Below are 72,089 nucleotides of genomic sequence, written 5' to 3'. Positions count from 1 at the left end.
ATTCCATTCTGCATTCCACTCTATTCTATTCCGTTCCACATTCCATTTCATTTCTGTCCACATTCCATTCTTTTTAACATTCCATTCAATTCCACTCCACGTTCCACTCCACGTTCCTTTCCTCTTTCCATTCCACTTTCCATTCCACTTTCCATTCCACGTTCCATTCCCCATTCCATTCCACGTTCCATTCGACATTCCATTCCACTTTCCAGTCCACTTTCCATTCCACCTTCCTTTCCACGTACCATTCCTCATTCCATTCCACGTTGCATTCCATTCCATTCCACGTTCCATTCCATTCCATTCCACATTCCATTCCACATTCCATTCCATTCTATTCCAAATTCCTTTCCACGTTCCGTTCCGTGTTCCATTCTATTCCATTCCACGTTTCTTTCCATTTTCCTTTCCATTCCATTCCACATTCCATTCCACGTGCCATTCCATTCCATTCCACTCTGCATTTCACTTTCAATTCCATTCCATTCCACGTTCCACTCCATTCCATTCCGCATTCCACTACATTCCATTCCACATTCCACTCAATTCCATTCCTCATTCCATTCCACATTCCTTTCCACACTCCATTCCATTTCATTCCACATTCCATTCCATTCCATTTCAAATTCCATTCCATTCCCTTCCAACCCATTCCACATTCCGTTACATTCCATTCCACATTCCATTCCATTCCACTCCTCTTTCCATTCCGTTCCATTCCGCGTTCCATTCCACGTTCCATTCCACGTTCCATTGCACGTTCCCTTCCACGTTCTATTCCATATTCCTTTCCACTTTCCATTCCACGTTCCATTCCACGTTCCATTCCATGTTCCATTCCATTCAATTCCACATTCCATTCCACATTCGAATCCATATCTTTCCACTTTCCGTTCCGCAGCCCGTTCCTCTGCATTCCAAATTCCACTCGTTTCCATTCCACATTCCATTCCACATTCCATTCCACATTACATTCCATTCCTCATTCCATTCCATATTCCATTCCATTCCATTCCATTCAATTCCACATTTCATTCCATTCCATTCCACATTCTATTCGACATTCCATTCCATTCCATTCCACATTCCATTCCACTCCATTCCACTTTCCATTCCATTCCATTCCACATTCCATTCCACATTCCATTCCACGATAATTTCCACGTTTGATTCCACATCACTTTCTACTTTGCATTCCACGTTCCATTCCACGTTCCATTCCAATGAATTCCACATTCCATTCCACATTCCAATCCATATCATTCCACGTTCCATTCCACGGCTCGTTCCATTGCATTCCACATTCCACTCGTTTCCATTCCATGTTCCATTCCTTTACATTCCACTTTCCATTCCATGTTCCATTCCACGCTCCATTCCACATTCCATTCCATTCCATTCCACATTCCAATCCGTTCCATTCCACATTCCATTGCAATCCACATTCCATTCCACATTACTTTCAATTCCATTCTACATTCCAATCCACAATCCATTCAATTCCATTCCACATTCCATTCCATTCCATTCGTCATTCCATCCCATTCAAATCCACTTTCCATTTCATTCCATTCCAGATTCCATTCCATTCCGTCCCACATTCCACATTGCATTCCACGTTCCATTCCACGTAAAATTCCCTTTTCCATTCCATGTTCTTTTCCATTCCATTCCACGTTCCATTACACGTTCCATTTCATATTGAATTCCTTTCCATTCCACATTAAATTCCATGACATTCCACATTCCATTCCACATTCCATTCCATTCCATTTCACATTCCATTCCACATTCCATTCCATTCCATTCCATTCCACATTCCCTTCTATTCCAATCCACATTCCATTCCTTTCCCTTCCATTCCAGGCCACATTCCATTCCATTCCATTCCACATTCCATTCCCTTCCATTCCACATTCCAATCCTTACCATTCCACATTCCATTCCATTCCATTCCACATTCCATTCCATTCCATTCCACATTCCATTCCATTCCATTCCACTTTCCATTTCATTCCATTCCATAACACTTCAAATTCCATTCGTTTCCATTCCATAAAACATTCCACTCCATTCCATTCCACGTACCATTCCACTTTCCTTTCCACTTTCCATTCCACGTTCCATTCCACGTTCCAGTCCCTGTTCCATTCCCTTCCACTCCGCATTCCATTACTCATTTCATTCCATTCCATTCCACGTTCCATTCCACATTCCATTCCATTCCATTCCACACTCCATTCCACATTCCATTCCATTTCATTTCACATTCCATTCCATTCCATTCCCCTTTCTGTTCCACGTTCCTTTCCACTTTACATTACACGTTCCATTCCATGTTCTATTCCACGTTCCTTTCCATTGCATTCCACATTCCATTCCACATTCCATTCCATATCATTCCAGGTTCCATTCCACATTCCGTTACGTTCCATTCCTCATTCCACTCCATTCCTTTCTACATTCCATTCCACATTCCATTCCACATTCCATTCCATTCCATTCAACATTCCACTCCATTCCATTCCATTCCCCGTTGCATTGAATTCCATTCCAATTTCCATTCCATTCCGTTCCACATTCCAATCCATACTGCATTCCATTCCATTCCACATTCCATTCCTTAACATTCCACATTCCATTCAATTCCATTCCACATTCCATTCCACATTCCATTCCACATTCCATTCCACATTCCATTCCATTCTATTCCAAATTCCTTTCCACGTTCCGTTCCGTGTTCCATTCTATTCCATTCCACGTTTCATTCCATTTTCCTTTCCATTCCATTCCACATTCCATTCCATTCCATTCCACTCTGCATTTCACTTTCAATTCCATTCCATTCCACGTTCCACTCCATTCCATTCCGCATTCCACTACATTCCATTCCACATTCCACTCAATTCCATTCCTCATTCCATTCCACATTCCTTTCCACACTCCATTCCATTTCATTCCACATTCCATTCCATTCCATTTCAAATTCCATTCCATTCCCTTCCAACCCATTCCACATTCCGTTACATTCCATTCCACATTCCATTCCATTCCACTCCTCTTTCCATTCCGTTCCATTCCGCGTTCCATTCCACGTTCCATTCCACGTTCCATTGCACGTTCCCTTCCACGTTCTATTCCATATTCCTTTCCACTTTCCATTCCACGTTCCATTCCACGTTCCATTCCATGTTCCATTCCATTCAATTCCACATTCCATTCCACATTCGAATCCATATCTTTCCACTTTCCGTTCCGCAGCCCGTTCCTCTGCATTCCAAATTCCACTCGTTTCCATTCCACATTCCATTCCACATTCCATTCCACATTACATTCCATTCCTCATTCCATTCCATATTCCATTCCATTCCATTCCATTCAATTCCACATTTCATTCCATTCCATTCCACATTCTATTCGACATTCCATTCCATTCCATTCCACATTCCATTCCACTCCATTCCACTTTCCATTCCATTCCATTCCACATTCCATTCCACATTCCATTCCACGATAATTTCCACGTTTGATTCCACATCACTTTCTACTTTGCATTCCACGTTCCATTCCACGTTCCATTCCAATGAATTCCACATTCCATTCCACATTCCAATCCATATCATTCCACGTTCCATTCCACGGCTCGTTCCATTGCATTCCACATTCCACTCGTTTCCATTCCATGTTCCATTCCTTTACATTCCACTTTCCATTCCATGTTCCATTCCACGCTCCATTCCACATTCCATTCCATTCCATTCCACATTCCAATCCGTTCCATTCCACATTCCATTGCAATCCACATTCCATTCCACATTACTTTCAATTCCATTCTACATTCCAATCCACAATCCATTCAATTCCATTCCACATTCCATTCCATTCCATTCGTCATTCCATCCCATTCAAATCCACTTTCCATTTCATTCCATTCCAGATTCCATTCCATTCCGTCCCACATTCCACATTGCATTCCACGTTCCATTCCACGTAAAATTCCCTTTTCCATTCCATTCCACGTTCCATTACACGTTCCATTTCATATTGAATTCCTTTCCATTCCACATTAAATTCCATGACATTCCACATTCCATTCCACATTCCATTCCATTCCATTTCACATTCCATTCCACATTCCATTCCATTCCATTCCATTCCACATTCCCTTCTATTCCAATCCACATTCCATTCCTTTCCCTTCCATTCCAGGCCACATTCCATTCCATTCCATTCCACATTCCATTCCCTTCCATTCCACATTCCAATCCTTACCATTCCACATTCCATTCCATTCCATTCCACATTCCATTCCATTCCATTCCACATTCCATTCCATTCCATTCCACTTTCCATTTCATTCCATTCCATAACACTTCAAATTCCATTCGTTTCCATTCCATAAAACATTCCACTCCATTCCATTCCACGTACCATTCCACTTTCCTTTCCACTTTCCATTCCACGTTCCATTCCACGTTCCAGTCCCTGTTCCATTCCCTTCCACTCCGCATTCCATTACTCATTTCATTCCATTCCATTCCACGTTCCATTCCACATTCCATTCCATTCCATTCCACACTCCATTCCACATTCCATTCCATTTCATTTCACATTCTATTCCATTCCATTCCCCTTTCTGTTCCACGTTCCTTTCCACTTTACATTACACGTTCCATTCCATGTTCTATTCCACGTTCCTTTCCATTGCATTCCACATTCCATTCCACATTCCATTCCATATCATTCCAGGTTCCATTCCACATTCCGTTACGTTCCATTCCTCATTCCACTCCATTCCTTTCTACATTCCATTCCACATTCCATTCCACATTCCATTCCATTCCATTCAACATTCCACTCCATTCCATTCCATTCCCCGTTGCATTGAATTCCATTCCAATTTCCATTCCATTCCGTTCCACATTCCAATCCATACTGCATTCCATTCCATTCCACATTCCATTCCTTAACATTCCACATTCCATTCAATTCCATTCCACATTCCATTCCACATTCCTTTCCAAGTTCCTTTACACATTGCATTCCCTTCCACATTCCATTCCTCATTCCATTCCATATCATTCCACATTCCATTCCACATTCTATTCCATTCCATTCCACATTCCATTCCATTCCTTTCCACATTCCATTTCATTCCATTCCACAACAGTACAAATTCCATTCCATTCAATTCCATTCCAGATTCCATTCCAGTTAATTCCACATTCCATTCCATTCAATTCCACGTTCCATTCCATTCCATTCCACGTTCCATTCCAAGTTCCATTCCACTTTCAATTCTGTTTTCCATTCCATTCCATTCCACTTCCCACATTCCATTCCATTCCATTCCTCATTCGATTTCATTCCATTACATAACACTCCAAATTCCATTCCATTCCACATTCCATTCCATTCCATTCCACTTTCCATTCCATTCCATTCCACATTCCAGTCCATTCCATTCCTCGTTCCATTTCAACTTCCATTCCACTTTCCATTCCACTTTCCATTCCATTACATTCCACTTTCCATTCCACGTTGAAGTCCACGTTCCATACAACTTTACATTAAATTCCATTCCACGTTCCATTCCACGTTCCATTCCATTCCACTCCACCTTCCTTTCCACGTCCCATTCCACATTCCATTCCATTCCATTCCACATTTTATTCCATTCGATTCCACATTCCATTTCACATTCCTTTCCATTGCATTCCTCATTCCATTCCATTGCATTCCACATTCCATTCCATTGCATTCCACTCCATTGCATTCCACATTCCATTCCACATTCAATTCTACTCCCTTCCACATTTTTTTCCACTTAGTATTCCATTCCATTCTACATTCCACTCCATTCCATTCCACATTCCATTCCATTCCACATTCTATTTCACATTCCAATTCATTCCATTCCACATTCTATTCCATTCCATTCCATGAATCTTTCTATTCCACATGGCATTCCATTCCATTCCACATTCCATGCAATTCCATTCCACATTCAATTCAGTTCCATTCCACATTGCATTCCATTCCATTCCACATTCCATTCCATTCCATTCCACCTTCCATTCCACGTTCTATGCCACGTTCCATTCCACGATCCTTCGACATTCCATTCTATTCCACAATCAATACCATTCGATTCCACTCCATTCCACAATCTATTCCATTCCATTCCACATTCCATTCCGATCCATTCCACATTCCATTCCACACTCCATTCCAAATTTAATTCCACACTCCATTCCGTTCAATTCCACTTTCCATTCCACCCTCCATTCCACATTCCATTCCACATTCCATTCCGTTTCATTCCACATTCCACTCCACATTCCATTCCGTTCCATTCCACATTCCATTGCATTCCACTGCACATTCCTTTCCACATTCCAATCCATTCCATTCCACATTCCTTTCCATTCCATTCCACATTCCATTCCACGTTCCTTTCCACATTCCATTCCACTTTCCATTGCTAATTCCATTCCCTTCCATTACACTTTCCATTCCACCTTTCATTCCACAATCCATTCCACCTTCCATTACATATTCCAACCACATTCCATTCCATTCCATTACTCATTCCATTCCACTTTCCATTTCATTCCACATTCCATTCCATTCCTTTCCACATTCCATTCCACATTCCATTCCACGTTCCATTCACCCTTCCATTCCACGTTCCATTCCATTCTATTCCATTCCAAGTTCCAATTCATTCCATTCGACTTTCCATTCCACATTCCATTCCACATTACATTTCACATTCCATTCCACATTCCATTTTACTTTCCATTCCATTGCATTCCATTCCATTTCACATTCAATTCCATTCCAATCCACATTCCATTCCATTCCATTCCAATTTCCATTCCTTTCCACATTCCATTTCATTCCATTCCACATTCCATTCCATTCTATTCCACATTCCTTTCCATTCCATTCCACATGCCATTCCATTCCATTCCACGTTTCATTCCACATTCCATTCCATATAACATTCCATTCCATTACATTCCACCTTCCATTCCACACTCCATTCCATAAACCATTCCATTCCATAAACCATTCCATTCCATACTATTCCACATTCCATTCCATTCCATTCCATTTCACATTCCGTTCCATTCTATTCCACATTCAATTCCATTCCATTCCACATTCCATTCCATTCCACATTCCATTCCACATTCCATTACATTCAATTTCACATTCCATTCCATTACATTGCATTCCACATTCCATTCCATTCGATTCCGCATTCCATTCAATTCCATTCCATTCTATTCCACATTCCATTCAATTCCATTCTATTCTACATTCCATTCCGTTGTATTACACATTCCTTTCCATTCCATTGCACATTCCATTCAATTACATTCCACATTCTATTCCACATTCCATTCCACATTCTCTTCCACGTTGCATTTCATTCCATTCCATATACTATTCCGCTCCATATGAAATTCCATTCCATTCAATTCCGCATTCCTTTCCATTCCATTCTATTTCAGATTCCATTTCTTTCCATTCCAAATTGCATTCCATTTTCCATTCCATACCATTTCACATTTCATTTCACATTCCATTCCACATTCCATTCCACTTTCGATTCCATTCAATTCCACATACCATTCCACATTGTATTGCATTCCTGTCAACATTCCATTCCACATTTCATTCCACATTCCATTCTACTTTCCTTTCCATTCCATTCCACATTTCATTCCACATTCCTTTGCATTCAAGTCCACTTTCCATTCCATGTTCCATTCCATTCCATTCCACATTCTATTCCATACCAAACCACATTCCTTTCCACATGCTATTCCCCGTTCAATTCCATTCAATTCCACGTTCCATTCCACTCCACATTCCATTCCATTGAATTCCAAATTTCAGTCCATTCCATTGCATTCCACTTTCTATTCCGTTCCATTCTGCATTCCATTCCATCCCATTCCATTCCATTCCACATTCCATTCCATTCCATTCCACATTCCGTTCCATTCCATACCGCTTTCCTTTCCACATTCATTTCCACATTCTTTTCCACGTTCCATTGCATTTCATTCCACATTCCATTCAATTCCATTCCATTGGATTCCACATTCCATTCTACATTCCATTCTATACCATTCCACATTCCATTGCACATTCCATTGCATTCCATTCCACATTCCTTTGCATTCAACTCCACCTTTCATTCCACATTCCTTTCCATTCCATTCCACATTCCATTGCACATTCCATTCTACATTCCATTCCATTCCATTCCACATTTCATTCTATTTTCCGTTCCATTCCTTTCCACGTTCCATTCCACATTTCATTCCACATTCAATTCCACATTCCATTCCACATTGCATTCCGTTCCATACCACATTCCATTCCGTTCCATTCCTCTTTCCATACTACATTGCATTCCGCATTCCATTCCACATTCCATTCCACGTTCCATTCCACATTCCATTATACATTTCCATTCCACATTCCAATGCATGTTCCATTCCATTCCACTTTCCATTCCACATTCCATTCTATTCCATTCCACATTACATTTCATTCCATTGCACATTCCATTCCAAATTACATTTCACTTTCTATTCCATTCCTCATTCCACTCCATTTCATTCCAATCCACATTCCATTCCATTCCATTCCAAGTTCAATTCCATTCCACATTCCATTCCATTCCACATTCCATTCCACATTACATTGCACATTCCCTTCCATTTCATTCTATTCCACATTCCATTCCATTCCATTCCACATTCCGTTCCCAGTTCAATTCCATTCAATTCCACATTCCATTGCATTGAATTGCATTCAACATTCCATTCCATTCCATTCAATTCCACGTTCCATTCCATTCCATTGCATTCCACTTTCCATTACATTACATTCCACATCTCATTCCATTCCATTCCATTCCACATATCCACATTCCATTCCATTCCTTTCTCATTCCATTCCACATTCCATTCCATTCAATTCCACTTTCCATTCCATTCCATTCCATTCCACATTCCTTTCCACTCCATTCCACATTACATTCCACATTGCAACCCATTCCTTTCCACATCCCATTCCATTCCATTCCACATTCCATTCCATTCCATTTCACATTCCATTCCTCATTCCACTCCATTCCATTCCATTGCACATTCCATTTCACATTCCATTCCATTGCATTTCACATTCAATTCCATTCCTATCTATTGCACATTCCATTTCTTTCCATTTCACATTCCTTTCCATTCCATTCCATATTCCATTCCGCATTCAATTCCATTCCATTCCACATTCCATTGGACATTCCATTCCATTCCATTGGACATTCCATTCCATTGCATTCCACGTTCCATTCTAATCCATTCCACTTTCCATTACACTTTCCATTCCAAGTTCCATTCCACGTTCCATTTCACATGCCATTTCAAATCCATTCCATTCCATTCAATCTTCATTGCACATTCCATGCCATTCCATTCCACATTCCATTCCATTCCATTCCACATTGCAGTCCGTATTCCATTCCACATTCCAGTCCCCATTAGATTGCATTCCATTCCACTTTCCATTCCATTCCATTCCATTCCATTCCATATTCCATTCCAGATTCCTTTCCATTCCATTCTATTCCATATTCCATTCCATTCCATTCCACATCCCATTATTTTACGTTCCAGATTCCATTCCAGTTCATTGCATTCCACATTCTTTTCCATTCCACGTTACATTCCATTCCATTCCACATTCCATTGAATTCCATTCCATTCCATTCCACATTCCATTCCATTCCATTCCATTCCACATTCCATTCCACTTCATTCCATTCCACATTCTATTCTATTCTGCATTCTATTCCCTTCCTTTCCACTTTCCATTCAATTCCTTTCCATTCCATTCCTCATTCCATTCTATTACTTTCCCTTCCACATTCCATTCCATTCCACTTTCCATTCCATTCCATTTCACATTCCATTCCACATTCCATTCCATTCTATTCTACATTCCATTCCAGATTTTATTCCATTCCATTCAACATTCCTTTCCACATTCCATCCCATTCCATTCCATTCCACAATCCATTCCACATTCCATTGCACATTCCATTCCACATTCCATTCCATTCCATTCCTCATTCCATTCCACATTCGATTCCGTTCCTTTCCACATTACGTTCCACATTCCATTCCATTCCATTCCATTGCACATTCCATTTCACATTCCATTCCATTCCATTCCTCGTTCCATTCCATCAATTTCACATTCCATTGCACATTCCATTCAATTCCATTCTATTCCACATTCCATTCCACATTCCATTCCAAATTACATTTCACTTTCCATTCCATTCCATTCGATTCCACATTCCATTCCATTCCATTCCATTACAAACCACATTCCATTCCATTCCATTCGAAGTTCAATTGCATTCCACATTCTATTCCATTCCATTCCACATTCCACTCTACATTACATTGCACATTCCATTCCATTCTATTCTATTCCACAATCCATTCCATTCCATTCCACATTCCATTACATTCCATTCCACATTCCATTCCCCGTTCAATTTCATTCAATTCCACGTTCCCTTCCCTTCCATTCCATTCAATTCCACGTTCCAATCAATTCCATTCCACATTGCATTCCATTCCATTCCACATTCCATTCCCCGTTCAATTCCACATTCCTTTCAATTCCATTCCACATTCCATTCCATTCCTTTCTCATTCCATTCCACATTCCATTCCATTCAATTCCACTTTCCATTCCATTCCATTCCATTCCATTCTATTCCACATTCCATTCCAATCCATTCCACATTACATTCCACATTGCAACTCATTCCATTCCACATCCCATTCCATTCCATTCCACATTCCATTCCATTCCATTTCACATTCCATTCCACATTCCACTCCATTCCATTCCATTGCACATTCGATTCCACCTTCCATTCCATTGCATTTCACATTCAATTCCATTCCTATCTATTGCACATTCCATTTCTTTCCATTTCACATTCCTTTCCACTCCATTGCATATTCCATTCTGCATTCAATTCCATTCCATTCCACATTCCATTGGACATTCCATTCCATTCCATTCCACATTCCATTGCATTGCATTCCACGTTCCATTCTAATCCATTCCACGTTCCATTCCACTTTCCATTCCAAGTTCCATTCCACGTACCATTTCACATGCCATTTCAAATGCCATTCCATTCCATTCCAATTTTCATTGCACATTCCATGCCATTCCATTCCACATTCCATTTGATTCCATTCAACATTGCAGTCTGTATTCCATTCCACATTCCTGTCCACATTAGATTCCATTCCATTCCACTTTCCATTCCCTTCCATTCCGTTACATTCCATATTCCATTCCAGATTGCATTCCATTCCATTCTATTCCATATTCCATTCCATTCCATTCCACATCCCATTATTTTACGTTCCACATTCCATTCCAGTTCATTGCATTCCACATTCTTTTCCATTCCACATTACACTCCATTCAATTCCACATTCCATTTAATTCCATTCCATTCCATTCCACATTCCATTCCATTCCACATTCCATTCCACTTCATTCCATTCCACATTCTATTCCATTCCACATTCTATTCCCTTCCTTTCCACTTTCCATTCAATTCCATTCCATTCCATTCCCCATTCCATTCCATTTCTTTCCCTTCCACATTCCATTCCATTCCAATTTCCATTCCATTCCATTTCACATTCCATTCCATTCTATTCCATTCCATTCCATTCCATTCCACATTCCATTCCATTCTATTCTACATTCCATTCTACATTTTATTCCATTCCATTCAACATTCCTTTCCACATTCCATCCCATTCCATTCCCTTCCACAATCCATTCCACATTCCATTGAACATTCCATTCCACCTTCCATTCCATTCCATTACGCATTCCATTCCACTTTCGATTCCATTCCTTTCCACATTCCGTTCCACATTCCATTCCATTCCATTCCATTGTACATTCCATTTCACATTCCATTTCATTCCATTCCTCGTTCCATTCCATCAATTTCACATTCCATTGCACATTCCATTAAATTCCATTCTATTCCACATTCCATTCCACATTCCATTCCAAATTACATTTCACTTTCCATTCCATTCCATTCCATTCCACATTCCATTCCATTCCATTCCAAACCACATTCCATTCCATTCCATTCGAAGTTCAATTCCATTCCACATTCCATTCCATTCCATTCCACATTCCACTCTACATTACATTGCACATTCCATTCCATTCTATTCTATTCCACAATCCATTCCATTCCTTTCCACATTCCATTACATTCCATTCCACATTCCATTCCCCGTTCAATTCCATTCAATTCCACGTTCCGTTCCATTCTATTGCATTCAACATTCCATTCCATTCCATTCAATTCCATGTTCCATTCCATTCCATTGCATTCCACCTTCCATTCCATTCCATTCCAGATTTCATTCCATTCCATTCCATTCCACATATCCACATTCCATTCCATTCCAATCCACATTCCATTCCATTCCTTTCCAAGTTCAATTCCATTCCAAAGTCCATTCCATTGCATTCCACATTCCATTCCACATTCCATTCCATTCCATTCCACATTCCATTCCACATTCCATTCCCCGTTCAATTCCATTCAAGTCCACATTGCATTCCATTCCATTCCATTCAATTTCACATTCCAATCAGTTCCATTACACATTGCATTCCATTCCATTCCACATTCCATTCCATTCCATTCCACATTCCATTCCATTCCATTCCACATTCCATCCCATTCCATTCCCATTGCATTACACATTCCATTCCATTCCATTCCACTTTCCATTCCATTCCATTCCACATTTCATTCCATTCCATTCCACATTCCATTCCACATTGCAACCCATTACATTCCACATCCCATTTCATTCCATTCCACATTCCATTCCATTCCATTCCACATTCCATTCCACATTGCACTCCATTCCATTCCATTGCATATTCCATTCCATTCCATTCCACATTTCATTCAATTCCATTCCACATTCCATTCCATTCCATTCCACATTCCATTCCACATTGCACTCCATTCCATTCCATTGCATATTCCATTCCATTCCATTCCACATTTCATTCCATTCCATTCCACATTCCATTCCACATTGCAACCCATTGCATTCCACATCCCATTTCATTCCATTCCACATTCCATTCCATTCCATTCCAGATTCCATTCCACATTGCACTCCATTCCATTCCATTGCACATTCCATTCCACATTCCATTCCATTCCATTTCACATTCATTTCCATTCCAGTCTATTCCACATTCCATTTCTTTCCATTTCACATTCCTTTCCATTCCATTCCACATTCCATTCCACATACAATTCCATTCCATTCCACATGCCATTGGACATTCCATTCCATTCCATTCCACATTCCATTCCATTGCATTCCACTTTCCATTCTAATCCATTCCATGTTCCATTCCACTTTCCATTCCACGTTCCATTTCACGTGCCATTTCACATGCCATTCCATTCCATTCCAATTTCCATTGCACATTCCATTCCATTCCATTCCACATTCCATTCCATTCCATTCCACATTGCAGTCCACATTCCATTCCACATTCCAGTTCACATAAGATTCAATTCCATTCCACTCCGTTCCATTCCATTCCACATTCCATTCCATATTCCATTCCATTCCATTCCATTCCATTCCATATTCCATTCCATTCCATTCCACATCCCGTTCTTTTACATTCCAGATTCCATTCCATTTCATTCCATTCCACATTCTATTCCATTCCACATTTCACTCCATTCCATTCCACATTCCATTGAATTCCATTCCATTCCTTTCCACATTCCATTCCATTCCATTCCATTCCACATTCCATTCCACTTCATTCCATTCCACATTCTATTCCACTGCACATTCCATTCCCTTCCTTTCCACATTCCATTCCATTCCATTCCATTCCTTTCCCCATTTCATTCCATTCCTTTCCATTCCACATTCCATTCCATTCCACATTTCATTCCATTCCATTTTGCATTCCATTCCATTAAATTCCATTCTATTCGATTCCACATTCCATTCCATTCTATTCCACATTCCATTCCACATTTGATTCCATTCCATTCAAGTTTCCTTTCCACATTCCATCCCATTCCTTTCCATTCCACAATCCACACGACATTCCATTGCACATTCCATTCCACATTCTATTGCATTCCATTCTACATTCCATTCCACATTCGATTCCATTCCTTTCCACATTCCGTTCCATATTCCATTCCTTTCCATTGCATTCCACTTTCAATTCCAGTGCATTCCACATTCCGTTCCATTCCATTCCATATTCCTTTCTATTCCGTTCCACAGTCCAATCCACATTCAATTCCATATTCCATTCCATTTCATTCCACATTCCATTCCATTCCAATCCATTCCATATTCCATTCCACATTCCATTTTATCCCATTCCACATTCCATTCCACATTCCATTCCATATTCCATTCCACATTCCACTCCATTCCATTCGATACCACATTCCATTCCACTTTCCAAACATTCCATTCCAGTCCACATTCCATTCCACATTCCATGCCATTCTACTTCACATTCCATTCCATTTCATTTCATTTGCCATTCCATTCCCTTCCATTCCACTCCACATTCCATTTCACATTCGTTACACGTTCCATTCCACATTCCATTCCACATTCCATTCCTCATTCCATTCCACATTCCATTCCTCATTCCATTCCGTTACATTCCACATTCCATTCCACATTCCATTCCATTCCCTTCCACATTCCATTCTCATTCCATTGCATTCCTTTCCACATTCCATTCCACATTGCATTCCATTCCATTTTACATTTCATACCACATTCCATTCAACATTCCATTCCTTTCCATTCGCCATTCTATTTCACATTCCTTTCCACATTCCGTTCCATTGCATTGCACATTCCACTGCATTCCATTCCACATTCCATTCCAGTCTATTCCACATTCCATTCCACATTTGATTCCATTCCATTCGACATTCCTTTCAACATTCCATTCCATTCCATTCCATATTCCATTCCACATTTCATTCCACATTCTATTCCATTCCATTCCACTTTCCATTCCACATTCCATTCCGTTCCTTTCCACATTCCGCTCCACTTTACACTCCATTTTATTCCATTGCACATTCCATTCCACATTCCATTCCATTCCACATTCCATTCCATTCCATTCCACATTTCATTCCACGTTCCCTTCCACGTCACATAAAATGTTCCATTCCACATTCCATTCCACATTCCATTACACATTCCATTCTTATTCCATTGCATTTCTTTCCACATTCCATTCCATATTCCATTGCATTTCAATTCACATGCCATTCCACGTTCCATTCGATTCGCTGTCATTCAATTCCACATTCCATTGAACATTCCATTCCACATTCCATTCCACATTCCATTCCGTGGTCCATATCATTCCATTCCACATTCCTTTCCATTCCAATACACTTTCCATTCCACAATTCATTCAATTCCTTTCCACATTCCATTCCATTCCATTCCACATTCCATTCCATTCCATTCCATTCCACATTCCTATCCGATTTCCATTAAATCCCATTCCACATTCCATTCCATTCCATTCCACATTCCATTCCATTCCATTCCACATTCCTTTCCACATTGTATTGCACATACCATTCCATTCCATTCCATTCCACATTCCATTCGAATTTCCATTAAATTCCATTCCACATTCCATTCCATTCCTTTCCATGATCCTTTCCACACTCTACTATTCGTTCCGTTCCACATTTCATTCTGTTCCATTCCACATTCCATTCCACATTCCATTCCACGTTCCATTCCACGTTCCATTCCGTGGTCCATATCATTCCATTCCACATTCCTTTCCATTCCAATACACTTTCCATTCCACAATTCATTCAATTCCTTTCCACATTCCATTCCATTCCATTCCACATTCCATTCCATTCCATTCCATTCCACATTCCTATCCGATTTCCATTAAATCCCATTCCACATTCCATTCCATTCCATTCCACATTCCATTCCATTCCATTCCACATTCCTTTCCACATTGTATTGCACATACCATTCCATTCCACATTCCATTCGTATTTCCATTAAATTCCATTCCACATTCCATTCCATTCCTTTCCATGATCCTTTCCACACTCTACTATTCGTTCCGTTCCACATTTCATTCTGTTCCATTCCACATTCCATTCCACATTCCATTCCACGTTCAATTCCACATTCCATTCCACGTTCCATTCCACGTTCCATTCCACGTTCAATTCCATTCCATTTAACGTTCCATTCCACATTACATTCCATTACATTACCAGTTCCATTCCAGATTCCTTTCCACCTTCCATTCCATTACATTCCATGTTCTATTCCACTTTCCATTCCACTTTCCTTTCCATTGCGTTCCAGGTTCCGTTCCACATTCCATTACATTCCATTCCGAGTTCCTTTGCACACTCCATTGCACATTCCATTCCACTTTCCATTCCGTTCCATTCCACATTTCATTCCTCAATCCATTCCATATTCCAATCCACTTTCCATTCCACATTCCATTAAATTCCATTCCACATTCCATTCCACATTCCATTCCATTCCATTCCACACTCCATTCTACGTTCCATTCCACATTCCATTCCATTCCATTCCACATTCCATTCCACATTCCATTCCACTTTGCATTCCACGTTCCATTCGATTTCATTCCATGTTCCATTCCACATTCATTCTTTTCATTCCACTTTCCATTACACATTCCATTCCACATTACATTGCGTTCCATTCCACATTCCATTCCACATTCCATTCCATTACACTCCAAATTCCATTCACATTCCCTTCCATTCCATTCCACATTGTATTCCATATTCCATTCTATTCAATTCCACCTTCCACTCCACGTTTCATTCCACATTCCATTCCACATTCCATTCCACGTTCCATTCCGTTCCATTCCAGATTCCATTCCACATTCCATTCCACATTCCAATCCATTCCATTCCACATTCCATTCCACATTCCATTCCATTCCATTACATATTCGATTCTCATTCCATTGCATTCCATTCTACATTCCATTCCAAATTTCATTCCATTGAATTGTACATTTCATACCACATTCCATTCCATTCCAGACCACATTCCATTCCACATTCCATTCCACTTTCCATTCAATGTTCCATTCCACGTTCCATTCCATTCCATTCCACGTTCCGTTTCATTCCTTTCCAAATTCCATTCCACATTCCATTTCATCACATTCCACATTTCATTCCACATTCCATTCCACATTCCCTTCCACATTCCATTCCTTTCCATTCAATATTCCATTCAACATTCCATTCCATTCCATTCCACATTCTACTCCACATTCCTTTCCACATTCCATTCCATTCCATTCCACATTCCATTCCATTCCATTCCACATTCCATTCCATTGCATTCCACATTCCATTGCAGATTCCATTTCACATTGCACTCCATTCCATTTCATTCCACTTCACATTCTATTCCATTACATTCCATTCCACATTCCATTTCACTTTCTTTCCACTTTCAATTCCTTTCCATTCCATTCGATTCCACGTTCCATTCCATTCCATTCCACATTTCATTCCACATTGCAACCCATTCCATACCACATTCCATTCCATTCCATTCCACATACCATTCCATTCCATTCCACATTCCATTAAATATTCCAATCCATTCAATTCCATTTCACATTACATTTCACTTTCTATTCCATTCCATTTCACATTCCATTCCATTTCATTCCGTTCCACATTCTATTCCATTCCTTATTCCATTCCATTCTGTTCCACATTGCATTCAACTGTATACTATTCCATTCCATTCCACAGTTCATTGCATTACATTCCTTTCCACATTCCATTCCATTGCATTCCAAATTCCATTCTATGCATTTCCACATTTCACTGCATTCCATTCCACATACCATTCCATTCCACATTCCATTCCACATTCCATTCCACGTTCCATTCCGTGTTCCATTCCATTCCATTCCACATTGCATTACATTCCATTCCACATTCCATTCCACATTCTATTCCATTCCATTCCATTCCATTCCATTCCACATTCCATTATATTCCATTCCATTCCGTGTTCCATTCCATTCCATTCCACATTGCATTACATTCCATTCCACATTCCATTCCACATTCTATTCCATTCCATTCCATTCCATTCCATTCCACATTCCATTATATTCCATTCCATTCCATTCCATTCCATTCCATTCCACATTACTTTCCATTCATTTTTTGCCTTCCATTCCATTCCACTCCACATACCATTCCATTCCACTTTCCATTCCACCTTCCATTCCACATTCCATTCCACGTTCCATTCCATGATGCATTCCACGTTCCATTCCATTCCATTCCACATTGCATTCCATTCCATTTCACATTCCATTCCACATTACATTGCATTCCATTCCACTTTCCATTCCACATTTGATTCCATTCCATTCAACATCACTTTCCGCATTCCATTCTATTCCATCCCATTCCACATTCCATTCCACATTCCATTCCACATTCTATTCCATTCCATTACACATTCCATTCCATATTCCATTCCATTCCTTTCCACATTCCGTTCCACATTCCATTCTATTCCATTCCATTTCACATTCCGTTCCACATTCCGTTTCATTCCATTTCACATTCCATTCCATCAATTCCACATTCCATTCCGTTCCATTTCACATTCCATTCCATCAATTCCAAATTCCATTCCACGTTCTATTCCACTTTAAATTCCATTCCATTCCACTTTCCATTCCATGTTCCATTCCATTCCATTCCAAATTACATTCCCCTACATTCCTCATTCCATTCCATTCCATTCCAAATTCCATTCCATTCCGTTCCACATTTCATTGCATTCCATTCCACGTTCCCTTCCCCTTTCCATTCCATGTTGCATTCCACGTTCCTTTCCTTTCCATTCCATGTTTCATTCCATTCCATTCCACGTTATATTTCATTCCATTTGACGTTCCATTCCACATTCCATTTTACTTTCCATTCCACATTCCATTCCATTCCTTTCTGTTCCATTCCATTCCACTTTCCATTCCACTCCATTCCATTTCCTCTTCCTTTCCATTCCACATTACATTCCATTACATTACATTACACTCCAAATTCCATTCAATACCATTCTGCATTCCATTCCATTCCATTACATTCCTCTTTCCATTCCATTCCATTCCACATTCCATTCTATTCAATTGCACATTACATTGCATTCCTTTCGTTTTCATTCCAATTTCCATACCATTCCATTCCATTCCACATTGCATTACTTTCCATTCCAGATTTCATTCCATTTCCTTGCACATTGCATTCCTTTCGATTCCAGATTCCATTCAATTCAATTCCATTCCATTCCACCTTCCATTCCACATTCTATTCCCTTCCATTCCACATTCCATTCCATTGCATTCCACATTCCTTTCCATTCCATTCCATTCCATACCACATTCCATTCAACATTCTATCTGCTTGCATTCCACATTCCATTCCATTCCATTTGGAATTCCATTCCACTCGGAATTCCATTCCACTTTACATTCCACCTTCCATTCCACGATTCATTCCATTCCATTCCACATTCCATACCACTCCATTCCATTTCATTCTGGAATCCATTCAATTCCGATCCACATTCTAATCCACATTCCATTCCATTCCATTTCACATTCCATCCTGCATTCCATTCTATTCCAGTTCACATTCCATTCCATTCCATTACACATTCCGTTCGTTTCAATACCACATTTGATTCCACATTCCATTCCACATTCCATTCCATATTCGATTCCACATTCCATTCCACATTACGTTCCACATTCCGTACCACATTCCATTCCATTGCTTTCCACATTCTATTAAATTACATTCCACATTCCATTCCATTACGTTCCACATTCCATTCCACATTCCATTCCACGTTCCATTCCATTCCATTCAACGTTCCATTCTACTTTCCATTCCACGTTCCATTCCACTTTCCATTCCACGTTCTGTTCCATTCCATTGCATTCCACTTTCGATTCCACATTCCATTCCATTACATTCCATGTTCCATTCCATTCCATTCCACTTTCCATACCACGTTCCATTCCACGTTCCATTCCACGTTCCATTAAATTCCATTCCACATTACATTCCATTCCAATCCACGTTCCATTCCATGCCATTCCATTCCAAATTCCATTCCATTCCATTCCCTTCCACATTCCACTTCATTCAATTCCATTTCACATTCCATTCCACATTGCATTCCATTCCATTTGACTTTCCATTACAATGCATGCCACTTTCCTTTCCATTCCATTACACTTTCCTTTCCATTTCATTCCATTCCACATTCCATTCCATGCCATTCCGCTTTCCTTTGCATTCCATTCCATTCCACATTCAATTCCATTCCACTCCACATTCCATTCTGTTCCATTCCACATTCCACATTCCATTCCACGTTCCATTCCGCTTTCCATTCCACGTTCCATTCCACATTCCATTCCATTCCATTCCACGTTCCATTCCACAATCCATTCCACATTCCATTCCATTCCATTCCACATTTCATTCGATTCCATTACACATTCCATTCCATTACTTTCCATTCAATTCCACATTCCTTTCCATTTCTTTCCATTGCATTCCACATTCCATTCCATTCCATTCCACTTTCCATTCCATTCCATACCATTCCACATTCCATTCCATTCCATTGCATTTAACATTCCATTCCATTCCAATTCATTCCATTCCATTTCACATTCAATTCCACATTCCATTCCATTCCATTGAATTCCACATTCCATTACATTCCATTCCATTCCACTCCACATTCCATTCCATTCCATTCCATTCCACTCCACATTCCATTCCACTTTCATAGCATTCTATTCCACATTCCATTCCATTCCATTCCACATTCCATTCCATTCCATTCCGTTGCATTAAATTCCACACACCATTCCATTCCATGCCACATTCCACTACATTCCATTCCACATTCCATTCCATTCCATGCCACATTCCATTCCATTCCATGCCACATTCCATTCTTTTCCATGCCACATTCCATTCCATTCCATTCCATTCCACATTTCATTTGATACCATTTCACATTCCATTCCATTCCATTCCACATTCCATTCCATTCCTTTCCATTCCTTTCCACATTCCATTCCATTCCATTCCATTCCAGATTCCATTCCACATTCGATTCCATTCCATTCCATTCCATTTCACATTCCATTCCACATTCCATTCCATTCCATTGCATTCGACATTCCATTCCATTCCATTCCACTCCAAATTCCATTCCGCTTTCCATTCCATTCTATTACACATTCCATTCCATTCCATTCCACATTCCATTCCATTCCATTCCTCATTCCTTTGCATTAAATTTCACACTGCATTCCATTCCATGGCACATTCCACTCCTTTCCATGCCACATTCCATTCCATTCCATGCCGCATTCCATTCCTTTCCATTCCACTTTCCATTCCATTCCAGTCCACATTCCATTACATTCCACTTTCCATTACATTCCATTCAACATTTCATTCCATTCCATTCCATTCCACATTTCATTCCATTACACATTCCGTTCCATTCCATTGCATTACACATTCCTCTCCTCTTTCCGTTCAATTTCACATTCCATTCCATTCCATTCCACATTCCATTCCATTCCGTTCCACATTCCATTCAATTCTATTCCACATTCTGTTCCATTCCATTCCACATTCCATTCAATTCTATTCCGCATTCCATTCCATTCCATTCCATATTCCATTCCATTCCATTCCGTTCCACATAATGTTCCATTCCATTCCATTTTCCATTCAATTCCATTCCACATTCCAATCCGTTCCATACCACATAAGTTTCCATTCCATTCCATTCCCCATTCTACTCCACTTCTTTCCACGTTCCATTCAATTCCATTTCATATTCCAATCCATTCCATTCCATTCCATTCTATTCCATTCCACATTCCATTACATCCCATTCTACATTCCATACCATTCCATTCCACATTCCATTCCATTCCATTCCATTCGACGTTACATTCCATTCCATTCCACATTTCATTCCGCTACTTTTCGTATTCCTGTCCATTACATTCCACATTCCATTCCATTCCATTTCTTTCTTCATTCGTTTCCATTCCATTCCATTTCATTCCATATTTCATTACACATTCCATTCCATTCCACATTCCATTCCATTCCATTTCATTACATTCCATTTTCCATTCAATTCCATTCCACATTCCATTACATTCCATTCTACATTCCATTCCTTTCCTTTCCACATTCCATTCCACATTCCATTCCATTTCACATTGAAACCATTATACCACATATTTCATTCCATACCATTGCACATTCCATTGAATTCCATTCCGCATTCTATTCCATTGCATTCCATATTCCACTGCATTCCACATTCCATTCCATTCCATTCCACATTCCATTCCATTCCATTCAATTTTCTGTTCCATTCCATTACACATTCCATTTTGCTTTCCATTCCATTTCACATTCCATTCCATTCCATTCCATTCCACATTCCATTCAATTCCATTCCATTCCACATTCCATTTCATTCCATTCCACATTCCATTCCAATCCATTGCATTACATTCCACATTCCATTCCATTCCACATTCCATTTCAATCCATTCCACATTCCATTCCATTCCATTCCACATTCCATTCCATTCAATTGCATTCCACATTGCATTCCACTTGGCATTCCATTCCATTCCACTTTCCATTCCATTCCATTCCACTTTCCATTCCAGTTCATTCGATTCCACATTCCATTCCATGCCATTCCTCATTCCATTCCATTACATTGCATTCCACGTTCAATTCCATTCCAATCCACATTCCATTGCATTCTATTCCACATTCCTCATTCCATTCCACGTTCCATTCCACTTTCCATTCCACGTTCCATTCCACGTTCCATTCCATTCTATTCCACGTTTCATTCCACATTACATTCCACATTCCATTCCATTCAACATTTCATTCGATTGCATTACACATTTCATTCCATTCCATTCCATTCCATTCCACATTCCATTCCATTCCATTTCATTCCATTCCATAATCCATTGCATTCCATTCCACATTCCATTCCATTCCATTCCACATTCCAAGCATTCCACATTCCATTCCATTCCATTGCATTCCCCATTCCATTCTGTTCCATTTCACATCCTGTTCCACATTCCATTCCATTCCACATTGCATTCCATTCCATTGCATTCCACATTCCATTCCATTCCATTTCATTCCACATTCTGTTCCATTCCATTCCATATTCCATTCCATTCCATTCCACATTCCGTTCCATTACATTCCCCTTTCCATTGCATTCCATTCCACTTTCCTTTCCATTCCACATTCCATTCCATTCCATTCCAATCCACATTCCATTCCATTCCACATTCCATTCCGTTACATTCCATTCCCGATTCCATTCCTTTCCATTCCACGCCATTCCACATTCCATTCCACATTCCACTCCATTCCAGATTCCATTCCATTCCGTTCCATATTCCATTCTATTCCATTCCATTCCATTCCACATTCCTTTAAACATAATTCCATTCCATTCCACATTCCATTCCATTCCACATTCTATTACATTTCGTTACACATTCCATTCCATTCCGACCCACATTAAATTTCTTTCCATTCCATTAAATTCCCCAGTCCATTCCACTCCATTCCACATTCCATTCCTTTCCACTCCACATTCCATTCCGCATTCCGTTACATTCCATCCAACACTCCATTCGACATTCCATTCCACATTCCATTCCATTCCATTCCACGTTCCATTCCACATTCCATTGAATCCCATTCCACATTCCATTCCATTCCATTCAATTGCATTCCACATTCCTTTCCATTCCATTCCATATTGCATTTGTTTCCATTCCACATTCCTTTCCATTCCATTCCACGTTCCGTTCCAATACATTCCACATTCCATTCCATTCCACATTCCATTCCACATTCCATTCCATTCCATTCCACATTCCGTTGCATTCCAGGTTCCATTACATTCCGTTCCACATTCCATTCCATTCCATTCCATTCTACATTCCATTCCATTCCATTCCTCATTCCAGTCCATTCCATTCAGCATTCTATTCCATTCGTATCCACATTCAATTCCATTCCATTGCGAATTCCATTCCATTACATTCCACAATCCATTCCATTCCACTCCACATTCCAATCCATTCCGCTCCACATTCCATTCCATTCCACTCCACATTCCATTCCATTCCATTCCACATTCCATTCCATTCCATTCCACATTCCATTCCACATGCCATTCCATTCTATTTCACATTACATTCCGTACCATTCCACATTCCTTTCCACATTCCATTCCACATTCGATTCCATTCCAGTCCACATTCCATTACACATTCCTTTCCATTCCATTGCGCATTCCATTCCAAATTCCTTTCCACATTCCATTCCAGATTCTATTCCATTCCATTACGCATTCCTTTCCACATTCCATTCCACATTCCATTCAACATTCCATTCCATTCCACATTCCATTCCATTCTATTGCATTCCACATTCCATTCCATTCCATTCTACTTTCCATTCCATTCTATTTCACATTCTATTTCATGCCGTTCCACATTCCAATCCATTCCATTCCATATTCCATTCCATTCCGTTCCACATTCCATTCCACTTTCCATTCCATTTCACTCCACATTCCATTGCATTCCATTCCACATTCCATTCCATTCCATTGCACTCTCCAATCCATTCCATTCTACATTCCATTTCATTCCATTCCACATTGCATTTCATTCCATTCCGTACCACATTGCATTCCATTCCATTCCATTTCAAATTTCATTCAGTCTCATTCTATTCCGTCGCACTTTCCATTCCTCATTCCATTCCATTCCATTCCACATTCCGTTCCTTTCCATACCACATTCCATTCCATTCCATTCCTCATTCCATTCCATTCCTTTCCATTCCACATTGCATTTCATTCCATTCTATTCCACATTGCATTCCATTCCATTTCTTTCCAAATTTCATTCCATCCCTTTACATTCCATTGCACTTTCCATTCCACATTCCATTACATTCCATTCCACATTCCGTTCCTTTCCATTCCACATTCCATTCCATTCCATTAAACATTCAATTCCATTCCATTCCATATTCCATTCCCTTCCATTCCGTTCCATATTCCATTCCATTCCATTCCACATTTCATTCCATTACTTTCCATTCCTTTGCACATTCCATTACACATTCCATTCCATTCCATTCCACTTTCCTTTAAATTGCATTACTCTTTCCATTCCATTCCATTTCACTTTCCATTCCATTCCACGTTCCATTAAATTCCATTCCATTGCTTTCCGTTCCATTCCTTTCCAAATTGTGTTCCATTCCATTCCACATTCCATTCCATTCCATTACATTACATTACATTACATTCCATTACACATTAGAATCCACTTTGCATTCCACATTCCATTCCATTCCTTTGCATATTCCATTCTACTATCCATTCCATTCCATTCCACATTCCCTTCCACATTCCATTCCTTTCCATTCCACATTCCATTCCATTCCATTCCAATCCATTCAACATAGCATTCCACATTCCGTTACGATCCATTCCACATTCCATTCAACATTCCATTCCACAATCCATTCCATTCCATTCCACATTCCATTCCATTCCATTCCACGTTCCTTTCCACTTTCCATCCCGTTCCACTCCACATTCCATTACGTTCCATTCAGTGTTCCATTCCATTCCATTTCACATTAAATTCCACATTCCATTCCATTCCATTCCACATTCCATTTCCTTCCATTCCACATTCCATTTCACATTAAATTACACATTCCATTATATTCCATTCCACATTCCATTCCCTTCCATTCCACATTCCATTCCACATTCCATTGCTTTCCATTTCTCTTTCTATTATGTTCCATTTCACATTCCATTCCTCTCCACTTTCCATTTACTTCCATTCCACTCCACCTTCCATTCCATTTCATTCCGCACTCCGTTACATTCCATTCCTCATTCCATTCCATTCAATTTCAAGTTCCATTCCTTTCCACGTTTCATTTAATTCCATTCCTTTCCATTCCATTCCACATTCCATTCCATTCCATTCTACATTCAATTCCACATTCCATTCAATTCCATTCCACATTCCATTCCACATTCCATTCCATTCCATTCCACTTTCCATTCCACGTTCCATTCCATTCCATTGAATTCCATTCCACATTACATTCGATAATCCCTTCCATTCCTTTCCACATTCCATTCCACGTTCCATTCCATGTTCCATTCCATTCCATTCCATGTTCCATTGCATTCCATTCCACGGTCTATTCCATTCAATTCCACATTCCATTCCATATTGCATTTCACATTCCATTCCGCCTTCCATTCCCTTCCATTGCACATTCCATTCTTTCCATTCCAATTTCCATTCCATACCATTTAACTTTCCATTCCATTGCAGATTGCATTCCATTCCATTTCACATGCCATTCAATTCCATTCCACATTCCATTCCATTCCATTCCACGTTCCATTTCACTTTCCATTCCATTCCATTGCACGTTCCATTTCATTCCATTTCAGGTTCCATTCCATTCCACATTCCACTCCATTCCTATCCATATTCCATCCCATTGCATTCTACATTCCATTCAGTTCCATTCCACATTCCATTCATTCAATTCCATTCCACATTGCATTCCACATTCCATTCCTTTCCATTCCCTTCCTCTTTCCTTTTGATTCCATTCCACATTCCATTCCATTCCATTACACATTCCATTCGACATTCCATTCCATTCCATTCCTCATTCCATTCCATTCTATTCCACATTCCATTACATACATTTCCATTGCACATGCCATTGCATTCCATTCCACGTTCCATTGCATTACTTTCCACATTCCATTGCATTCCATTCAGTTCCACTTTCCATTCCACATTCCATCCCTTTCCATTCCACATTACATTGCATTCCATTCCTCATTCCATTCCACATTCCAATCCACGTTCCATTGCACATTCCATACCACGTTCCCTTCCACGTTCCATGCCACTTTCCGTTCCACATTCCATTCCACATTCCATTCCACATTCCATTCCATTCCATTCCACATTCCATTGCATTCCACATTCCACTACATTCCGTTCCACATTCCATTCAATTCCTACCCACATTCAATTCCATCCCATTCAATTCCATTCCACTTTCCATTCCATTACATACAGATTGCATTCCATATTCCATTCCACATTCCATTGCATTCCATTCCGCATTCCATTCCATTCCATTCCGCATTCCATTCCATTCCAATAGGCATTGAATTCCATTCCATTCCGAATTCCATTCCATTACATTCCACAATCCATTCCGTTACATTCCAAATTCCTTTCCACATTCCATTCCACATTCCATTCCATTCCATTCCACATTCCATTCCATTCCTTTCCACTTTCCATTCCACATGCCATTCCATTCCATTTCACATTACTTTCCGTTCCATTCCACATTTCTTTCCACATTCCATTCCACATACCATTCCATTCCCTTCAACATTCCATTCCACATTTCATTCCTCATTAAATTCCATTCCATTCCACATTCCATTACACATTCCTTTCCATTCCATTGCACATTCCATTCCACATTCCATTCAACATTCCATTCCACTCCATTCCACATTCCATTCCATTCCATTCCACATTCCATTCCATTCAATTCCATTCCACATTGCTTTACATTCCATTCTACTTTCCATTCCATTCTATTTCACATTCTATTTCACACCATTCCACATTCCATTCCATTCCATATTCCATTCCATTCCGTTCCACATTCCATTCCACGTTCCATTCCATTTCACTCCACATTCCATTCCATTCCATTCCACATTCCATTCCATTCCATTCCACTCTGCATTCCATTCCATTCCACATTCCATTCCATTCCATTCCACATTCCATTCTACTCCATTCCATTCCACATTGCATTTCATTCCATTCCATTCCACATTGCATTGCATTCCATTCCATTTCACATTTCATTCAATCCCATTGAATTCCATTGCACTTTCCATTCCACATTCCATTCCATTCCATTCCATATTCCGTTCCTTTCCATACCACATTCCATTCCTTTCCATTCCACATTGCATTCCTTACCTTTCCATTCCACATTGCATTTCATTCCGTTCCATTCCACATTGCACTCCATTCCATATCATTCCTAATTTTTTCCATCCCTTTATATTCCATTGCACTTTCCATACCACATTCCATTACATTCCATTCCACATTCCGTTCCTTTCCATTCCACATTCCATTCCATTCCATTAAACATTCAATTCCATTCCATTCCACATTCCATTCCCTTCCATTCCGTTCCATATTCCATTCCATTCTATTCCACATTCCATTCCATTCCTTTCCATTCCTTTCCACATTCCATTCCACACTCCATTCCATTCCATTCCACATTCCATTCAATTCCATTCCACATTCCATTCCACTTTACATTCCATTCCATTCCACTTTCCAATCCACGTTCCATTCCACGTTCCATTCCATTCCATTCCACATTCAATTCCACGGACAATTCCACATTCCATTACATTTCATTCTATTATATTGCATTTCATTCCACATTCCATTCCATTCCATTCCACTCCACATTCCATTCCATTCCATTCCACATTCTGTTCCTTTCCATACCACATTCCATTCCATGATCCATTCCACGTTCCATTCCACGATACTTTCCATCGAATTCCACATTCCATTCCATTCCTTTCCACATTCTATTCCATTCAATTCCTCATTCCTTTCCATTCCTTTCTTTCCATATTGCATTACATTCCATTGCACATTCATTTCCATTCCACTCCACATTCCATTCCATTCAATTCCACCTTCCGTTCCTTTCCATTCCATTGCATTCCATTCTATTCCACATTCAATTCCATTCCATTAAAGTTACCATTCCATTCCATTCCACATTGCATTCCATTCCATTCCGCGTTCCATTCCATTTCATATTACTTTCCTTTAGATTCCATTCCATTCCAAATTCCATTCCATTCCATTCCACATTCCATTCCACATTCCATTCCATTCGTCATTCCCTTTCACATTCCATTCCATTCCATTCCACATTCCATTCCACTTTCCATTACATTCCATTCCATACTTCATTCCACATTCCATTCCATTCCATTTCACATTCCATTGCATTCCTTTCCATTCTACATTCCATTCCATTCCATTCTGCATTCCATTGCATTCCATTCCTCATTCCATTCCATTCCAATCCGCATTCAATTCCATTCCATTGCGAATTCCATTCCATTACATTCCACAATCCATTCCGTTGCATTCCACATTCCTTTGCACATTCCATTCCACATTCCATTCCATTCCGTTCCACATACCATTCCATTCCGTTCCACATTCCATTCCATTCCATTCCGCTTGCCATTCCATTCCATTGAACATTACATTCCATTCCATTCCACATTTCTTTCCACATTCCATTGCACATTCCATTGCATTCCCTTCGACATTGCATTCCACATTTCATTCCTCATTCCATTCCATTACATTCCACTTTCCATTACTTATTCCTTTCCATTCCTTTGTGCATTCCATTCCAAATTCCATTCCACATTCCATTCCAGATTCCATTCCATTCCATTGTGCCTTCCTTTCCACATTCCATTAAACATTCCATTCAACATTCCATTCCATTCCATTCCAAATTCCATTCCATTCCATTCCATTCCACATTCCATTCCACTCAATTACATTCCACATTCCATTACATTCCATTCTACTTTCCATTCCATTCTATTTCACATTTTATTTCTTACCATTCCACATTCCATTCCATTCCATATTCCATTCCATTTCACTCCACATTCCATTCCATTCCATTCCACATTCCATTCCATTCCATTCCACTCTCCATTCCATTCCATTCCACATTCCATTCCATTCCATTCCACATTCCATTCCTTTCCATTCCATTCCACATTGCATTTCATTCCATTCCATTCCACATTGCATTCCATTCCATTCCATTTCACATTTCATTCAATCCCATTCAATACCATTGCACTTTCCATTCCACATTCCAACCCATTCCACTCCACATTCCGTTCCTGTCCATACCACATTCCATTTCATTCCATTCCACATTCCATTCCATTCCACATTGCATTTCATTCCATTCCATTCCACATTTCATTCCATTCTATTTCATTCCAAATTTCATTCTATCCCTTTACATTCCATTGCACTTTCCATTCCACATTCCATTCAACATTTCGTTCCTTTCCATTCGACATTCCATTCCATTCCATTAAACATTCAATTCCATTCCATTCCACATTCCATTCCCTTCCATTCCGTTCCAAATTCCATTCCATTCCATTCCACATTCCATTCCTTTCCTTTCCATTCCTTTCCACATTCCAATACACATTCCATTCCATTCCGTTCCACATTCCATTCCATTCCATTCTACATTCCATTATACATTCCATTCAATTCCATTCCACATTCCATTCCACATTCCATTCCATTCCATTCCACTTTCAATTCCACGTTTCATTCCACGTTCCATTCCATTCCATTCCACATTCCATTCAATTCCATTCCACATTACATTCCACAATCCCTTCCATTCCTTTCCACGTTCCAGTCCACATTCCATTCCACATTCCATTCCATTCCATTCCACATTCCATTACATTCAATTCCACATTTCTTTCCACATTTGATTCCACGTTCCATTCCCCATTACTTTGCACATTTCATTCCACGTTCCATTCGAACCCATTCCACGTTCCATTCCACATTTCATTACCCATTCCATTCCACATTCCATTCCGTTCCATGGCATACTCCATTCTACATACCGTTCCATTCCATTCCACATTCCATTCCACATTCCATTCCTTTCCATTCCACATTCGATTGCATTCCATTCCATATTCCATTCCATTCCATTCCACATTCCATTCAATTCCATTCCACGTTACATTCCATGTTCCATTCCACGTACCATTCCATTGAATTCCACATTCCATTCCATTCCATGCCACTTTCTATTCCACATTCCATTCCATTCAATTCCACCTTCCGTTCCACATTCCATTCCATTCCATTCCATCCACATTCTATTCCATTCCATTCCGCAATCCATTCCACATTCCATTCCACATTCAATTCCACATTCCATTCCATTCCGTTCTATCTTCAATTTCACATTCCATTTCATTCCATTCCATTCAACATTCCATTCCATATTCCATTCCATTCCATTCCAGATTCAATTCCATTCCGTTCCGCATTCCATTCCATTCCATTCCATTCCACATACCATTCTTTTCTATTCCACATTCTACTCCACGTTCTATTTCACGTTCCATTCCACTTTCCATTACACGTTCCATTCCACATTCCATTTCACATTAAATTCAACATTCCTATCCAAATTCCATTCCATTCCGTTACAGATTCCATTCCACATTCCATTTCATTCCATTCCACATTCCATTCCATTCCACTCCACGTTCCATTCCACATTCCATTCCATTCCATTCCACATTGCAATCCACGTTCCATTCCATTCCAATCCACGTTCCATTCAACGTTCCATTACACATTCCATTCCACATTCAATTTCACATTCCATTCCATTCTTTTCCACATTCCATTGCACATTACATTCCACATTCCATTCTATTCCATTGCGCATTCCATTCCACATTGCATTTCATTGGCTTCCACTTTCCATTCCACAATCCATTTAACATTCCCTTCCATTCCATTCCACATTCCATTCAACATTCCATTCCATTCCATTCCACATTCCATTCCATTACATTCCTCTTTCCATTCCCCATTCCATTCCACCTTCTATTCCCCATTCCATTCCATTCGACATTCCATTCCACGTTCCATTCCACATTCCATTTCTCATTCCATTCCACATTTCATTCCATTCTATTCCACATTCCATTCCATTCTATTCTACATTCCATTCCATTCCATTCTGCATTCCCTTCCATTCCATTAAATTCCATTCCACATTCCATATCATTACATTCCATTCCACATTCTATTCCTTTCCATTAACACATTCCATTCCATTCCTTTCCACATTACATTCCATTTCATTCCATTCCTTTCCACATTCCATTCCACATTCCATTCCCTTCCATTCCACATTTCATTCCATTCCATTCCACGTTCCATTCCACATTCCATTCCACGTTCCATTCCATTCGAATCCACGTTCCATTCCACATTCCATTCCACATTCCATTCCACATTCAATTCCACATTCCATTCCGTTCTTTTACACAGTCCTTTCCACATTCCATTCCACATTCCATTCCATTCCATTGCACATTCCATTCTACATTCTATTCCATTGCATTCCACATTCCATTCCACAATCCATTTTACATTCCATTGCATTCCATTCCACGTTCCATTCCACGTTCCATTCCATTTTCCATTCCATTCCACATTCCATTCAATTCCATTCCATTCCACATTCCATTCCACATTCCATTCCATTTCATTTTATTCTATTGCATTCCATTCCACGTTCCATTCCACTCCAACACTGTCCAGAATCCATTCCATTAGATTCCACATTCTATACTATTCCGTTCCACATTCCATTCCATTCCATTGCACATCCATTCCATTCCATTCCACATTCCATAGCATTCCATTTCATTACGCATTCAATTCCTTTCCATTGCACGTTCCATTCCGTTCCATTACACTATCCTTTCCATTCCATTCCACCTTCCATTCCACGGTCAGTTCCACATTCCATCACATTTCATTCTATTAAATTGCATTCCATTCCACATTCCTTTCCATTCCATTCCACTCCACATTCCATTCCATTCCATTCCACATTCCGTTCTTTTCAATAACACATTCCATTCCATTCCATTCCACATTCCACTCCATTCCTTTCCATTCCACATTGCATTTCATTCCATTCCATTCCACATTGCATTCCATTCTATTTCATTCCAAGTTTCATTCCATCCCTTTACATTCCCTTGCACTTTCCATTCCATATTGCATTACATTCCATTCCACATTCCGTTCTTTTCCATTCCACATTCCATTAAACATTCGATTCCATTCCATTCCACATTCCATTCCCTTCCATTCCCTTCCATATTCCATTCCATTCCATTACACATTCCGTTCCATTCCTTTCCATTCCTTTCCACATTCCATTACACATTCCATTCCATTCCATTCCACATTCCATTCCATTCCATTCTACATTCCATTCCACATTCCATTCAATTCCTTTCTACATTCCATTCCACATTCCATTCCATTCCATTCCACGTTCCATTCCATTCCATTCCACATTCCATTCCATTCCATTCTACATTCCATTCCACATTCCATTCAATTCCTTTCTACATTCCATTCCACATTCCATTCCATTCCATTCCACGTTCCATTCCATTCCATTCAATTCCATTCCACATTACATTCCAAAATCCCTTCCATTCCTTTCCACATTCCATTCCACGTTCCATTCCACGTTCCATTCCATTCCATTCCACATTCCATTACATTCAATTCCACATTTCTTTCCACATTTGATTCCACGTTCTATTCCCCATTCCTTTCCACATTTCATTCCACATTGCATTCGATCCCATTCCACGTTACATTCCACTTTCCATTACCCATTCCATTCCACATTCCTTTCCATTCCATTGCATATTTCATTCTACATTCCATTCCATTCCATTCCACATTCCATTCCACATTCTATTCCTTTCCATTCCACATTCCATTCCATTCCATTGCATATTCCATTCTACATTCCATTCCATTCCATTCCACATTCCATTCCACATTCCATTCCTTTCCATTCCACATTCCTTTCCATTCCATTGCATATTCCATTCTACATTCCATTCCATTCCATTCCACATTCCATTCCTTTCCATTCCACATTCCATTCCATTCCATTCCATAATCCATTCCATTCCGTTCCACATTCCATTCAATTCCATTCCACGTTCCTTTCCACATTCCATTCCATTCCACTCCAAATTCCATTACGTTCCATTCCATGTTCCATTCCATTCCATTTCACATTAATTTCCACATTCCATTACATTCCATTCCACATTCCTTTCCCTTCCATTCCACATTCCATTCCTTTCCATTCCACTTTGCATTCCACGTTCCATTACTTTCCACTTCTAATTCCATTATGTTCCATTTCACATTCCATTCCTCTCCATGTTCCATTTACTTCCATTCGATTCCTTTCCTCTCCACCTTCCATTCGATTTCATTCTGCACTCTGCTACATTCCATTCCTCATTCCATTCCATTCAATTTCAAGTTCCATTCCTTTCCACGTTCCATTTAATTCCATTCTTTTCCTTTCCATTCCACATTTCATTCCATTCCTTTCTACATTCCATTCCACATTCCATTCAATTCCATTTCTCATTCCATTCCACTTTCCATTCCATTCCTTTCCACTTTCCATTCCACGTTCCATTTCATTCCATTCCACATTCCATTCAATTCCATTCCACATTACATTCCACAATCCCTTCCATTCCTTTCCATGTTCCATTCCACATTCCATTCCACTTTCCACTCCATTCCATTCCACATTCCATTACGTTCAATTCCACATTTCTTTCCACATTCTATTCCACGTTCCATTCCCCATTCTTTCCACATTTCATTCCACATTCCATTCGAACCCATCCCATGTTCCATTCCACATTTCATTACCCATTCCATTCCACATTCCATTCCATTCCATTGCATACTCCATTGTACATTCCATTCCATTCCATTCCACATTCCATTCCACATTCCATTCCTTTCCATTCCACATTCCATTCCATTCCATTCCATATTCCATTCCATTCCATTCCACATTCCATTCCATTCCATTACACGTTACATTGCATGTTCCATTCCACGTACCATTCCATTCCATTCCACATTCCATTCCATTCCATTCCACTTTCCATTTCATTCCATTCCGCATTGAATTCCATATTCCATTTCACATTCCATTCCACATACCATTTCACATTTCATTCCATTCCATTCCATTTCACTCCACATTTCATTCCATTCCATTCCACATTACATTCCAATCCGCATTCCGTTCCATTTCATCCACATTACAGTCCATTGCATTCCACAATCCATTCCATTCCACATTGTATTAAACATTCCATTACACATTCCATTCCATTCCATTCCATTCCACATTCCATTTCATTCCATTCCATTCGACATTCCATTCCATCCCATTCCACATTTCATTCCATTCCTTTCCATTCCACATTCCATTCCATTCTTTCCATTCCGTTCCACATTCCATTCCCTTCCATTCTATTCCATTCCGTTCATTTCAGCATTCAATTCCATTCCATTGCATTCCATTCCACATTCCATTAGATGCCATTCCACATTCCATTCCATTCCATTCAATTCCATTCCATATTCCATATCTTTCCATTCTATTCCTCATTCCATTCCTTTCCATTAAACATTCCAGTTCATTCCATTCCACATTCCATTCCATTTCATTAAATTCCATTCCACTTTCAATTCCATTGCACATTACCTTCCCTTCCATTCGTTATTCCGTTACATTCCATTCCACGTTTCATTTCACCTTTCATTCCACGTTCCATTCCGCGGTGCATCCCAAGTTCAATTCCACGTTCCATTACACGTTCCATTGCATTCCATTCCAGATTCCACTGCACATTACATTCCATTCCGTTCCACATTCCAACCATTAAATTCCATTCCATTCCACATTTCATTCCATTTAACATTCCATTCCATTTCACATTCCATTCAACTTTCCATTCCATTCCATTCCACATTCCATTCTGCATTCCATTAAATTCCATTCCACATTCCTTTCTGTTCCATTCCACGTTCCTTTCCATTCTATTCCACATTCCTTTCCATTCAATTCCACATTCCATATCTTTCCATTCCACATTCCATTCCACATTCAATTCCACGTTGCATTCCACATTCCATTCCACGTTCCATTCTATTCCATTCCACGTTCCATTCCATGATCCATTCCATTTCATTTCACTTTCCATTCCACATTCAATTCCGCGTTCCATTCCATTCCGTTCCCCATTCCATTCCACGTTCCATTCCATTCTATTCCATGTTCCATTTCACAATGGATTGCACATTCCATTCCATGATCCATTCCAGATTCCATTGCACATTCCATTCCACATTCCATTCCACTTTCCATTCCACGTTCCATTCCACGTTGCATTCCACTTTCCATTCCAGGTTCGGTTCCATTCCATTTCACTTTCCATTCCACATTACATTATATTCCATTCCGCATTCCTTTCCACATACCATTCCACATTCCATTCCACATTCCATTCCATTCCATTCCACATTCCATTCCACATTATATTACATTCCATTCCACATTCCATTCCACATTCCATTCCACATTCCTTTCCATTTCAGCCCACATTCCATTGCACATCCTATTGCATTCCATTCCACATTCCTTTCCACATTCCATTCTATTCCATTCCACATTCCATTCCTCTCCAATCCACATTGCATTCCACATTTCATTCCATTCTATTCCACATTCCATTCCACATTCCATTCCATTGCATTGTAAATTCCATTCCACAATCCATTCCATTCCATTTCTCATTTCATTCCACTTTCCATTCCATGTTCCATTCCACATTCCATTCCATTCCATTCCAGTTTCCATTCCACGTTCCATTCCAAATTCCATTTCACATTCCATTCCACGTTCCATTCCATATTCCATTCCACGTTCCATTCCACTTTCCATTCCACGTTCCATTCCATTCCACATTCCATTGCATTGCATTTCATTCCACATTACATTCCATTTCATTCTATTCCATTGCATTCCATTCCACGTTCCATTCGATTCCAATCCTCTCCACATTCCATTCCATTCCATTCCATTCCACATACTATTCTATTCCATTCCACATTCCACTGCATTCCATTGCACATTCCGTTTCATTGTATTCCATTCCTTTCAACATTCCATACCACTCCATTGCATTTCGCATTCCATTCCTTTCCATTGCTCGTCCCATTCCTTTCCATTCCACAATCCATTCCATTCCATTCCACCTTCAATTCCATGGTCCATTCCACATTCTGTTACTTTTCGTTCTATTCCATTGCATTCCATTCCACATTGTATTACTTTCCATTCTGCTCCACATTCCATTCCATTCCATTACACATCCCATTCTATTCCATTCCACATTCCATTCCATTTCATTGCACATTCCATTCCATTCCATTCCATTCATCATTCCATACCATTCCATGGCATTCCACATTCCATTCCTTTCCATTATACATTCCATTCCTTTCCTTTCCACGTTCCATTCCATTCCACATTCCTTTCCATTCCATTCCACATTCCATTGCATTCCATTTCACATTCCATTCCACATCCATTCCATGTTCCATTCCACGTTCCATTCCATGTTTCATTCCATTCCATTCCACATTCCAATCCATTCCATTCTACCTTCCATTCCACATTCCACCCCCACTCCTTTCCACATTTTTTTCCACATTCCATTCCATTCCATTCCATCTTCAATTCCACATTCCATTCCATTCCCTTCCACATTCCATTCCATTCCATTACACATACCATTCTGTTCCATTCCACATTCCATTACATTCCATTCCATTCCACATTCCATTCAATTCCATTCCATTCCACATTCCATTCGATTCCATTCCACTTTCCATTCCATTCAATTCCACATTGCATTGCATTCCATTCCACATTCCATTCCATTTCAATTCTCTCCATATTCCATTCCATTCCATTCCACATTCTATTCTATTCCATTCCACATTCCTATGCATTCCGTTGCACATTCCATTCCACATTCCATGCCTTTCCATTGCATTACTCATACCATTCCTTTCCATTGCATGTTCCATTCCATTCCATTCCACAATTCATTCCATTCTATTCCACCTCCATTCCACTTTCCATTCCACATTCCATTACATTTCATTCTATTCCATTGCATTCAATTGCATTCCATTGCACATTCAATTCCATTCCATTCAACCCAACATTCCATTCCATTCCATTCAACATTCCATTCTATTCCATTCCACATTCCTTCCATTCCATTGCACAGTCCATTCCATTCCATTCACATTCCATACCATTCTGTGGCATTCCACCTTCCATTCCTTTCCTTTACACATACCATTCCTTTCTATTCCACGTTCCATTCCATTCCATTCCACATTCAATTCCATTCCATTACACATACCATTCCTTTCTATTCCACGTTCCATTCCATTCCATTCCACATTCCATTCCATTCCATTCCACATTCCATTCCATTCCATTCCACATTCCATTGCATTCCATTCCACATTCCTTTCCACATCCCATTCCACGTTCTATTCCACGTTCTATTCAACTTTCCATTCCACATTCCATTCCATGTTCCATTCCACATTCCATTCCACAATCCATTCCACTCCATTCCACATTCCATTCCGTTCCATTACACTTTCAATTCCACATTCCACTCCACTCCTTTAAAAATTCCTGTCCACATTCCATTCCATTCCTTTACAACTTCAATTCCACATTCCTTTCCATTCCGTTCCACTCTATATTCCATTCCGTTCCATTCCACTTACCATTCCATTCCATTCCATTCCAAATTCCATTCCATTCCATTCCATTCCACATTCGATTCAAATCCATTCCATTCTATTCCACATTCCATTCGATTCCAATCCACATTCCATTCCTTTCAGTTCCACATTCCATTCCATTCCATTCCACATTCTATTCCACATTCCATTCCATTCAATTCCACCTTCCATTCCACATTTCATTCCATTCCATTCCATTCCACATTTCATTCCATTCCATTCCATTCCACATTCCATTCCATTCCATTCCACAATCTATTCCACATTCCTTTCCACATTCCATTCCATTCCATTCCATCTTCAATTCCACATTCCATTCCATTCCATTCCATTCAACATTCCATTCCACATTCCATTCCATTCCATTCCACATTCCATTCCATTCCATTCCACATTCCATTCCAGTCCATTCCATTCCATTCCACATTCCATTCTAGTGCCTTCCACATTCTATTCCACTTTTTATTCAACGTTCCATTCCACTTTTCTTTCCACGTTCCATTCCACGTTCCATTCCATTACATTCCACATTCCATTCAATTGCATTCCATTCCATTCCATTCCACATTCCATTCGATTCCATTCCACTTTCCATTCCATTCAATTCCACATTCCATTGCATTCAATTCCACATTCCATTCCATTCAATTCCACATTCCATTCCATTCCAATCCTCTCCACATTCCATTCCATTCCATTGCACTTTCTATTCTATTCCATTCCACATTCCAATGCATTCCATTGCACATTCCATTCCACATTCCATACCTTTCCATTGCATTACTCATTCCATTCCTTTCCATTGCACATTCCATTCCATTCCATTCCACAATTCATTCCATTCCATTCCACCTTCTATTCCACTTTCCATTCCACATTCCATTACATTTCATTCTATTACATTGCATTCCAAAGCACTTTCAATTCCATTTCATTCGACCCCACATTCCATTCCATTCCATTCCGCATTCCATTCTATTCCATTCCACATTCCTTCCATTCCTCTCCACATTCCATTCCATTCCATACACATTGCATACAATTCCGTGGCATTCCACATTCCATTCCATTCCATTACACATTCCATTCCTTTCTATCCCTCGTTCCATTCCATTCCATTCCACATTACATTCCCTTCCATTCCACATTCCATTCCATTCCATTCCACATTCCATTCCACATCCCATTCCACGTTCCATTCCACGTTCCATTCAACGTTCCATTCCACATTCCATCCCACGTTCTATTCCACGTTCCATTCCACAATCCATTCCATTCCATTCCACATTCCATTTCGTTCCATTCCATTTTCAATTCCACATTCCACTCCACTCTTTTCCAAATTCCTGTCCACATTCCATTCCATTCCTTTCCAACTTCTATTCTACTTTCCATTCCATTCCATTCCATTCCATATTCCGTTCCTTTCCATTCCTCTTCCATTCCATTCCATTCAACATTCCATTCCATTCCATTCCATTCCATTCCATTCTACATTCGATTCAAATCCATTCCGTTCCATTTCACATTCCATTCGATTCCATTCCACATTCCATTCCTTTCAGTTCCACATTCCCTTCCATTCCATTGCACATTCCATTCCATTCCATTCTACATTCAATTCCACCTTCCATTCCATTCAATTTCACCTTCCATTCCACATTCCATTCCATTCCATTCCATTCCATTCCACATTCCATTCCATTCCATTCCACAATCCATTCCACATTCCATTCCACATTCCATTCCATTCAATTCCACCTTCCATTCCACATTCCATTCCATTCCATTCCACATTCCATTCCATTCCATTCCACATTCCATTCCACATTCCATTCCATTCCATTCGAAATTCCATTCCATTCCATTCCACATTCCATTCCAGTCCATTCTATTTCATTCCACATTCCATTCTATTCCATTCCACATTCTATTCCACTTTCCATTCCACGTTCCATTCCATTTTCCTTTCCATGTTCCATTCCACATTGCATTCCACATTAAATCCAACATTCCATTAAACATTCCATTCCATTCCGTTCCACATTCCATTCCACATTCCATTTCATTCCATTCCACATTCCATTCCATTCCACTCCACTTTCCATTCCAGATTCCTTTCCATTCCATTCCAAATTGCATTCCACGTTACATTCCATTCCATTCCACGTTGCATTCCACGTTGCACTCCACTTTCCATTCCACATTCAATTCCACTTTCCATTCCGTTCTATTCCACATTCCATTCCACATTCCATTCCATTTCATTGCACATTCCATTCCACATTCTATTCCATTCCATTCCACATTCCATTCCACAATCCATTCCACATTCCATTCCATTTCATTCCACATTCCTTTCAACATTCCATTCCATTTGATTCCACATTCCATTCCATTCTATTTCACATTCCATTCCCCATTCCATTACATGTTCCATTCTCCATTCCATTCCCTTCCATTCCACATTCTAATCCACATTCCATTCCATTCTACATTCCAATCCACGTTCCATTCCACATTCCATTTCACATTCCGTTCCACGTTTCATTCCATTCTATTCCACATTGCATTCCATTCCATTCCACATTCTATTCCATTCCATTCATTTCCTTTCCACATTCCATATCATTCCATTAAATTCCACATTCCATTCCTTTCCATTACACTTTCCATTCCATTCCTTTCCACATTCCATTCCGTTTCATTCCATTCCATTCCACTTTCCATTACACATTACATTCCCTTCCATTCCACATTCCATTCCATTGCATTCCACATTTCATTCCAAGTTCCATTCCAGGTTCCATTCCGTGTTCCATTCCACGTTCAATTCTACATTCCATTCCACTTTCCATTCCATTCCATTCCAGATTCTACTGCACATTCCATTCCATTCCATATTCCATACATTTAAATTCCATTCCATTCCACATTCCATTCCATTTCACTTTCCATTCCATTCCATTCCACATTCCATTCTGCATTCCATTAAATTCCATTCCACATTCCATTCCATTCCATTCCATATTCCCTAACTTTCCATTCCACATTCTATTCCACATTGAATTCCACGTTGCATTCCACTTTCCAGTCCACATTCCGTTCCAAGTTCCATTCCATTCCATTCAATGATCCATTCCACGTTCCATTCCACATTCCAGTCCACATTCCATTCCACGTTCCTTTCCATTCCTTTCCACGTTCCATTCCATGATCCATTCCATTGCATTCCACGTTTCATTCTACATTCAATTCCGCGTTCCATTCCATTCAATTCGATGTCCCATTCCACTTTTCATTCCATTCTATTACACCTTCCATTCCATTCTATGCCACGTTCCATTTCACATTGCAGTGCACATTCCTTTCCACGATCCATTCCACATTCCATTGCATATTCCATTTCACCTTCCATTCCACGTTCCATTCCACGTTCCATTCCGCATTGCATTCCACTTTCCATTCCACGTTTCGTTCCTTTCCATTCCACTTTCCATTCCACATTACATTCCACATTACATTATGTTCCATTCCACACTCCATTCCACATACCACTCCACATTCCATTCCACATTCCATTCCACATTCCATTCTATTTCTGTCCACATTCCATTCCACTTCCCATTGCATTCCAGTCCACATTCGATTACACATTCCACTAAATTCCATTCCACATTCCATTCCATTCCAATGCACTTTCCATTCCACATTCTATTCCATTCTATTCCACATTCTATTCCACATTCCATTCCGCATTCCATTCCATTCCATTGGACATTCCATTACACAATCCTTTCCATTCCATTCTTCATTCTATTCCACGTTTCATTCCACATTCCATTCCATTCCATTCCAGTTTCCATTCCAAGTTCCATTCCACATTCCATTCCACATTCCATTCCACGTTCCATTCCATTCCATTCCACATTCCATTCCAAATTCCCTTTCACATTGCATTCCACGTTCCATTCCACATTCCATTCCACGTTTCATTCCACGTTCCATTCCATGTTCCATTCCATTCCACATTCCATTGCATTTCATTCAATTCCACATTCCATTCCACATTGCATTCCATTTCATTCTATTCCATTGCATTCCATTCCAAATTCCATTCCATTCGAATCCTCTCCACATCAAATTCCATTCCATTCCACATTCTGTTCTATTCCATTGCACATTCCATTCCATTCCATTCCATTCCATTCCATATTCCATATCATTCCATAGCATTCCACATTAAATACCTTTCCATTACACATTCCTTTCCTTTCCATTCTAGGTTCCATTCCATTCCATTCCATTCCACAATCCATTCCATTCCATTCCACCTTCCATTCCACGGTCCAATCCACATTCGAATACATTTCATTCCAATCCACTGCATTTCATTCAATATTCCACTCCATTACATTCCACTCCACATTCTATTCCATTCCATTCCACTTTCCATTCTATTCCGTTCCACATTCCATTCCACATTCCACTCCACTCCTTTCCACATTCCTTTCCACATTCAATTCCATTCCATTCCAACTTCAGTTCCATATTCCATTCCATTCCATTCCACATTCCATTCCATTCCATTCCAAATTCCATTCCAATTCATTCCATTCCATTGCATTCCACATTCCATTACACAATCCATTCCATTCCAAATTCCATTTGATTCCATTCCACATTCCATTCCATTCAATACCACATTCTGTTCCATTCCATTCCACATTCCATTCCATTCCGTGCCACTTTCTATTCCACATTCTATTCCATTCAGTTCCACGTTCCATTCCTCATTCAATTCCATTCCATTCCACATTCCATTCCATTCCATTCCACAATCCATTCCACATTCCATTCCACATTCCATTCCATTCCATTCCATCTTCAATTTTGCATTCCATTCCATTCCACTCCATTCAACATTCCATTCCATATTCCATTCCATTCCATTCCATTCCAGATTCAATTCCATTCCATTCCTCATTCCATTCCATTCCATTCCATTCCACATTCCATTCTTTTCTATTCCACATTCTACTCCACGTTCCATTCCACGTTCCATTCCACTTTCCATTACACGTTCCATTCCACAATCCATTCCACATTAAATTCAACATTCCAATCCAAATTCCAGTCCATTCCGTTCCAGATTCCATTCCACATTCCATTTCATTCCATTCCACTACATGCTCCATTCCACATTCCTTTCCATTCCATTCCACATTGCATTCCACGTTCCATTCCAATCCACGTTCCATTCCACGTTCCATTAAACATTGCATTCCACCTTCAATTTCACATTCCATTCCATTCTTTTCCACATTCCATTCCACATTCCATTCCATTCGATTGCACATTCCATTCCACATTGCATTCCATTGCCTTCCACTTTCCATTCCACAATCCATTTAACATTCCATTCCATTCCATTCCACATTCCATTCAACCTTCCATTCCATTCTATTCCACATTCCATTACATTACATTCCTCCTTCCATTCCCCATTCCATTCCATTCAATTGCACATTCCATTCGACATTCCATTCCACGTTCCATTCCACATTCCATTTCACATTCCATTCCACATTTCGTTCCATTCTATTCCACATTCCATTCCCTTCCATTCTACATTCCCTCCCATTCCATTCAATTCCATTCCACATTCCACAACATTCCATTCCATTCCACATTCCATAACATTCCATTCCATTCCACATTCCATTCCTATTACACATTCCATTCCATTCCATTCCACATTCCATTCCACATTACATTCCCTTCCATTCCACATTTCATTCCGTTCCATTCCACATTACATTCCCTTCCATTCCACATTTCATTCCATTCCATTCCACTTTCCATTCCACGTTCCATTCCATTCCAATCCACCTTCCATTCCACATTCTATTCCACATTACATTCCACATTCAATTCCACATTCCATTCCGTTCTTTTCCACATTCCATTCCACATTCCATTCCACATTCCATTCCACATTCCATTCCATTTCATTGCACATTCCATTCTACATTCTTTTCCATTGCATTCCACATTCCATTCCACAATCCATTTAACATTCCATTGCATTCCATTCCACATTCTTTTCCACGTTCCATTCCATGTTCCATTCCATTCCACATTCCATTCCATTCCATTCCATTCCACATTCCATTCCACGTTCCTTTCCATTTCATTTTATTCTATTGCATTCCATTCCACGTTCCATTCCACTCCAATACTGTCCACAATCCATTCCATTAGATTCTACATTCTATACTATTCCATTCCACATTCCAATCCATTCCATTGCACATTCCATTCCATTCAATTTCATTCCATTCCACATTCCATAGCATTCCATTTCATTACATATTCAATTCCTTTCCATTGAACTTTACATTCCATTCCATTACACAATCCATTCCATTCCATTCCACCTTCCATTCCACGGACAATTCCACATTCCATTACATTTCATTCTATTAAATTGCATTCCATTCCACATTCCATTCCATTCCATTCCACTCCACATTCCATTCCATTCCATTCCACATTCCTTTCCTTTCCATACCACATTCCATTCCATTCCATTCCACAATCCATTCCATTCCTTTCCATTCCACATTGCATTTCATTCCATTCCATTCGACATTGCATTCCATTCTATTTCATTCCAAATTTCATTCCATCCCTTTACATTTCATTGCACTTTCCATTCCACATTCCATTACATTCCATTCCACATTCTGTTCCTTTCCATTCCACATTCCATTCTATTCCATTAAATATTCAATTCCATTCCATTCCACATTCCATTCCCTTCCATTCCGTTCCATATTCCATTCCATTCCATTCCACATTCCTTTCCATTCCTTTCCATTCCTTTTCACATTCCATTACACATTCCATTCCATTCCATTCCACATTCCATTCCGTTCCATTCTACATTCCATTCCACATTCCATTCCATTCCATTCCACATTCCATTCCACATTCCATTCCATTCCCTTCCACTTTCCATTCCACGTTCCATTCCACATTCCATTCCATTCCATATCACATTCCATTCAATTCCATTCCACATTACATCCCACAATCCCTTCCATTCCTTTCCACGTTCTATTCCACGTTCCATTCCACGTTCCATTCCATTCCATTCCACATTCCATTAGATTCAATTCCACATTTTTTCCACTTTCGATTCCACGTTCCGTTCCCCATTCCTTTCCACATTGCATTCCACATTCCATTCGAACCCATTCCACATTCCATTGCACATTCCACTACCCATTCCGTTCCAGATTCCATTCCTTTCCCCATTCCATTCCACATTCCATTCCATTCCGTTGCATATTCCACTCTACATTCCATTCCATTCCATTCCACATTCCATTCCTTTCCATTCCACATTCCATTCCATTCCATTCCATATTCCATTCCATTCCATTCCGCATTCCATTCAATTCCATTCCACGTTCCTTTCCACATTCCATTCCATTCCACTCCACATTCCATTACGTTCCATTCCATGCTCCATTCCATTCCATTTCACATTAAATTCCACATTCCATTACATTCCATTCCACATTCCATTCCCTTCCATTCCACTTTTCATTCCACTTTCCATTACTTTCCATTTCTAATTCCATTATGTTCCATTTCACATTCCATTCCTCTCCATGTTCCATTTACTCCCATTCCATTCCATTCCACTCCACCATCCATTCCATTTCATTCCGCACTCTGTTACATTCCATTCCTCATTCCATTCCACTCAATTTCAATTTCCATTCCTTTCCACGTTCCATTTAATTTCATTCCTTTCCATTCCATTCCACATTCCATTCCATTCCATTCTACATTTCATTCCACATTCGATTCAATTCCATTTCTCATTCCATTCCACATTCCTTTCCATTCCTTTGCACTTTCCATTCCACGTTCCATTTCATTCCATTCCGCATTCCATTCAATTCCATTCCACATTACATTCCACAATCCCTTCCATTCCTTTCCATGTTCCATTCCACATTCTATTCCACATTCAACTCCATTCCATTCCACATTCCAATACATTCAATTCCACATTTCTTTCCACATTCTATTCCATGTTCCATTCAAATTTCCATTCCACATTCCATTCCACGTTCCATTCCACGTTCCATTCCACAATCCATTCTATTCCATTCCACATTCCATTTCATTCCATTCCAGATTCAATTCCACATTCCACTCCACTCCTTTCCAAATTCCTGTCCACGTTCCATTCCATTCCTTTCCAAATTCAATTCCACTTTCCATTCCATTCCGTTCCATTCCATATTCCATTCCCTTCCATTCCACTTCCATTCCATTCTATTCAACATTCCATTCCATTCCACATTCGATTCAAATCCATTCTATTCTATTCCACATTCCATTCGATTCCATTCCACATTCCATTCCTTTCAGTTCCAGATTCCCTTCCATTCGATTCCACATTCCATTCCATTCCATTCTACATTCAATTCCACATTCCATTCCATTCAATTCCACCTTCCATACCACATTTCATTCCATTCCATTCCATTCCACAATCAATTCCATTCCATTCCACAATCCATTCCATTCCATTCCGCAATCCATTCCACATTCCATTCCACATTCCATTCCATTCCATTCCATCTTCAATTCCACATTCCATTCCATTCTATTCCATTCAACATTCCATTCCACATTCCATTCCATTCCATTCCAAATTCCATTCCATTCCATTCCACATTCCATTCCAGTCCATTCTATTCCATTCCACATTCCATTCTATTCCATTCCACATTCTATTACACTTTCCATTCCATGTTCCATTGCATTTTCCTTTCCACGTTCCATTCCACATTGCATTCTACATTAAATTCAACATTCCATTAAACATTCCATTCCATTCCGTTCCACATTCCATTCCACATTCTATTTCATTCCATTCCACATTCCATTCCATTCCAGTCCACTTTCCATTCCACATTCCATTCCATTCCATTCCAAATTGCATTCCACGTTCCATTCCATTCTAATCCACGTTGCATTCCACTTTCCATTCCACATTCAATTCCACATTCCATTCCATTCTGTTCCACATTCCATTCCACATTCCATTCCACATTCCATTCCATTTCATTGCGCATTCCATTCCACTTTCTATTCCTTTCCATTCCACATTCCATTTCACAATCCATTCCACATTCCATTCCATTCTATTCCACATTCTATTCAACATTCCATTCCATTTGATTCCACATTCCATTCCATTCCATTTCACATTCCATTCCATTCCATTTCACATTCCATTCCCCATTCCATTACCTATTACATTCTCCATTCCATTCCCTTCCATTCCACATTCTAATCCACATTCCATTCCACATTCCAATCCATGTTCCATTCCACATTCCATTACACATTCTGTTCCACGTTTCATTCCATTCTATTCCACATTGCATTCCATTCCATTCCACATTCTATTCCATTCCATTCATTTCCATTCCACATTCCATATTATTCCATTAAATTCCACATTCCATTCCTTTCCATTACACTTTCCGTTCCATTCCGTTCCACATTCCATTCCATTTCATTCCATTCCATTCCACTTTCCATTACACATTACATTCCCTTCCATTCCACATTCCATTCCACATTTGATTCCACTTTCCTTTCAAGGTTCCATTCCATGTTCAATTCCACGTTCCATTCCACTTTCCATTCCATTCCATTCCAGGTTCCACTGCACATTCCATTGCATTCCATTCCATATTCCATACATTTAAATTCCATTCCATTCCACATTCCATTCTATTTCACATTCCGTTCCATTCCATTCCACATTCCATTCTGCATTCCATTAAATTCCATTCCACATTCCATTCCATTACATTCCACATTCCATAACTTTCCATTCATTATTCTATTCCACATTCAATTCCACGTTGCATTCCACTTTCCATTCCACATTCCGTTCCAAGTTCCATTCCTTTCCATTCCACGATCCATTCCACGTTCCATTCCACATTCCATTCCACATTCCATTCCACATTCCTTTCCATTCTATTCCACGTTCCATTCCATGATCCATTCCATTCCATTCCACGTTTCATTCCGCATTTAATTCCGCGTTCCATTCCATTCCATTTGATGTTCCATTCCACTTTTCATTCCATTCTATTCCACCTTCCATTCCATTCTATTCCACGTTCCATTTCACATTGCAGTGCACATTCCTTTCCATGATCCATTCCACATTGCATTGCATATTCCATTCCACGTTCCATTCCACGTTCCATTCCACGTTCCATTCCACGTTCCATTCCACTTTCCATTCCGCATTGCATTCCACTTTCCATTCCACATTCCGTTCCATTCCATTCCACTTTCCATTCCACATTACTTTCCACATTACATTATGTTCCAATCCACATTCCATTCCACATACCACTCCACATTCCATTCCACGTTACATTATGTTCCACTCCACATTCCTTTCCACATTCCATTCCACATACCACTCCACATTCTATTCCACATTCCATTCCACATTATATTCCATTCCATTCCACATTCCATTCCACATTATATTCCATTCCATTCCACAGTCCATTCCACATTCCATTCCACATTCCATTCCACATTCAATTCCACATTCCATTCTATTTCAGTCCACATTCCATTCCAGTTCCCATTGCATTCCAGTCCACATTCGTTTACACATTCCACTCCATTCCATTCCGCATTCCATTCCATTCCAATCCACTTTCCATTCCACATTCTATTCCATTCTATGCCACATTCTATTCCACATTCCATTCTGCATTCCATTCCGCATTCCATTCCATTCCATTGGACATTCCATTACACAATCCATTCCATTGCATTCTCCATTCTATTCCACGTTTCATTCCACATTCCATTCCATTCCATTCCAGTTTCCATTCCAAGTTCCATTCCACATTCCATTCCGCATTCCATTCCACGTTCCATTCCATCCCATTCCACGTTCTATTCCAAATTCCCTTTCACATTGCATTCCACATTCCATTCCACATTCCACTCCACGTTTCATTCCACGTTCCATTCCACGTTCCATTCCATTCCACATTCCATTGCATTTCATTCAATTCCACACTCCATTCCACATTGCATTCCATTTCATTCTATTCCATTGCATTCCATTCCAAATTCCATTCCATTCAAATCCTCTCCACATCAAATTCCATTCCATTCCACATTCTGTTCTATTCCATTGCACATTCCATTCCATTCCATTCCATTCCATTCCATATTCCATAGCATTGCATAGCATTCCACATTACATACCTTTCCATTACAGATTCCATTCCTTTCCATTCTAGGTTCCATTCCATTCCGTTCCATTGCACAATCCATTCCATTCCATTCCATTCCACCTTCCATTCCATGGTCCATTCCACATTCGAATACATTTCATTCCAATCAAGTGCATTTCGTTCAATATTCCATTCCATTCCATTCCACTCCACATTCCATTCCATTCCATTCCACTTTCCATTCTGTTCCGTTCCACATTCCATTCCACATTCCACTCCACTCCTTTCCACTTTCCTTTCCACATTCAATTCCATTCCATTCCAACGTCTGTTCCATATTCCATTCCATTCCATTCAATTCCATTCCATTTCTCATTCCATTCCATTCCATTACATTCCATTCCACATTCCATTCCATTCCATTCCAAATTCCATTCCATTCCATTCCATTGCATTCCACATTCCATTCCATTCCATTCCATTGCATTCCACATTCCATTACACAATCCATTCCATTCCATTCCACATTCCATTCCATTCTATTCCATTCCTCATTCCATTCCATTCCATTCCACATTCCATTCCATTGAATACCACATTACATTACATTCCATTTCACATTCCATTCCATTCCATTCAATTGCATTCCATTCCACATTCCATTCCATTCCATTCCACATAACATTCCACTCCATTCCATTCCATTCCACATTAAATTCCATTCGATTCCAAATTCCATTCCATTCCATTCCATTTCATTCCACATTCCATTACGCAATCCATTCCATTCCATTCCACTTTCCATTCCACATTCCATTTGATTCCATTCCACATTCCATTCCATTCAATACCACATTCCGTTCCATTCCATTCCACATTCCATTCCATTCCATGCCACTTTCTATTCTACATTCCATTCCACTCAATTCCACCTTCCATTCCTCATTCCATTCCATTCCATTCCATTCCACATTCCATTTCATTCCATTCCACAATCCATTCCACATTCCATTCCACATTCCATTCCATTCCATTCCATCTTCAATTTCGCATTCCATTGCATTCCATTCCACATTCCATTCCATATTCCATTCCAGATTCAATTCCATTCCATTCCACATTCCATTCCATTCCATTCCTTTCCACATTCCATTCTTTTCTATTCCACATTCTACTCCTCGTTCCATTCCACGTTCCATTCCACTTTCCATTACATGTTCCATTCCACATTCCATTCCACATTAAATTCAACATTCCAATCCAAATTCCATTCCATTCCTTTCGTGATTCCATTCCACATTCCATTTCATTCCATTCCACTTTCCATTCCTTTCCACTCCACGTTCCATTCCACATTCCATTCCATTCCATTCCACATTGCAATCCACGTTCCATTCCATTCCAATCCACGTTCCATTCAACGTTCCATTACACATTCCATTCCACATTCCATTTTACATTCCATTCCATTCTTTTCCAAATTCCATTCCACATTACATTCCACATTACATTACATTCCATTGCACATTGCATTCCACATTGCATTCCATTGCCTTCCACTTTCCATTCCACAATCCATTTAACATTCCATTCCATTCCATTCCACATTCCATTCAACCTTCCATTCCATTCGATTCCACATTCTATTCCATTACATTCATCCTTCCATTCCCCATTCCATTCCACCTTCCATTCACCATTCCATTCCATTCAATTGCACATTCCAATCGACATTCCATTCCACGTTCCATTCCACATTCCATTTCACATTCCATTCAACATTTCATTCCATTGTATTCCACATCCCATTCCATTCCATTCTACATTCCCTTCCATTCCATTCAGTTCCATTCCAAATTCCATATCATTCCATTCCATTCCACATTCCATTCCTTTCCATTACACATTCCATTCCATTCCACATTCCATTCCTTTCCATTACACATTCCATTCCATTCCATTCCACATTACATTCCATTTCATTAGATTCCATTCCACATTCCATTACACATTACATTCCCTTCCATTCCACATTTCATTCCATTCCATTCCACGTTCCATTCCATTCCAATCCACGTTCCATTCCACATTCCATGCCACATTCCATTCCACATTCAACTCCACATTCCATTCCATTCTTTTCCACATTCCATTCCACATTCCATTCCACATTTCATTCCATTCCACTGCACATTCCATTCTACATTCTATTCCATTGCATTCCACATTCCATTCCACAATCCATTTATCATTCCATTGCATTCCATTCCACGTTCCTTTCCATGTTCCATTTCATGTTCCATTCCATTCCACATTCCATTCCATTCCATTCCATTCCACATTCCATTCTACATTCCATTCCATTTCATTTTATTCTATTCCATTCCACGTTCCATTCCACTCCAATACTGTCCACAGTCCATTCCATTAGATTCCACATTCTATACTATTCCATTCCACATTCCTATCCATTCCATTGCATATTCCATTCCATTCCATTCCATTCCACATTCCATAGCATTCCATTTCGTTACACATTGAATTCCTTTCCATTGCACGTTCCATTCCATTCCATTACACAATCCACTCCATTCCATTCCACCTTCCTTTCCACGGTCAATTCCACATTCCATTACATTTCATTCTATTAAATTGTATTCCATTCCACATTCCATTCTATTCCATTCCACTCCACATTCCATTCCATTCCATTCCACATTCCATTCTATCCCATTCTACATTCCATTCCATCCCATTTCATATTCCTTTCCATTCCATTCCTTTCAAAATTCCATAACATTCCATTGCATTCCACATTCCATTGCTTTCCATTCCACATTCCATTCCTTTCCATACCACGTTCCATTCCATTCCATTCCACAATCCATTCCATTCCATTCCACCTTCCATTCAACGTTCCATTCAAAGTTTCATTCCACGTTCCATTCCATGTTCCATTCCACGTTTCATTCCGTTTCATTCCATTCCATTCCACATTCCATTCCATTCCATTCCACCTTCCATTCCATTTTCCACTCCACTCCTTTCCACATTCCTGTCTACATTCAATTCCATTCCATTCCATCTTCAATTCCACATTCCATTCCATTCCATTCCATTCCACATTGCATTGCATTCCATTCCACATACCATTCCATTCCATTCCACATTCCATTCCATTCCATTCCACATTCTATTTCACATTCCATTCCATTCAATTTCACTTTCCATTCCACATTTGATTCCATTCCATTCCATTCCACATTCCATTCCATTCCACATTCCATTCCATTCCATTTCACGATCAATTCCACATTCCGTTAAACATTCCATTCCACATTCCATTACATTCCATTCCATCTTCAATTCCACATTCCATTCCAGTCCATTCCATTCAATATTTCATTCCACATTCCTTTCCACATTCAATTCCATTCCATTCCACATTCTGTTCCATTCCATTCCACATTCCATTCCATTCCATTCCACATTCCATAACTTTCCATTCCACATTCCATTCCATTCCATTCCACCTTCCATTCCATTCCATTCAACATTTCTTTCCACATTCCATTTCACATTCCATTCCACATTCCCTTTGACATACCATTGCATTCCCTTCTGCATTCCATTCCACATTCATTTGCTCATTCCTTCCCATTCCATTGCACATTCCGTTTCACATTCCATTCCATTCCATTCCATTCCACATTCCATTCCATTCCATTCTACATTCCATTCCACGTTCCTTTCCACGTTCCATTTCATTCCATTCCACATTCCATTCCATTTTCCATTTCACATTCCATTCCACATTGCATTTCACCTTCCATTCTATTCCTTTCCATTCCACATTCCATTCTACTTTCCATTCGACATTCCTTTCCATTCTTTCCCACATTGCATTGCACGTTCCATTCCTTTCCATTCCACTTTCCATTCCACGTTCCCTTTCACATTCCATTCCACTTTCCATTCCATTACAATCCACTTTCCATTCCACGTTGCATTCCACATTCCATTCCACATTCCATTGCATTCCATTCCACATTCCATTCCACACTCCATTCCATATTCCATTGCACATTCCATTCCATTCCATTCCATTCCACATTCCATTCCACATTCCATTCTACATTCCATTCCACGTTCCTTTCCACGTTCCATTTCATTCCATTCCACTTTCCATTCCGTTTTCCATTTCACATTCCATTCCACATTGCATTTCACATTCCATTCTATTCCTTTCTGTTCCACATTCCATTCTACTTTCCATTCGACATTCCTTTCCATTCTATTCCACATTCCATTGCACGTTCCATTCCATTCCTTTCCACTTTCCATTCCACGTTCCCTTCCACATTCCATTCCACTTTCCATTCCATTCCATTCCACTTTCCATTCCACGTTGCATTCCACATTCCATTCCACATTCCATTGCATTCCATTCCACATTCCATTCCACACTCCATTCCATATTCCTTTGCACATTCCCTTCCATTCCATTCCACATTGCATTCCACATTCCATTCCATTCTATTCCACATTCCATTCCACCTTCCATTCCACATTTTATTCCACGTTTCTTTCCATTCCTTTCCATGTTCCATTCCATTCCATTCCACTTTCCATTTCATGCCATTCCACGTTCCATTCCACATTCCATTTTGCTTTCCATTGCATTCCATTCCATTCCATTCCACACTCCATTCTGTTCCAATCCACATTCCATTCCATTCCACATTCCATTCCATTCCATTCTATTCCACTTTCCTTTCCATTCCGTTCCACATTCCATTCCATTTAATTCCACATTCCATTCCACATTCCGTTCCACATTCCTTTCCCTTCCTTTCCACAATCCATTCCACACTCCATTCCACATTCCATTCCACATTTCATTCCCTTCCTTTCCTGATTCCTTTCCACATTCCATTCCACATTCCATTCCACATTCCATTCCATTCCATTCCACATTCCATTCCGTTCCTTTCCACATTACTTTCCACATTCCATTCTACATTCCATTCCACATTCCATTCCATTCCATCCCACATTCCATTCCACATACGATACCATTCCATTCCACATTCCATTCCATTCCATTCCACATTCCGTTCCAAATTCCATTGCATATTCCATTCCATTCCATTCCACATTTGATTCCACATTGCATTCCACTCCATTCCACGTTCCATTCGAAGTTGCTGTCCACGTTGCATTCCATGTTCCATTCCAGGTTCCATTCCATTTCATTCCATGTTCCATTCCATTCCATTCCACATTCAATTCCAGTTTACATTTCACATTCCATTACACATTCCATTTCACATTCCTTTCCATTTCATTCCCCATTCCATTCCATTCCATTCCACAGTCCATTCCACATTCCATTTCATTCTTTTCCACATTCCATTCCACTTTCCATTTTATGTTGCATTCCATTCTATTCCACGTTCCAATCCACTTTCCATTCCACGTCCCATTACATTCCATTGCACATTCTATTCTACATTCAATTTCACGTTAGATTCCATTTCACGTTAGATTCCGTTCCATTACACATTTCATTCCACATTGCATTCCACATTCCGTTCGACATTCCATTCCATATTCCATTCCATATTCCATTCCATTCCATTCCACATTCCATTTCACGTTCCATTCCATTCCATTCCACGTTCCAATCCACTTTCCATTCCACGTCCCATTAGATTCCATTGCACGTTCAATTCTACATTCAATTCCATTCCATTTCACGATAGATTCTGTTCCATTGCACATTTCTTTCCACATTCCATTCCACATTCCATTGCACATTCCATTCCATATTCCACTCCATTCCATTCCACATTCCATTTCACGTTCCTTTCCATTCCATTCCACGTTCCAATCCACTTTCCATTCCACGTCCCTTTACATTCCATTGCACGTTCAATTCTACATTCAATTCCATTCCATTTCACTTTAGATTCCGTTCCATTACACATTTCTTTCCACATTCCATTCCACATTCCGTTCCACATTCCATTCCATATTCCATTCCATTCCATTCCCCATTTCTTTCCATTCCATTCCACATTCCACTCCAAATTCCATTCCATAGCTTTCCGCATTCCAAATTCCACATTCCATTCCACGTTCCATTCCACTTTCCATTCCACTTTCCATTCCATATTCCATTCCATATTCCATTCCACATTCCATTCCACATTCCATTCCATTCCACATTCGATTCCACATTCCATTCCACATTTCATTGCATTATATTCCACATTCCACTCCATTCCATTCCATTCCACATTCCACTCCATTCCATTCCACATTCCCTTCCACATTTCTTTCCATTCCATTCCACATTGCATTCCACATTCCATTCCGTTTCATTCTATTCCGCAATTCCTTCCATTCCATTCCACATTCCATTCCATTCTGTACCATTCCACATTGCATTCCATTCCATTCCAATCCATTCCACATTCCATTCCACATTCCTTTCCATTCCACATTCCATTCCCCATTCCATTTCATTCCATTCCAGGTTCCATTCCATTCCGTTGCATTCTGCAATCCATTCCGTTCCATTCCACATTCCACTCCATTCCATTCCATTCCACATTCCACTCCATTCCATTTCATTCCATTCCAGGTTCCATTCCATTCCATTGCATTCTGCAACCCATTCCGTTCCATTCCACATTCCATTCCATTCCATTCCATTCCACATTCCACTCCATTCCATTCCCTTCCATTCCACATTCCATTCCATTCCATTCCAATCCATTTAACATTCCATTCCATTCCACCTTCCATTCCATAATCCATTCCATTCCCTTTCACATTCCATTCCATTCCATCCAATAACATTCCACATTCCTTTCTATTCCATTTCAAATTCCATTCCATTCCATTCCATTCCATTCCATTCCATTCCATTCCATTCCATTCCACATTCCATTCCATTCCATTCCATTCCATTCCACATTCCATACTATTCTATTCCATTCCACATTCCATTCGATTCCACATTCCATTCCACATTCCATTCCATTCCACATTCCATTTCACATTCCATTTCACATTCCATTCTTATCCGTTCCACATTCCATTCCATTCCATTCCATTCCATTCCATTCCACTTTCCATTCCTATACATTCCACGTTCCATTCCATTCCATTCCACATTGCATTCCTTTCCATTGCAAGTTACATTCCACGTTCCCTTTCACTTTCCCCTCCGTGTTCCATTCAATTCCATTCCACCTTCCATTCCATGTTCCATTTCACATTCCATTCAATTCCATTCCACATTCCTTTCCTTTCCATTCCATGTTCCATTCCTCATTCAATTCCATTCCATACCACATTCCATTCCATTACATTCCACATTCCATTCCATTGCATTCCACATTCCATTCCGTTCCATTCCATTCCATTACATTCCTTTCCACATTCTATTCCATTCCATTCCATTCCACATTCCATTCCATTGCATTCCATGTTCCATTCCATTCCTTTCCACATTCCATATCTTTGCATTCCACATTCCTTTCCATTCCACATTCCATTCCACTTTCCATTCGTTTGCATTCCACATTCCATTCCACATTCCATTCTTTTCCATTCCATTCAATGCCACATTCCATTTCATTCCACTCCATTACACGTTCCATTCCTTTCCATTCCACATTCCTTTGCATTCCATTCCAAATTCCATTCCATTACACGTTCCATTCCATTCCATTCCAAATTCGTTTGCATTGCATTATACATTCAATTCCATTCGTTTCCATTCCATCCCATTCCACATTCCCTTCCATTCCATTCCATTCTGCAATCCATTCCATTCCATTGCACATTGCATTCCATTCCATTGCACATTGCATTCCATTCCATTCCACTTTCCATTCCACATTCCTTTCCATTCCATCCCACATTCAGTTACATTTTATTCGAAATTCCATTGAATTCCATTCCACATTCCATTCCATTCCATTCTACATTCCATTCCATTCCATTCTACATTCCATTCCGTTCCATTCCACATTCCATTCCGTTCCATTTCACATTCCATTCCATTACATTCCACATTCCATTCCATTCCATTCCACATTCCATTCCATTCCTTTTCACATTCCATTCCATTCCATTCCCCATTCCATTCCACATACCTTTCCATTCCATTCCACATTCCATTCCATTCCATTCCATTACACTTTCATTTGCATTCTATTCCACATTCCATTAAGCATTCCCTTCCCTTCCGTTCCATTCCATTCCATTCCATTTCATTCCACATTCCATTCCATTCCACATTTCATTCCATTCCATTCCATTCCATATTCCATTCCATTCCATTTCATTACATTCTACAATACATTCCATTCCAGTCAACATTCGATTCAATTCCATACCAGATTCCATTCCACATTCCATTCCATTCCATTCCACATTGCACTCTACATTCCATTCCATTCCATTCCACATTCCATTCCACATTCCATTCTACATTCCATTCCATTCCATTGCACATTCCATTCAATTCCATTCCACATTACATTCCATTCTATTTCACATTCAATTGCATTCCTTTCCATTCCAGTCCACATTCCATTCCTTTCCACATTCCATCCCATTCCATTGCACATGACATTCCATTCAATTCCACATTGCTTTCCATTCCATTCCACATTCCATTCCACATTCCATTCTGCATTCCATTCCTTTGCATTCCACATTCCATTCCACCTTCCATTTTATTCCATTCCATATTCCATTCCATTCCATTCCATTCCAAATTCCATTCAAAATTCCATTCCATTCCTTTCCATTCCACCTTCAATTCCATTCATTTCCACATTGCATTCCATTCCATCCATGTTCCATTCCACTTTCCACTCCACGTACCATGGCATTGCATTCCACGTTCCATTCCACTTTCCATTCCACATAGAATTCCGTGTTCCATTCCACGTTCCATTCGACATTCCATTCCATTCCATTCCATATTCCATTCCACCTTCCATTCCACGTTCCATTCCATTCCACATTTCTTTATATTCCATTGCACATTCCATTGCACATTCCATTCCATTCCTTTCCACATTCCACTTTACGTTCCATTCCAATCCACATTCCACTACATTGAATTCCACATTGCACTCCGTTTCATTTCACATTCCATTCCACATTTCAATCCATTCCATTAGACATTACATTGCACATTCCATTCCACCTTGCATTGAACATTGCTTTCCATTCCATTCCACATTCCACTCCATTCCATTCCATTCCACATTCTATTCCATTCCATTCCACTTTCCATTCCATTCCGTTTCAAATTCCATTCCTTTCCTTTCCAATCCATTCCACATTTCATGCCACTCCTTTCCACATTCCATTCCAATCCACATTCCATTCAATTCCATACCAGATTCCATTCCACATACCATTCCATTCCATTCCACATTCCATTCCGTTCCATTCCACATTGCATTCTACATTTCATTCCGCATTCCATTCCATTCCATTCAACTTTCCATTCCACATTCCTTTGCATTCCATTCCATTCCACATTCCATTCCATTCCATTCCTTTCCATTCCTTTCCATTCCACCTTCCATTACACATTCCTTTCCACATTCCATTCCATTCCATTCTACTTTCCTTTCCATGGTCCATTCCACGTTACATTCCACGTTATATTCCATTCCATTCCACATTTCATTCCACATTCCATTCCATTGCATTCCACATTCCATTCCACATTCCACTCCATTCCATACCACATTCAACTACTTTCCATTCCACTCCACTCCACATTTCATTCCATTCCATTCCATTCCACATTCCATTCCATTCCATTCCAGAATCCATTCCATTCCATTCCACATTCCATTCCATTCCATACCACATTCCATTCCACATTCCATTCCATTCTACTCTAAATTCCATTCAATTCCATACCACATTCCATTCCACATTCAATTACGTTTCACTCTACATTCCATTCCATTCAATTCCACATTCCATTGCATTCCATTCCACATTCCATTCCATTCCATACCACATTCCATTCTATATTCCATTCCGTTCCTCTCTACATTCCATTCCATTGCATTCCACATTCCATTCAATTCCATTCCACATTCCATTCCATACCTTTTCACTTTCCATTCCATTCCATTCCACATGCCCTTCCATTACATTCCATGTTCCATTCCATTCCATTCCCCATTGCATTCCATTCCATTCCACGTTCCATTCCACTTTCCATTCCACTTTCCCCTCCATGTTCCATGCCATTCCATTCCGGCTTCAATTCCATGTTCCATTCCACATTCCTTTCAATTCCATTCCACATTCCATTCCATTCCATTCCAACTTCTATTCTTCATTCAATTCCGTTCCATTACAAATTCCAATCCATTCCATGTTCCATTCCACATTCCATCCAATTCCATTCCACATTCCATTCCATTCCATTCCGCGTTCCATTCCTCATCCATTTCTATTCCATTCCACTTTCCATTCCATTCCATTCCACATTCCATTCTTTTCCATTCCACATTCCATTCCATTCCATTCCATTCCATTCCATTCCTTTCCACATGCCATTCCATTCCACATTCTATTCCATTGCATTCCATATTCCATTCCATTCCTTTCCACGTTCTATTCCTTTGCATTCCACATTCCATTCCATTCCATTCCACATACCATTTCACATTGCATTCCACATTCCATTCCACTTTCTATTCCTTTCCATTCCACATTCCATTCCACTTTCCACTCCTTTCCACTCCATTCCATTCCACATTCCATTCCATTCCATTTCATTACACTTTCCATTACATTCCATTCCACATTCTATTGCACTCCATTCCAAATTCCATTCCACATTCCACTCCACATAGATTTCCAAATTCCATTCCATTCTACTCCACATTCCACTGTGCATTCCATTCAATTCCATTTCACATTCCATTCCATTCCATTCCGTTCCTCATTTCATTCGATTCCAGTCCACATTCCATTCCATTCCATTCCATTCTGCATTACATTTCATTCAATTCCGCATTCCATTCCATTCTATTCCATTCCATTCCACATTCCATTTCATTCCATTCCTTTCCACATTCCATTTCATTCCATTACACATTCCCTCCTTTTCCAGTCCATTCCATTCCACATTCCATTCCATATCATTCCATTCCATTCCATTCCACATTCCATTCCATTCCATTCCATTCAATTGCACGTTCAATTCCACATTCCATTCCACATTCCATTCCTTTCCATTCCACATTCCATTCCATTCCCTTCCACATTCCATTTCATTCCATTCCACATTGCATTCCATTCCATTCCATTCTACATTCCATTCAACATTCCATTCCATTCCAATCCACATTCCAATCCATTCCACATTCCTTTCAATTCCATTCCATTCCATTCCACATTCCATTCCATCCCATTCCTCTTTCCATTCCACATACCATGACACATTCCATTCCATTCCATTCCACATTCCATTCCACATTCCATTCCATTCCATTCCACATTCCATTCCGCATTCCATTCCATCCCATTCCACATTCCATTTCACACTCTCTTCCATCCCATTCAACATTCCATTCCACCTTCCATAATATTCCATTCCACATTCCATTCCACATTCCGTTCCATTGCATTCCATTCCACATTCCATTCCATTCCATTCCACTTTCCATTCCATTCTATTCCACATTGCATTCCATTCCATTCCACATTCGTTTCCACACTCCATTTCATTCCATTCCACATTCCATTCCACATTCCATTCCAGATTATATTCCATTCTATTCCATTGCATTCCACTTTCCATTCCATTTCACATTCCATTCCACATTCCATACGAAATTCCATTTCACATTCCATTCCATTGCATTCCACATTACATTCTACACACCCTTCCACATTCCATTCCTTTCCATTCCACAGTACATTCCATCCTATTCCTCTTTCCATTCCACATACCATTACACATTCCATTCCCTTTCTTTCCACATTCCATTCCATTCCATTCCACATTCCGTTCCGCATTCCATTCCACCCCATTCCACATTCCATTTCACGTTCTATTCCATCCCATTCAACATTGCATTCCACCTTCCATAATATTCCATTCGACATTCCATTCCACATTACGTCCCATTGCATTCCATTCCACATTCCATTCCATTCCATGTTCCATTCCGTTCTATTCCACATTGCATTCCATTACATTCCACATTCGTTTCCACACTCCATTTCATTCCATTCCACATTCCATTCCACATTCCATTCCAGATTATATTCCGTTCCATTCCATTGCATTCCACTTTCCATTCCATTTCACATTCCATTCCACATTCCATACGAGATTCCATTTCACATTCCATTCCATTGCATTCCACATTACATTCTACACACCATTCCACATTCCATTCCTTTCCATTCCACAGTACATTCCACATTCCATTCCATTCCACATTCCAATCCATTCCATTCCATTCCGTGTTCCATTCCACATTCCATTCCACATTCCATTCAATTACATTCCACATACGATTACATTACACCTTCCTTTGCACAATCCATTCCTCATTGCATTCCATTCCATTACGCATTTCATTCCATTCCACATTCCATTCCACATTCCATTCCATTCCATTCTTTTACACATTCCATTCCACTCCATTCAACATTCCATTCCATTCCATTCCACATTCATTTCCATTCCATTCCATATTCCTTTCCATTCCATTCCACATTCCATTATATTACATTCCACATTCCATTCCATTCCATTCCATTCCATTCCATTCCACATTGCATTCCCTTAAATTCCATTCCACATTCCATTCAGCATTCCATTCCATTCCATTCCACATTCCATTCCTTTCCGTTCCACTTCCCTTTCCACATTCCATTCCACATTCCACTCCACATTACTTCGGTTCCATTCCACTTTCCATTCCACATTCCATTCCAGCTTCCATTCCATTCAATTCCACTTTCCTCTCTACATTCCATTCAACATTCCATTCCACATTCCTTTCTATTTCATTCCACATTCCATTCCACAATCCATTTCATTCCATTCCACATTCCATTGCACATTCCGTTTCATTCCATTCCACATTTCATTCCAATCCATTCCACGTTCCATTCCATGTTCCATTCCATTCCATTCCATTCCACGTTCCATTCCACATACCATTCCACGATCCATTCCATATTCCATTCCATTCTATTACACATTCCATACCATTCCATTCCATTCCATTCCACAAACCATTCCTTTCCGTTCCACAATCCATTCCGCATTCCAGTCCACATTCCATTCCGTTTCATTCCACATTCCATTTCACATTCCATTCCACTTTACTTTCCGTTCCATTCCATATTCCATTGCATTCCATTCCACATTCGTTTCCACATTCCAATCCATATCATTCCACTTTCCATTCCATTCCATTCCACATTCCATTCCATTCCATTCCATTCCATTCGACATTCCTTTCCACGTTCCATTCCAATCCATTCCACATTCCATTACACATTATATTTCACATTCCATTCCACATTCCATATCATTCCACATTCCATTCCATTCCGTTCCACATTCCATTGCACTCCACTCCACCTTCTATTCCACTTTCCATTCTACCTTCCATTCCACATTCCATTCCAAGTTCCTTTCTATTCCATTGCACTTTCCATTTCATATTCCATTCCACATTCCATTGCGTTCCATTCCACATTCCATTCCACATTCCATTCCATATTCCATTCCATTCCATTCCACCTTCCATTCCATTTCACATTCTATTCCATTCCTTTCCACATTGCATTCCACATTCCATTCCAAATTCCGTTCCATTCCATTCCAATTTCTATTCCACATTCCTTTCCATTCCATTCCAATTTTCATTCAACTTTCCTTTACACATTCCATTCCACGTAGCTTTCCCTTCCATTCCACCTTCCATTCCACATTCCATTCCATTCCATTCCACTTTCGATTCCACATTCCATTCCACATTCCATTCCATTAAACATTCCATTACAAATTCCATTGCATTCCAGTCCAGATTTCATTCCACATTCCATTGCATTCCATTCCACATTCCACTCCATTCCAATCCACATTCCATTCCACATTCCATTCGATTCCATTACACATTCCATTCCACATTCCATTCCAATCCATTCCACATTCAATTCCACATTCCATTCCATTCCATTCCACGTTCCATTCCACGATTCTTTACACATTCCATTCCACAATCCATTACACGTTCCATTCCATTCCATTCCACGATCTATTCCACGTTCCATTCAATTCCATTCCACGTTCCATTCCACATTCCATTGCACGTTACATTCTACTTTCCATTCCACCTTCCATTCCACGTCTCTTTCCATTACATTCCATGTTGCATTCCATTCCATTCCATGTTCAATTTCCTCGCATTCCACATTCCATTCTACATTCCATCTTACTTTCCATTCCACATTCCATTCCACATTCCATTTCATTCCATTCTATTCCACATTCCATTCCATTCCATACCACATTCTATTCCATTCCACATTCCATTCCACTTTCCATTCCACGTTCCATTCCATTCCATTCCACATTGCATTCTATTCCATCCCATTCCACATTCCATTCCATTCCATCCCATTCCACATTCCGTTCCATTCCATTCCACATTCCATTCCATTCTGTCCCATTCCATTCCACATTCCACTACATTCAATTCCATTCCACATTCCATTCCATTCAATTCCATTCCACATTCCATTCCATTCCATTCCACATTCCATTCCATTCCATAACAGATTGCATTACATTCCATTGCAAATTCCATTCCATTCCATTAGACATTCCATTCCGCATTCCATTCCCTTCCAATCAACATTCCACTCCATTCCATTCCACTTTTCATTCCACGTTCCATTCCATGTTCCATTCCACGTTCCATTTCACGTTATATTCCATTGCGTTCCACATTCCCTTCCACATTCAATTCCATTCCATTCCACATTACATACAATTCCATTCCATTCCCTTCAACATTCCAAACATTCCGTTTCACATTGCATTCCACATTCCAATCCATTCCATTCCACATTGCATTCCACATTCCATTCCACATTCCATTGCATTCCATGTCCCATTCCTCAATGCATTCCATTCCATCCCACATTGCTTTCCACATTCCATTCCATTCCTTTCCACATTCCATTCCATTCCATTCCACTTTGCATTCCAGATTGCATTGCATTGCATTCTACTTTCCATTTCACAGTCGATTCCAGTCCATTCCACAATCCATTCCCTTCCTTTCCACGTTCCATTCTACGTTCCATTCCACGTTCAATTCCACGTTCCATTCCCCGTTCCATTCCACATTCCATTCCATTCCATTGCACATTCCATACCATTCCATTCCATTCCACATTCCATTCCACATTCCATTCCACATTCCATTCAACATTACATTGCATTCCATTCCACATTCCATTCCACATCGCATTCTATTCCATTCCACATTCCATTGCATTCCATTCCACATTACTTTCCACATTCCATTCACTTCCATTCCACATTCCATTCCGTTCGATTCCATGTTCAATTCCAAATTCCATTCCACATTCCATTCCACATTCCATTCCTTTTCTTTCCACATTCCATTCCACATTCCATTTCACATTCCATTTCACATTCCATTCCATTCCATTCCACATTCCATTCCATTTCTTTCCATATTCCATTCCACGTTCCATTAAACGTTACCTTCCACTTTCCATTCCACGTTCCATTCCATTCATTTCCATGCTCCATTCCACTTTCCTTTCCATTCCCTTCCACTTTCCATTCCACGTTCCATTCCATTCATTTCCATGCTCCATTCCACTTTCCTTTCCATTCCCTTCCACTTTCCATTGCACTTTTCATTCCACTTACCATTCCAGATTACATTCCTTTGCATTCCACATTCCAATCCACATTCCATTCCTTTCCATTCCACATTCCATTCCACATTCCTTTGCATTCGAGTCCACATTCCATTCCTCGTTCCATTCCATTCCATTCCACAGTGCATTCCATTCCAAACCACATTACATTCTGCTCTCCATTCCAAATTCTATTCCACACTCCATTCCATTCCATTCGACATTCCATTCCACATTCCATTCCAAGTTGCATTGCATTCCATTCCACGTCCCATTCCACATTCCATACCAAATTTCATTCCACTTTTCATTCCATTCTATGCCACGTTCCTTTCGATTCCATTCCACCTTCCATTCCACTTTGCATTCCACATTCCATTCCACTTTTCATTCCACGTTGCATTCCTTTCCATTCCACTTTCCATTCCATTCCATTCCGCATTCCCTTCCATTCCACTCCATTCCACGTTCCATTCCACTCCATTCCACATTGCATTCCATTCCATTCCACTTTCCACTCCACATTCCATTCCACATTCTATTCCACCTTCCATTCCATTACATTCCACATTATATTCCAGTCCATTCCACATTCCATTCCATTGCATTCCACATTCCATTCCATTCCATTCCACATTCCATTCCATTCAATTCCTCATTTCATTCCTTTCCATTGCATTCCACATTCGATTCCATTCTATTCCCAATCCATACCATTCCATTCCATTTTATTCCAAATTCCATTCCATTCCATTCCACCTTCCATTCCATTCCACATTCCATTCCACAGTCTATTCCACGTTCCATTCCATTTTATTCCACATTCCATTCCATTCATTTCCACATGCCATTCCATTCCATTCCACATTCCATACCTCATTCCGTTCCATTCCTTTCCACATTTCATTCCATTCCATTGCACATTCCATTCCTTTCCATTCCACATTGCATTCCACATTCCATTCCATTCCATTCCACAATCCATTCCACATTCCATTCCATTCCATTCCACATTCCATTACTTTCTACTCCAAATTACACTCCACATTCCATTCCTTTACATTGCACATTCCATAGCAAATTTCATTCCGCATTCCATTCCGTTCCATGCCACATTTCTTTCCAAGTTCCATTCCATACCATTCCGCGTTCCATTGCATTCCATTCCATGTTCCATTCCACGTTTCATTCCACATTCCATTCCACATTCCATTCCGCCTTCCATTGCGTTGAATTCAACATTCCATTCCGTTCCATTCCACATTCCATTCCACATTTCATTCCGTATTCCATTCCGCATTCCATTCCACATTCCATTCGTTCCCATTCCACATTCCATTCCACCTTCCATTGAACGTTCCATTCCATTGCATTCCACATTCGATTCCATTCCATTCCCAATCCATACCATTCCATTCCATTTTATTCCACATTCCATTCCATTCCATTCCACATTCCATTCCACAGTCTATTCCACGTTCCATTCCATTCCATTCCACATTCAATTACACATTCCATTCCATTTCATTCCACATTCCATTTTATTCCATTCCAAATTCCATTCCAAATTCCATTTCACTTTCCATTCCATTCCATTCCTTTCCATATTCCATCTCTTTTCAATCAACATTCCACTCCATTCCCTTCCAAATTCCATTCCAAATTCCATTTCACATTCCATTCCATTCCATTCCATTCCTTTCCATATTCCATCCCTTTTCAATCAACATTCCACTCCATTCCATTCCAAGTTCCACTCCATTTCACATTCCATTCCATTCTATTCCAATTTCCATTCCATTCCATTCCACATTCCATTCCACATTCCACTCCATTCTATTCTATTCCACATTCAATTCCACATTCCGTTCCACATTCCATTCCATTCCATTCCACATTCCATTCCATTCCATTTCATTCCATTCCATTCCATTCTACATTCCATTACATTCCATTCCACATTCCATTCCACATTCCAATCCCCATTCTATTCCACGTTCCATTCCATTCCATTCCACATTCCGTTCCACATTCCATTCCATTCCATTCAACATTCCATTCCATTCCATTCCACATTTCATTCCACATACCATTCCACATTCCATTCCACTTTCCATTGAACGTTCCATTCCATTGCATTCCACATTCGATTCCATTCCATCCCCAATCCATACCATTCCATTCCATTTTATTCCACATTCCATTCCATTCCATTCCACATTCCATTCCACAGTCTATTCCACGTTCCATTCCATTTCATTCCACATTCCATTCCATTCATTTCCACTTGCCGTTCCATTCCATTCCACATTCCATTCCTCATTCCATTCCATTCCATTCCACATGTCATTCCTTTCCATTCCACATTCCATTCTTTTACATTCCACATTGCATTCTACATTCCATTCCATTCCATTCCACATTCCATTCCACATTCCATTCCATTCCATTCCACATTCCATTAGTTTCTACTCCAAATTACACTCCACAATCCATTCCTTTACATTGCACATTCCGTTGCAAATTCCATTCTGCATTCCATTCCGTTCCATGCCACATTTCTTTCCAAATTCCATTCCATACCATTCCACGTTCCATTGCATTCCATTCCACGTTCCATTCCACATTTCATTCCACATTCCATTCCACATTCCATTCCGCCTTCCATTCCGTTCAATTCAACATTCCATTCCGTTCCATTCCACATTCCATTCCACATTTCATTCCGTATTCCATTCCACATTCCATTCCACCTTCCATTCCACATTCCATTAAACATTCCATTCCATTCCAGATTCCATTCGATTCCATTCCACATTCCGTTTTATTCCATTCCAAATTCCATTTCACTTTCCATTCCATTCCTTTCCATATTCCATTCCTTTCCAATCAGCATTCCACTCCATTCCATTCCAAGTTCCATTCCATTTCACATTCCATTCCATTCTATTGCACACTCCATTCCATTCCATTCCACTTTCCATTCCATTCCATTCCATTCCATTCCATTCCACATTCCTATCCACATTCTATTTCACATTCCATTCCATTCCATTCCACATTCCCTTCCATTCCATTACACATTCCATTCCATTCCATTCCACATTCTGTTCCACATTCCATTCCATTCCATTCAACATTCCATTCCATTCCATTCCACATTCCATTCCACATACAATTCCAAATTCCATTCCACATTCCATTGAACGTTCCATTCCATTGCATTCCACATTCTATTCCATTCCATTCCATGTTTCATTCTATTCAATTCCACATTTCTTTCCATTCCTTTGCAATCCACATTCCATTCCATTCCATTCTGCATTCCATTCCATTCCATTCCACATTCCATTCCATTCCATTCCATTCCACTTTCTATTCGATTCCATTGCACTTTCCATTGCACATTCCATTCCACATTGTATTCTACCTTCTATTCCATTTCATTCCACATTCCATTCCTCTCCATTCCATATTCCTTTCCACATAATATTCAATTCCATTCCGTATTCCATTCCATTCCATTCTGCATTATATTCCATTCAATTCCTCATTTCATTCCAGTATATTGCCTTTCACTTTTCATCCCATTCCATTCCCTTTGCATTCCATTGCATTCCTTTGTATTCCACATTCCTTTACATTCCGGTATGCATTCCATTCCATTCCATTCCACATTCCATTCCACTTTCCATTAAATTTCTTTCCACATTCCATTCCATTCCTGTCCACATGGTATTCCATTCCATTCTACATTCCATTCCTCATTCCATTGCATTCCATTCCACATGCCATTCCTTTCCATTCCACATTCCATTCCTCATTCCATTCCATTCCATTCAATTCCACATTCTATTCCATTCCATTCCACAATTCATTCCTTTCCATTCCACATTGCATTCCACATTCATTTCCATTCCATTCCACATTCCATTCCACGTTCCATTCCAATCCATTCCACATTCCATTTCATTCCATTTGACTCCACCTTACATTCCATTCCACTCCACATTCCATTCCATTCCATTCCACGTTCCATTCCATTCCATTCCACATTTCATTCCAGATTCCATTCCATTCCATTCCACATTCCATTCCTTTTCATTCCACATTGCATTCCACATTCCCTTCCATTCCATTCCACATTCTATTCAATTGCATTACACATTCCATTCCACATTCCATTCCATTCCATTCCACATTGAATTCCACATTCCATTCCACATTCCATTCCATTCCACTTTCCATTACATTGCTTTCCACATTCCGTTCTATTCCACATTGCATTCCATAGTCTATTCCACGTTCCATTCCATTTCATTCCACATTCCATTCCATTGATTTCCACATGCAGTTCCATTCCATTCCATATTCCATTCCTCATTCCGTTCCATTCTCTTCCACATTTCATTCCATTCCATTCCACATTCCATTCCTTTCCATTCCACATTGCATTCCACGTTCCATTCCATTCCATTCCACATTCCTTTCCCCATTCTATTCCATTCCACTCCACATTCCATTACTTTCTACTCCAAATTTCACTACACATTCCATTCCTTTACATTGCACATTCCATTGCAAATTCCATTCTGCATTCCATTCTGTTCCATGCCACATTTCTTTCCAAGTTCCATTCCATACCATTCCATGTTCCATTGCATTCCATTCCACGTTCAATTCCATGTTTCATTCCACAATGCATTTCACATTCCCTTCTGTTCCATTCCACATTCCATTCAATTGCAGTAAACATTCCATTCCACATTCCATTCCATTCCATTCCACATTGAGTTCCACATTCCATTCCATTCCATTCCGCATTCCATTCCATTCCACATTCCATTCCATTGCATTCCACTTTCATTTCCATTACATTCCACATGTCTTGTTCCGTTCCATTCCATTCCAAGTTCCTTTCCATTCCATTTCACGTTCCATTCCATTCCACCTTCCATTTCACATTCCATTCCATTCCATTCGACGTTCCATTCCCTTCCTTTCCACGTTGCATTCCATTGCATTCCACATTCCATTCCATTCCATTCCACGTTCCATTCCACATTTGATTCCATTCCATTCCATGTTCCATTATATTCCATTCCACATTCCATTCCATATTCCATTCCATTCCATTCCACATTCCATTCCATATTCCATTCCATTCCATTCCTCATTCCATTCCATTCCATTCCATTTTACATTACATTCCAGATTCCATTCCATTCCATTCCACATTGCATCCAATTCCATTCCCTTCCATTCAACATTCCATTCCCTTCCATTCCACATTCCATTTCATGCCATTCCACATTCCATTCCACATTCAATTCCATGTTCCTTTCCACCTACCATTCCACTTTCCATTCCACCTTCCATTCTACGTTCCATTCCACGTTCCATTCCAAATTTCATTCAATTGCATTTCAAATTCCATTCCATTTCATTCCATTCCACATTCCATACCATTCCATTCCACATTCCATTTCATTGCATTCCATTCCTCATTCCATTCGATTCCACGTTCCATTATACTTTCCATTCCACATTCCATTACAGATTCCATTCCACGATACATTCTACTCCATTCCTCGTTCCATTACATTCCACGTTCCATTCCATTGCATTCCACGTTTCATTCCATTCCATTCCACGTTCCGTTCCAAATTCCACTCCATGTTCCATTAC

The sequence above is a fragment of the Pongo pygmaeus genome, chromosome 8, assembly GCF_028885625.2.
Source record: "Pongo pygmaeus isolate AG05252 chromosome 8, NHGRI_mPonPyg2-v2.0_pri, whole genome shotgun sequence".
In the NCBI taxonomy this organism is placed as follows: Eukaryota; Metazoa; Chordata; class Mammalia; order Primates; family Hominidae; genus Pongo; species Pongo pygmaeus.
This window is presented reverse-complemented; position numbering follows the sequence as displayed.